This window comes from Bombina bombina, chromosome 5 (genome assembly GCF_027579735.1).
Source record: "Bombina bombina isolate aBomBom1 chromosome 5, aBomBom1.pri, whole genome shotgun sequence".
Taxonomy (NCBI): domain Eukaryota; kingdom Metazoa; phylum Chordata; class Amphibia; order Anura; family Bombinatoridae; genus Bombina; species Bombina bombina.
In genome coordinates this window covers 1,083,002,826-1,083,074,914 of record NC_069503.1, presented here as the reverse complement: position 1 = coordinate 1,083,074,914, position 72,089 = coordinate 1,083,002,826, and positions in this window count along the sequence as shown.

Below are 72,089 nucleotides of genomic sequence, written 5' to 3'. Positions count from 1 at the left end.
TATATTTTTTAATCATATTAACTATTAAATTAATACCATTTTTTATTATTTCAAAATGTTGGATACATTAGCTGATTCAGGCAGCCAATAAAATTATTCAGCAATCTGCATGGGTTTCTGTGCAGAGTTAATTTTTTTCCCTTTTGAATATTAGCTGTCATGAAGTTCAGAAAGCCTGCATGGCTGGAGAAAAGGTAGACTGACAGGCCCCTATTTAAGAAAGGTCTTGCGGACCTGATCCGACACTGAGGATCAGGTCTGCAAGACTTCGCTGAATGCGGAGAGCAATACGCTCTCCGTATTCAGCATTGCACCAGCAGCTCACAAAAGCTGCTGGTGCAACCCCGCCCCCTGCAGACTCACGGCCAATTGGCCACCAGCAGGGGGGGTGTCAATCAACTTTCTGGCGATTCCTGTCCGCCTCATCAGAGCAGGCGGACAGGTTATGGAGCTTCATAACTGCTGTTTCTGGCGAGTCTGAAGACTCGCCAGAAACACGGGCGTCAAGCTGCTTTTGGAGCTTGATAGATAGGCCCCACAGGCTTCAAAAACACTTAGAAATTATGATTACTAAAATACTATGTAAAGGTATTCATTTAACACCTGAGCCTTTGAGTGAAACAATACATATAACTTTCTTTCATGGTTCAGACAGAGGGGCCGATTTATCATATGTCTGACATGATCCGCTCAGCAGATCATGTCCGACAGACATAGCTGAATAGTGAACTGCTTGTGTAATGCCGCCCCCTGCAGATTTGTGGCCGCTAGCAGAGGGTGTCAACCAACCCGATCGGATTGATTGCCGTCTACCGCTCCTTAACTGTGGGCCAGTTTAGGAGCAGCGGTCTTAAGACCGCTGCTTCTTAACTACTGTTTCCGGCGAGCCTGAAGGCTCCCGCGGAAAAAGATGTATTAGGCACCATATGGTGCTTAATAATTCGGCCCCAGAGCATACAGTTTTAAACAACTTTCCAATTTACTTCTATAATCTAATTTGCTTTGTTCCCTTGGTAGCCTTTGTTAAAAAGCATACCTAGGCCAGCTCAGGAGCAGCGTTGTACTACTGGTAGCAAGCTGCTGATTGGTGACTTTATATATATATGCCTCCTTTCATTGGTTCATCCAATGTGTTCAGCTAGCTTCCTGTAGTGCAATACCACTTCTTTAACCAAAAATGCCAAAGAAATAGCAAATATTTGCTAATTGAAGAAAATTTGAAAGTTGTGTAAATTTGTGTGCTCTATCTGAAACATCAAACAAACATTTTGGGTTACAAATCTCTTTAATGTTATATTAAAATAGTTTGCATGCTATCAATTGGCCAGTATAAAGTCAGTATACATAAGTGGCACTACTATGTATTATTTATCAAATAAATTATGTTTTCTCCCTAAACTGTGATATTATTCTTTTTGTATTCCCATGCATTCAATTTATTTTGATTTTTTTTTTAAATTCAAATGCAGACAATTTAGATACAGGGGTGGGGATGGGGGGACTAAATCATTGCTAATCCCTAGAGCACAATCAAAAACGCAATGCTTTTATAATGTTCTTCCTGTCTGAGAACGTATGGGTTAAACAGCCCTGTGTTTTCATGAATAATGATGATTTGCATGTTAATGGCAGTAAAATGCAACACTGTATAGATGGATTTGTCATCTTTCACTCATAGCATCACCATTTGGTTTTTGTACAGCTATGGGCTTTTTTTCCTTCTTCGGGTAGACATATTTTTTTCTTTTGAGTAATCGGACATGAGGTCCTGAATCTGGGAAATAAAGACCTGTTATCTTAAAATACTAAGTGCCCACTCAACACTGTCACATTGTATGCTGCATTGTCCTTTAGGCTGTTCAGAGAATGATGATCCACAATCTTAACCGTTTTTAATAGCACATATTGGAAACAATATCGGGGAATGTTTTATTCGATTAGTAACAAGAATTGTGCTCCTCTGTAAAATGGACAAAATGGGCATAACATTAGTTAAAAAATATTAATACATGTGTTAATTTATAGGAACTGCCTCTTTAGAAATATTATTTTACATTTAGTGTTTCACTTTTTTTTAAAGGGACAGTCTACTTGATTTTTTTTATTGTTTAAAAAGAGTTAATGCCTTTACTACCAATTCCCCAGCTTAGCACAAACAACATTGTTATATTAATATACTTTATAACCTCTAAGTTTGCCTGTTTCTAAGTCCCAACAGGCCTTCACTTTTTATTTTTTTTAGCTTTTTACAATATTGCACTACAGCCAGACAGTGCTATGTCATGTGTGCCATTTAGATAACATTGTGCTCACCACCCATGGGGAATAATAATGAATTCATAAGAACCAGCACTGATTGGATAAAATGCAAGTTTGTAAAAAGCACTGAGATGAGGGGCGGTCTGCAGGGGGTTAGATACAAATAATCATTGAGGTAGTAAGTATATTAATATAACAGTGTTGTTTGTGCAAACTGGGGAAGGAGCAATAAAGTGATTATCTATCTATTTTATTTAAAGCTAAACCTACAGAATTAAATGCATGATTTTATGTTAAATTCCGAGGCAATTTGATACTCTAATTTATTGTTCATTTTCAAATGATCACCGGATTTATAACAGAGTTTCTCTTTTTGTATAGAAACAAAAAATAAATCTCTGCTAAAATTGATGTTTTTTTAGTATCCCACGTGCAGCAATGATGATATTTTCACAAACTGCCATATAATTTGTATTTTATCCTCATGATTATTATTTTGTAATCAGTCTTGTTTTGACTCTAAATGTATGACACTTTGAAGACTAACTACAAACTGTGCATATTGTGTGCAATACCTAGTATTCAAATTACACAGGTTATAACATTTTAAAACAATAGCAAAACTCTATATTACATGACTGCTGATACCTACCCTGGTGAGAAAAAAATAGATTAGTTCATTAGATTCTTCTAAATGGGAGTTTTACTTCAATGACCAAAAAAGAAAACCTTGGTAAAAATATTTATTTTTTGTTTATAAATAAGAATAAAATAAATTTTAGGTCTTGATTGCTTATGAAATGCAACTTTTTCATCCATGAATATGTCTATTACAAGGTTTCACTGTCTACTAAAACAAGTACATTCTTTCTGGGATCAAAAGGAAATAACAACAATTTTTCCTGAAATTCTGCTAAATCCTTGCAGATCAGGAACTAGATTTCCACACTTTTTAAGTGGGTTTCTAAAATAAAAAAAGACTTTACATTTGGAACATGTAAAAAAAGAGTTTAATATTCTGGCACCTCTTTAAGTCATGCTTTAATGGGAAGAGTTCCTAGTTCACCATATATCTGCAGTCCCCCAGAGGACCAGTGACACCAATATTAATACCCATAACTTAATCCAGGACATTTCAGTCTGTCTATCATTCTGCCAGACTAAAAACTTAAATAGGTCAAAAACAGGGCAGGTCAATTGTCTATGTGCTTGTTATATTTGTAACCATGTAGCCTTAGAAATCCAATTAAATTTAGGGAAGGATATCAAAACCTCTTACAACCCCTTGCAAATATGGGTGAGGTTAAGTTAAATAGCAACCTATGTAGAGGGAATGAAAGGGGCACTGCAATCAATTCCATCTACTATATATACATAAATCTAAAGATAAGCAATCAAGCTGAGGATATTAGTTATCTAAGACATCATATGTATAGATCATAGGCTATTACTTTATTTTTGCCTTTGTACACCTTTAATTTACATGCCATCCGTCAAGTGATTGGACGTTCAATCATCATTATATTCCCAACACCCCATAAGCCTCCACCCATATAATAAGCACCTTATTTATTTAATGAGTAGACCATAACAGTAGGTGAAAGAATTTATTTTGGTAAATATAATAAGAAATTACAAAAGCAAATTCCTCTTATGGTTTGTTGGGGGCCACTCTCACATTTTTTTTTTGTTTGTTTTTTTTTTGTTCATAATCTCAAATTAGGGATTGGGATTCAGAGTATTTTTTTCTCTATTTTAGTATAAATTCCATTATTCGTATTTGCTAAAAGTATGACAGAACCAATATTATCTTGTTCAGCAACAGTACATTGGCTTACTTTAGTTATTCTGTTCAGTTAAAGGGACACTGAACCCAATTTTTTTCTTTCGTGATTCAGATAGAGCATGCAATTTTAAGCAACTTTCTAAATTACTCCTATTATCATTTTTTCTTCGTTCTCTTGCTATCTTTATTTGAAAAAGAAGGCATCTGATCTATTTTTGGGGTTCAGAACTCTGGTCAGCACTTTTTTATTGGTGGATGAATTTATCCACCAATCAGCAAGGACAAGCCAGGTTGTTCACCAAAAATGAGCCGGCATCTAAAATTACATTCTTGCATTTCAAATAAAGATGCCAAGAGAATGAAGAAAATTTGAAAATAGGAGTAAATTAGAAAGTTGATTAAAATTTCATGCTCTATCTGAATCACGAAAGAAAAAAAATTGGGTTCAGTGTCCCTTTAAATGATTAACTTCCTTACTTGACAATAATTTTAACAAGTATGTCTAAAGGAAATCTACAGGGGTACAAACTGAGTAGTAAAAAATGGCTTTAAACCTCTTCCTTGTATATTCATGGGGTGTCCTGGACCCCAGAGATATCATATCTTAAAATCCATCAAAAACATTGTTAATAATCCTTAAACAAAGTTTGCTACAGAAGTAAAATTATAGCTGCAGAGAGGAACTTTCTAGAAGCTACATTTTAGCTCAACACATAATAAATAATTTGAGGTAAATGGAAGTAATATGATGGGCACCTAATTGGGATTTAATTATATTATATGTGTGTACATATTATGATGTAAATTAAAGATGTACACAGATCTTGATTGCCATAAGATTCACTGAAAACTTCTTGAACTCATCAGACAAAAAAAAAATGCATATTGTTACCATTTTTTACTATCACGGCTTCTCATCCATATGAAAATTATTCTGTTATCTATTCTACAAAAAACAAAAACAAATATGTATCCAGCAGCAAAACTCTGCACTTGTTTATCAATATGTCACAATAAATCACATTAAAGCCTCAAAACAAGGGCAGCCATATTAGTTATGTTTGAAGTTTCATTGTAAGTTCAAATTTAATCTTCTCATAAACTTTGAAAACTGGACAACCTTGTTTCACCTTCCTCATGGGTTTATGCTTTTTTTTATTTGATCACCTTGATACTTTATAGCTATTATTAGCTATGTTTGCTTTCAACATGTCATTCTTCACCATAGTAAATTTATTTTCTTATTGCTTTGTGTCTATCCCTCATAGTTCTCTTTTACCTGACTTGCCAACAACAATGTATATGTTCCTTTGTGATCCAAAAGTTCAGACAGAATTTTCAAGGTCATAAACCAAAGGTCTGTAGACTATCGCTTCTTTGTTGCCAGCTTATTTTCTTTACGGCAATATCTTTTATTCTGAAAAGAGTCATTGGAAACATTCCAAATTACCTCAGGGCATTCAATTGATATTATTAGGTGTCAAAGTGCATAGACCCTCACAATACTAACCTGCCATGAAATTAATGATAAAAAGAATCACATTTAGATTAAAAATTTATATATAAATATATATAAAAACAAGAAATTGAAAGAAAATTAACATATTACATTATTAACAGTAGGGAAGGCACAATACATTAAATATATCTTTAAACATTTCACTTATAAAATAAGTTTGTTAATTAAAAAAATCATATTATAGCTCTATTACATTTAATGCTTTTCATGTTTAAAGATTCAGTAATTTATTTTAGGAAATAAAATCTTAATCTAATTTAAAGGGACAATAAATGAAAAATGCAATGATTCGTTTGTGATTAACTTTTATGCTTTTAGTTTAATTTGGACATTCTACACAATTCTAAAATATCTAGATCATTACAGAGGGTCATTTATAGTTGTCTTCAGTTAGAATATTTCCCTGGTTTGCAAAACAATATACTATAAATATATATATATATATATATATATATATATATATATATATATATATATATACATATACACTGTATATCTAGATTTTTGGCAATGCAATGCTTAATTAATGATATATACTATGTATATATAGTAAACAAAATATTTTAGTGTCCCTTCAAGTTGTCACATGGAACACAATTTTAACAATCATCTTGTGCATGCTGTATATGTTATTAAACAAAAATTATTGGATATTGTTGGTTTAGAATATTCAACAATATAAATCAGTTGTTTTAGATTACACACTGCCAGCATTATTTCATGTGTACCAGCTTTATAATATTCATTTTAGATTTGTTTTTTTTAGAAATTATGTTGCATTGCAAAATATTTTCTCTGTTGACAGTCAAGTGTATTAAAATAATAAATTAAAATTTGATCTATTCCATATCTGAAAAGAGAGACAATAATACACTGTTTTCCTCACATATATGGCATAAGGTTCTTACTAGTAATTGTGCCTTGTTCGCTATATATTAATTCATGTTACAAATATGCTTTTCAGTTTTTTGGTTGATAAGGGAACACAATTTTTATACAAGTGGCCTTTAGTGCTATTTACAATATGATTTATTGTACTTTTTAAACTGTATGTGTAATTTATATTCTGGCAATGTCCAATATTTGAAAGATTTTAATATGTTTATTTCAATTTATATTATGCAATTGGTACTTCGTATCTGATTTTTTTATGTTCAGTCAATAAATCCGCACCACTGATTAATAAACCGAGTTTATTTATTTTGTTTCTAGATTCTATTTTACCCAGAGATTATACAAAACTGTGTTTTATCTACAAATGCTTAAAGGCTAGTTGTGTGTGGGTTTGTACTTACCAGTCAATGAGCAATATAAGAAAGATTGTAATAGTGTAAATACAAATGCCTATCTGCCAATGAGTTTTAGTTTGAAGTACCTATCTATTAGCTTAGAGGAGAGAAGGGAAATATGTGATATGATAGTTACATTAAAGTATATTAAGGGGCTTAGCAACACTGAGGATGTGAATATTCTTCACAAAAAGAACAATTCCAGAACAAGGGATCAGATTAGTAGGTTAAGGAGTAATTTACAGAGGAACTTCTTCACAGACAAGGTGGTTGATTCATTTAATAAACTTCCATTAGAAGTGTTAAAGACAAACACTGTGGAGGACTTAAAAAAATGCCTAGGATAAGCATTAGATAAGTTTAGACATTTAGGAAATTTGGGCAGACTTGTTGGGCCTTTGGTTCTTATCTGCTGACAAAATCTATCTATCTGCCAGTAAGAATTAGATGTAAATATGTAAGAGCACAAGTAGACGTGACACTATCTTAAAGGGACAGTCTAGTATAAATTAAACTTTCATTATTCAGATAGGACTTTTAATTTTAATTGACTTTCCAATTTACTTTTATCATCAAATTTGCTTTTTTCTCTTGGTATTCTTAGTTTAAACTAAACATAGGTAGGCTCATATGCTAATTTCTAAGCCTTTAAGGGCTGCCTCTTATCACATGCTTTTTAAATCTCTTTTCAACACAAAGAGACAGAAAGTACACGTGGGCTATATAGATAACACTGTGTTCAGGCACAGAAAGTTATTTAAGATCTAGCACAATACAATGCTAAATTTAAGACAATAGATAATAAACAGTCACAGTCATGTGATCAGGGGGCTGGAAGAAGGTTCCTAGATACAAGGTAATCACAAAGGTAAAAAGTACATTAATATAACTGTGTTGGTTATGCAAAACTGGGGGATGGGTAATAAAGGGATTATCTATCTTTTAAAACAATAACAATTCTATGGTTGACTGTCCCTTTAATGGATTTGAATGTTACACTAAAAACGTTAAAATCATCTGAGTTTACATAGTTTTCACTCAGTTGAATAAAGGACTAACTGTTCATATTTCTAGGGCCTTTTTACACATTTTATAATTTAAATATATTTAGGTTTATCAACCATTATTAGCTCCCAGTTTATCTTAGGTAAAATAGTGGAACTACGGTAGCCCCAACCAGGTACTTTCAAACCCCACAATTAAGACTTCATTCACACATCTGAACTGTCAAGAACTCCACCAAGGAACTGTTCAAATCTTCCCTACATCCATTCAAATTGATCACCACGCCACTTGACCTCCTGGTCCTGAAAATAGACTTATTGTATGGTTCAAGGTATACAGTGTGTGTTTATGTATATATATATATATATATATATATATAGAGAAGAAAGTAAAATGTGTTCACTCAGTATACTGGGTAGACACAAGTGATACTCTATAGTTGGCGCTAGTCAGTATTGTGTATGGTATAGTGGCAGCTATATGGGACAAATACTGGTTGAGATGTGAGGTCCCAGTCAGTAAGTGAAAAATGTGTATACAAGAATAGATACAGCGCCTATATATCCATTTAAAATATGGATGGTGTATGGGAATATGAGTGAGAACTAGAGCTGATTATTAGATAAATAATAGCAATTAAAAGAATATTTAAAAAATATAAATTATTAGAATCAATTATGCTTGAAGAATGATGAATAGATTATGAAACAGTGTTCATATGAGTCTTTAGACAATATATAGTCCGTAGTAAATCTTCATAAGCAGTTGGTATCAGTAAATAGATGGTATGTAATACCCTTACCAGATATTACCTCAATCTGATGAGGTAAGTATGCCGCACTGGGGGTATATACAGATGGTAGAATCTTCTCCTTGTATTCAGATGTGGTGCCTCTTGGGTTTTCGTGAGCCTCCTGGAGTATGCAGGGATATGTTTCTTGTTGTAGATAGATCCCTTGTACTTCCTTTATGTTGGTAGTTAGCCTCTTGGAGTACCTTTTCTGTCTTGGTATACACTTTCTTGTATCTAAGCCTCTGCAGACTCCCAGGGCCAGATTGGGCCGCCGGGATACCAGGAAAAATCCTGGTGGGCCGCCGGCTGGTAGAGGCTGCTCAGACAGCTGCAGTGAAGGAGAGAGAGCGCAAAACAACTTGAGTTGTGTGAGGGAGCAGACCTCAGCGGCAGTTAGAGCCACCAGCAGCACTGCACGGCACACAGACTGACAGCCTCAGCAGCCGTATATACCCCCAGTGCGGCATACTTACCTCATCAGATTGAGGTAATATCTGGTAAGGGTATTACATACCATCTATTTACTGATACCAACTGCTTATGAAGATTTACTACGGACTATATATTGTCTAAAGACTCATATGAACACTGTTTCATAATCTATTCATCATTCTTCAAGCATAATTGATTCTAATAATTTATATTTTTTAAATATTCTTTTAATTGCTATTATTTATCTAATAATCAGCTCTAGTTCTCACTCATATTCCCATACACCATCCATATTTTAAATGGATATATAGGCGCTGTATCTATTCTTGTATACACATATATATATATATATATATATATATATATATATATATATATATATAGAGAGAGAGAGAGAGAGAGAGAGAGAGAGAGAAGAGAGAGAGAGAGAGAGAGAGAAGAGAGAGAGAAACAAAAATACTCCCAGCACTGCTTCTTTTTAGGAATTCATCCTTTATTGAAGTTACAAAGAATAAAACATTAGCTACGTTTCGGGCCTACATAGCCCTTACTCATGCTGTGGAATACAGGAAAAGAACCTTAATTTATAGCACCTGTGGTTAACAATTTAACTCTTACTTAACATGTACACATCATCTTCTCTAAGGCATACTGCCATCTAGTGGATGTTAGCAGTAGATACTCCACCTGCAGATTACAATAAAAATGTGTTTGAAAACAATTCTCCAATATAAATCCTAAATTTACAGTCTCTAATCAAATCTAGGGGAAAACAACATTTATGCTTACCTGATAAATTTATTTCTCTTGTGGTGTATCCAGTCCACGGATCATCCATTACTTGTGGGATATTCTCATTCCCAACAGGAAGCTGCAAGAGGATCACCCACAGCAGAGCTGTCTATATAGCTCCTCCTCTAACTGCCACTACCAGTCATTCGACCGAAGACAAGCAAGAGAAAGGAGAAACCATAGGGTGCAGTGGTGACTGTAGTTTAAAAATAAAACACACTTGCCTTAAAATGACAGGGCGGGCCGTGGACTGGATACACCACAAGAGAAATAAATTTATCAGGTAAGCATAAATTTTGTTTTCTCTTGTAAGGTGTATCCAGTCTATGGATCATCCATTACTTGTGGGATACCAATACCAAAGCTATAGGACACGGATGAAGGGAGGGACAAGGCAGGTGCTTAAATGGAAGGCACCACTGCCTGCAAGACCTTTCTCCCAAAAATAGCCTCCAGAGAAGCAAAAGTATCAAATTTATAGAATTTTGAAAAAGTATGAAGCGAAGACTAAGTCGCCGCCTTACAAATCTGTTCAACAGAAGCCTCATTCTTAAAAGCCCATGTGGAAGCTACCGCTCTAGTAGAATGAGCTGTAATCCTTTCAGGAGGCTGCTGGCCAGCAGTCTCATAAGCTAACCGTATTATACTCCTTAACCAAAAAGAAAGAGAAGTTCCCGAAGCCTTTTGGCCTCTCCTCTGTCCAGAATAGACAACAAACAATGCAGATGTTTGACAAAAATCTTTAGTAGCTTCTAAATAAAACTTTAAAGCACGAACCACGTCAAGATTGTGTAAAAGACGTTCCTTCTTTGAAGAAGGATTAGGACACAGTGACGGTACAACAATCTCCTGATTGATATTTTTATTAGATATCACCTTAGGTAGAAAACCAGGTTTGATACGTAACACTACCTAATCAGAATGAAAAATGAGATAAGGAGAATCACATTGTAAAGCAGATAACTCCGAAACTCTTCGAGCCGAGGAGATAGCTACTAAAAACAAAACTTTCCAAGATAAGAGCTTAATATCTATGGAATGCAAAGGTTCAAACGGAACCCCTTGAAGAACCTTAAGAACTAAATTTAAACTCCAAGGCGGAGCAACAGGTTTAAACACAGGCTTAATTCTGACTAAAGCCTGACAAAACGCCTGCACGTCTGGAACCTCAGCCAGACGTTTGTGCAAAAGAATAGACAGAGCAGAAATCTGTCCCTTTAAGGAACTTGCTGACAAACCCTTCTCATATCCTAGGAATCCTGACCTTACTCCATGAGTAACCCTTGGATTCACACCAATGAAGATATTTACACCATATCTTATGATAGATTTTCCTGGTGACAGGCTTTCGCGCCTGTATTAAGGTATCAATGACCGACTCGGAGAAACCACGCTTTGATAAAATCAAGCGTTCAATCTCCAAGCAGTCAGCCGCAGAGAAATTAGATTTGGATGGTTGAAAGGACCCTGAAGTAGAAGGTCCTGCCTCAGAGGCAGAGTCCATGGTGGAAAGGATGACATGTCCACCAGATCTGCATACCAAGTCCTGCGTGGCCATGCAGGTGCTATCAAAATCACTGATGCTCTCTCCTGCTTGACCTTGGCAATCAGACGAGGGAGCAGAGGAAACGGTGGAAACACATAAGCCAGGTTGAAGGACCAAGGTGCTGCTAGGGCATCTATCAGCGCTGCCTTGGGATCCCTGGACCTGGATCCGTAACAAGTAAGCTTGGCGTTCTGGCAAAACGCCATGAGATCCAGTTCTGGTTTGCCCCAACATTGAATCAACTGTGCAAACACCTCCGGATGGAGCTCCCACTCCCCCGGATGAAAAGTCTGTCGAAAGTCTGTCGAAAATCCACCTCCCAGGTCTCTACTCCTGGGATATGGATAGCTGATAGGTGGCAAGAGTGAATTTCTGCCCAACGAATTATCTTTGAAACCTCCAACATTGCTAGGGAACTCCTTGTTCCCTCTTGATGGTTGATGTAAGCTACAGTCGTGATGTTGTCCGACTGAAATCTGATGTACCTCACTGCCGCTAGCTGAGGCCAAGCCTGAAGAGCATTGAATATCACTCTTAATTCCAGAATGTTTATCGGAAGTAGAGCCTCCTCCTGAGTCCATGACCCCTGACTCTTCAGAGAGTTCCAGACTGCCCCCCAGCTCAGAAGGCTGGCATCTGTTGTTACTATTGTCCAATCTGGCCTGCGGAAGGTCATACCCTTGGACAGATGGACTCGAGATAGCCACCAGAGAAGAGAATCCCTGGTCTCTTGATCCAGATTTAGTAGAGGGGACAAATCTGTGTAATCCCCATTCCACTGACTGAGCATGCAGAGTTGCAGCGTTCTGAGATGTAGTCGGGCAAACGGCACTATGTCCATTGCCGCTACCATTAAGCCGATTACTTCCATACACTGAGCCACCGAAGGGCGAGAAGTAGAATAAAGAACACGGCAGGAATTTAGAAGTTTTGACAGCCTGGCCTCTGTCAGGTAAATCCTCATTTCTACAGAATCTATCAGAGTTCCCAGGAAGGAAACTCTTGTGAGAGGGGATAGAGAACTCTTCTTTTTGTTCACTTTCCACCCATGAGACCCCAGGAATGCCAGAACAATGTCCATATGGGACTTGGCAATTTGGAAATTTGACTCCTGTATCAGAATGTCATCTAAGTAAGGGGCTACTGCTATGCCCTGCGGCCTTTGGACTGCCAGAAGTGACCCCAGAACCTTCGTAAAGTTTCCTGGTGCCCTAGCTAACCCAAAGGGAAGAGCCACAAACTGTAATGCCTGTCTAGGAAGGTGAACCTGAGAAACCGATGATGATCTTTGTGTATCGGAATGTGAAGATAAGCATCCTTTAAGTCCACGGTAGTCATGAATTGACCCTCCTGGATCATAGGTAGGATGGTTCGAATAGTCTCCATCTTGAAAGATGGGACCCTGAGAAATTTGTTTAGGATCTTGAGATCTAAGATTGGTCTGAAGGTTCCCTCTTTCTTGGGAACCACAAATATATTTGAATAGAATCCTTGCCCCTGTTCCTCCTTTGGAACTGGGTGGATCACTCCCATAACTAGGAGGTCTTGAACACAATGTAAGAATGCCTCTCTCTTTATCTGGTCTGCAGATAATTGTGAAAGGTGAAATCTTCCTTTTGGGGAAGAAGCTTTGAAGTCCAGAAGATATCCCTGGGACACAATTTCCAACGCCCAGGGATCCTGGACGTCTCTTGCCCAAGCCTGGGTGAAGAGAGAAAGTCTGCCCCCTACTAGATCCATTACCGGAATGGGGGCCAATCAATCGTGCTGTGTTAGAGGCAGCAGCAGGCTTCTTGGCCTGTTTACCTTTGTTCCAAGCCTGGTTAGGTCTGCAGACCGGCTTGGACTGGGCAAAATTTCCCTCTTGTTTTGTATTAGAGGAAGATGATGCCGCGCTCGTCTTAAAGTTTTGAAAGGCACGAAAATTCGTTTGTTTGGTCCTTAATTTGTTAGACCTATCCTGAGGAAGGGCATGACCTTTTCCCTCCAGTAATATCAGAAATAATCTCCTTCAGTCCAGGCCCGAATAGGGTCTGCCCCTTGAAGGGAATATTGAGAAGCTTAGACTTTGAAGTAACGTCAGTTGACCAGGATTTAAGCACCTGAATAGCAAAACCTGAGTTCTTAGCCGTTAGTTTAGTTAAATGAACAACGGCATCAGAAACAAAGGAATTGGCTAGCTTAAGCGCTTTAAGCTTGTCAAGTATATAATCCAATGGAGTTTCTACCTGTAAGGCCTCTTCCAGAGACTCAAACCAGAAGGCCGCAGCAGCAGTGACTGGGGCAATGCATGCAAGAGGCTGGAGAATAAAACCTTGTTGAATAAACATTTTCTTAAGGTAACCCTCTAACTTTTTATCCATTGGATCTAGGAAAGCACAACTGTCCTCGACGGGGATAGTTGTACACTTAGCTAGGGTAGAAACGGCTCCCTCCACCTTAGGGACCGTTTGCCATAAGTCCCGTGTAGCGGCATCTATTGGAAACATTTTCTTAAAAATAGGAGGGGGAGAGAACGGTACACCTGGTCTATCCCATTCCTTAGTAATAATTTCTGAAAACCTTTTAGGTATTGGAAAAACATCAGTGTAAACAGGCACTGCATAGTATTTATCCAATCTACACAATTTATCTGGTACTATAATGGTGTCACAGTCATTCAGAGTAGCTAAAACCTCCCTGAGCAACACTCGGAGGTGTTCAAGCTTAAATTTAAATGTTGACATATCAGAATCAGGTTGAAGCATCTTCCCTGAGTCAGAAAAATCACCCACAGACAGAAGTTCTCCTGCCTCAGCTTCTGCATATTGTGAGGGGATATCAGACATAGCTACTAAAGCGTCAGAGTGCTCTGTATTTTTTCTAGCCCCAGAGCTGTCTCGCTTTCCTTGTAACCCTGGTAGTTTGGACAATACCGCTGTAAAGGTATGATCCATAACTGCCGCCATGTCTTGCAAAGTAAACGCCATGGGCGCACTAGATGTACTTGGCGCCTCTTGAGCGGGAGTCCCTTGAGCGGGAGTCAAAGGTTCTGACACGTGGGGCGAGTTAGTCGGCATAACTTCCCCCTTGTCAGTTTCCTCTGGTGATAAATCTTTTAAAGACAGAATATGATCTTTATAACTTAAAGTAAAATCAGTACATTTGGTACACATTCTAAGAGGGGGTTCCACAATGGCTTCTAAACATAATGAACAAGGAGTTTCCTCTATGTCAGACATGTTTAAACAGACTAGCAATGAGACCAGCAAGCTTGGAAAACACTTTGATAAATGTAAACAAGCAAAAAATAAAAACGGTACTGTGCCTTTAAGAGAAACAAATTTTGTCAGAAATTGAAAAACAGTGATAAAAAGCAGTAAAGCTTACGAAATTTTTACAGTGTATATAATAGACTAACAGAGCATTGCACCCACTTGCAAATGAATGATTAACCCCTTAGTTTCAAAACCGGATCAAAAAAACGATATAAACGTTTTTCAACAGTCACAACAAACTGCCACAGCTCTGCTGTGGCCCTACCTGCCCATATAACGATTTTGAAAGGCAAAAAAACCCTTTAAAGAGGTCCTAAGTGTTCAGGGGACTCTGGATGTCTCAAGTTGCAAAATCTAATGCACATTTAGGCGCGAAAATAGGCCCCTCCCAACCTGTATTCACAGTGAGAGGGCCTAACAAAACTATGCCTATGCAAAATCTAGCCAGCCATGTGGAAAAACTGGGCCCCAATAAAGTTGTATCACCAATATGTATAAAAAAACATTTAAACACTTCCAGCAAACGTTTTATTTTTCAGTAATGTGAGAAAGTAATAAGAATATTACCTTTTACAGCAAGCATGATACTAGTCGTTATTAAATCACTGTAATCAGGCTTACCTTAAATAAATCCGGTATTAACAGCATTTTCTAGCATATTCATTTCTCTAGAAAAATTTAAACTGCACATACCTCATAGCAGGAGACCCTGCTCGCCATTCCCCTAGCTGAAGTTACCTCTCTCTTCAGTTATGTGTGAGAACAGCAATGGATCTTAGTTATAACCTGCTAAGATCATCAAAAACCACAGGCAGACTCTTCTTCTACTTTCTGCCTGAGGCTAAAATAGTACAACTCCGGTACCATTTGAAAATAACAAACTTTTGATTGAAGATAAACTAAATAAAAACACCACATCTCTCTAGCTACTTCCTTTCTTGTCGAGAGCTGCAAGAGAATGACTGGTAGTGGCAGTTAGAGGATGAGCTACATAGACAGCTCTGCTGTGGATGATCCTCTTGCAGCTTCCTGTTGGGAAGGAGAATATCCCACAAGTAATGGATGATCCGTGGACTGGATACACCTTACAAGAGAAAATAGCAATGCATAAGTACAAAAGTATATAGATAAAATTGTAAAAAAAAATGTAAATCATAATCCCTGTTTAAACCAATTGGATGTAGGGTGCCTAGATTCTGAATCCACCATACTTCTCTTTTGTTCAAAAAGATTTCCCTATTTCCTCCTCTCCTGAGTTTAGGGATGTGGTCTATTTTTTTTTTTTATTTATTTTTTTTTTATAAATTTTATTGAGATTGAAAATCTTTTGAACACCGCGCAGGGTGTGCAACAAGAAAAAAGGGAAAAAAAATAACAACAGCATCTCATACAATTTTAGATGTAGACTTAGAATACAATATCTTTAGCACATTAAGGCGAGCAATAAACGTAAATAATAGTTCAGAGTAGCCTATGACAAAAAAAAAAAAAATCAGATTTAACAAAAATATATTAATCTCAGTATCTCTATAGTCCATTGTCTGGGCTTTTTATTTCTTTTATAATCTAGAAGAGGCTACGTTATATTACGTGAATATTCAATTGACTGGTTAAATGAAGTCCCAGTTGACCAGAACAGAACCAAGACTGATTCAACACAAAACAAAGCTGGGCCAAGCAGGGCAGAATACAGCAAAAAATAAGATGCAAAGAAAGAGAGAGAGAGAGAGAGAGAGAGAAAGAGAGAAAAAAAAAACACCCGAGACTTCCCCCTCCCAGGCCTTTCCTCTCATCACCAAAACAGTGTATAACCTTAATTGGGCAATTCTCCTCTAAGACAGGCTTCCAGAACAGAAACGGAAATATATATTGTTTCTGCATTTCTATAGGTAAACTTTGTAGGAAGTTAATCCATTTATTAAGAAATCTTTTAATTTCCTGTTCTGAGTCGATCGATGTATCGTATTGTTCAATAGTTAATTTTAAATGCATATTATTTATAAATTGCGAGAAACTTGGAGTTCTCTTAGATTTCCAAGAAGAAAAAATAATGTTCCTGGCACATAAGATTGTAAAATTTATAAACATCATATTCAGATTGGGCATTGAGGGCATCCTTTCATATAGCAGAATGATATCATCTATTTTAAGGTGCAGCTGTTGTCTAAGTATTTTTGAGAGCCAAAATGATATTTTGGCCCAGAAGGATGCGACCTTTGGACAATTCCAAATACAATGAGTCAAATTTGCGTTTGGGAAATTACATCTCCAGCAGACATGACATTGATTTTTATTCCAAAGACTTAATGCAAAGGGCGTAACATATGTGCGATTAATCAATTTTAGTTGCGACTCTCTCCAAGCTAATAACAGGGTAGCTTGCCAGGCCCTCAAAAAGCTTTTGCTTAACGCTTCGCTGTGAATCCTAGCATATCAATTGTCCATCTTTGTGCCAAACGAATGAGATGCTTCTCTCCTTCTTTTTGTAATAACAACTTATACCAATAGGAGATGGTATGCATACCAGCATGGAAGAGGGCAATCCCTGTGTACAGGTCCTCCCAGCTTGTACTATCAGAAGTAATTTTCTTAGTGTTCAAATAATGCCTGACTTGTAAATATCCAAAAAAGTCTTTCTTGTCTATTCTATACTTACTTTTAATGCTTTCAAATGAGTGAACATTTCTGGTCTCCCAGTTAATACATTGGACAAAATAGACCAGGCCGCTAACCTGCCAATTTTTAAAGATCTTATTGTTTATTCCTTCAGTAAATTCAGGATTACCTAAAATGGGTAAATATTTGGAGTAGCTGTGGTTAACTTTTATGAACTTACATATCTTGTGCCATGCAATAATAGGGTTTCTAAAAGTACACATCCTTTTCAACAGAAAGGGTAATTTAGATATGTTTAAGTGAATGAGAGCTTTAAGCAAAAGAGGCAAGAAAAGGTCCTGTTCTAACTCCTTTATTTGAAAATGTCCCACATCTAATAGCCAATCTGGATGATTTTTATTAGACAAGCCCAATTATATTTTTGAAGACATGGAAAACCAAATCCCGCCGAGTCTCTCTCTCTTGAGAGCAAGTTTGTTTAGGGACAATTTAACTTTCTCTTTTCCCCATAAAAAGATCCTAAAGACTTTATTCAGTCTTCTTAGATCGAGAGGTTTTAAAAATAGAGGCATATTCTGCATAATATATAGAAATTTGGGGAGAATTATCATTTTAACTAGATTTATTTTGCCTGCTAGAGTAAGAGGGAAATTTAACCATCTTAACAAATAATTTTCCACTTTATTAATTAGCCCTACAAAATTTTCCTTGTACCATTTTTCTGGAGAAATATTAACATTAATCCCCAAGTACCTCAAACTTTCAACTTCTTTAAAAGGACAGTCACTTTTGTAGTTTCCTGACTTTTGAAGCCATAGTATTTCAGATTTCTGAGAGTTTACCTTATACCCAGAAAAAGTACTAAAACTATCAAGGATATCCATAAGTTTTGGAATGTTTTCACCTGCATTACTAATAAACACCAGTAGATCATCAGCACAGAGAGATATTCTAAATTCTTTAGGGCCAACTCTAATACCATGTATCTTATTCCTCAGGACTATTGCTAATGGTTCTATACTTAAATTAAAAAGCAGGGGTGATAACGGACATCCTTGCCTAGTCCCTTTATTCAGTTGAAAACTCTCAGATAGTAAACCATTTACCACAAGAGCTGATAATGGGTTATCGTATAATTTGTAAATAAATTTAAGAAAGTTGCCTTTAAGACCAAAACGTGTTAAAGAATTAAAAAGGTGCTGCCACTCTATCGCATCGAAAGCTTTTTCAGCATCTATGGCAATTACTGCCTTATCATTGCCTAAATGTGGGTTTTCCTTAAGCTGAACATTATAATATTCCACTGTTAAAAGCAACTTCCTTAAGTTGGTAAAGGATGACCTACCTTTCATAAAACCTGTTTGGTCACTGTGTATTAAGTTTGGTAACAACTTCTGGGGTCTTGCTGCTATTATGGCCGTTAGTATCTTGTAGTCAGAATTAAGCAATTATATTGGGCGATAAGCGTCTAGAGATTCAGGGTCCTTACCTTTTTTGGGGATTAGAATAATTGTTGACTTAGTAAATTCTTTAGAAAAACTTGCACCTTCGATATAAAAATAATTAAATAATTCAACCAGATTTTTTACTATATTATCTTGCAAAATTTTACAATATTCATTTGGGAGCGCATCAGGCCCTGCCTCTTTATTACAAGCTAAATGTCTGATTACTTTCTCAACTTCATCCTGCGTGATTGGACTGTTTAGATCTTTTAAATCTTCCTCTAGAAGATATGGTAAATTACATGATTCCCAAAACATTCTCTTATTATCCTCATTACTTACGGAAGATGAAAAAATTTGCTTGTAATATTTTAAGAATTCAGCGCTAATATCGTTAAGTTGAGTTAGTCTTTTCTTGTCACTCTTTATCGCGAAAATAGATCTTGCGCCCTTAGTTGCTTTAACCAGGTTAGAGAGGCATTTGCCCATTTTTCCCCCATGTCTGTAATACTTTGCATTTGATTTTAAAACTTCTGTAGCCGCGTTCTGATGTAAAAAAAATTCCCTTTCCCTCTTCGCTTGCTGGTATGCACTCCATCTCCCGCTTGACATTTCCCTTAAATAGGCGTTATATGCATTAACTAGTTGATTGGAGAGTTGTGTACTACGCTCACTGTTCTTTTTTTTAAGATGGCACAGGTATGCTTTTACTTCTCCCCGCAAAACAGCTTTAGAAGCTTGCCACACTATTTCAGGGTTTTGGACCGAGTTTTGGTTAATAAGAATATATTCTTTCCATTTTTCATTTAGCCAATTTTTAAATTTAGAATTGTGATCTTTTTATCAGATCAGTTTGCAGTTGCAGCATGATAGGAGCGTGGTCTGACAAAATAATTGCAGAAATATCTGCCCTTGGTGCCCTACCTGCTAGTTTTTTGTCTATTAAAAAGTAATCAATACGTGAAAAAGTTTTATGAGTTTTAGATTCGCATGTATATTCTTTTAAATCAGGGTTTTGCAATCTCCAGATGTCCACCAGATTTAATGTTTTTTTAAAATTTTTTAGGAGGTTTGTCTCAGCCTTATAGCTTTTATTTTTTCTATGATTATTATTTTTAACTCTGTGTAAGCGATCCAGAGGGTATTGTGTAATTAGATTTAAATCACCTGCAATAATCAGACCATCGTCTAAATAATTTGTTAGTTTCCTGGTTAAATTCTTCCAAAACTCTTTATCACCATTATTTGGTGCGTAGATATTACATAACATATATTTATAGTTAGCTATAACTACCTGTACTACAATGAATCTGCCGTCTTCGTCCATATATTTATGTATAATTTTATAATATAAATTTCTGTGGAATAATATTGCTACACCCCTCTTCCTTTTTGTGCCCGAGGTAGCCACCACTTCTCCAACCCAGCCTGATTTAAGTTTAAGAGCTTCATTGGCTACTAAATAGGTTTCTTGTAAGAAAGCAATTCGAGCATTACACACCTTTAAATGTTTCAGAATGGCCTTTTGCTTAATGGGAGTTGTTATTCCACGGACGTTCCATGAAACCAAGTTAATAACCTTGTCATTCATATTCTATTTGTATACCACATTGAGATTGGCCACCAACCTTACATGTAATACGTATAAGAGGAAAGGCCGGGGAGGAGGAGAGAGAGAGAAAAGAAAAAAAAAAAAAGAGGGAAAAAAGGGGGGCAAACCCCCCTTTAAAATAAAAAATCTCTTGTATCCCTTTCATTAAGACTTTTTAGCATTACTATTTCCTGCATCAAAGGTATTACCTAGGAGCAGATATAATTAAATACTAATCAGTTACTTCTAGTCAATCCTGGATATTATCCAGAAAAGAGTTTGCTTCTAATTTGTTAGACAGAACATGCCACACTCCAGACTTTAATACTTTAATCTTAGCTGGGTATAATAGAAAGGCGTTAAATTATTTCTCTATTAATTTAGAACAAAAAGGAGCCATTTCTTTTCTGCGATTGGAGGTCTCGGATGAATAATCTTGAAATAAAAATTTTTTTTGTCATTTACCTGAACTGTGGCTTTCTTTTTCCTATAATAACTCATAATAGCTACTTTATCTTGAAAATGCGAAAATTTGACAATTATGGGTCTATTCATTATTTGTTCCATGGGGTCTATTTTTCTTGGGTCCTATTCTATGTATTCTTTCAATCATTATTTTAGTTCGGGTGTTAGGCATCTCTAATAAATTTGGTAAAATTTCGTCAATGAACTTATTGAGATCAGCAAATTCTTGAGTTTCAGGGACACCTACTATTCTTAAGTTGTTGCGTCTAGATCGATCTTCTAGATCGTCCAGTCTATCCTGTAATTTTTTAATTGTAGAATCATAGTGTTTAGAATCTTGCTCACGTGAATTCAATCTATCTTCGATTTCGGAAATTCTAGCCTCTGCTTCATCTAATCTATTATTGAACTGCCTTACTTCCAGTGACAAGGCTGCAACATCTTGTCTAATCAGCTCTAGGTGAGGTAACATTGATAGTGACAACTGCTCTACCAACTGTTGAACATCAAGATTTGTCTGGGGTATAGAGGGTTCTTCTGTTATACTATCTTGACATAGAGAGATATGATTTTTGACTTTGTGTTTGTCTTTTTTAGGTGGCATAGTGGGTGATTTGTTTTTAATGGGTATCTCCAGTGCCAAAATATCTACCACTTGAGGCCCCTCCCAGGAAAAACCGAGATCTCCCAACCGGATCTCAAAATTATAGTTAATGTGTGTGGAGGGGGGGCGCTAAAAAAACTTCCAAATGGAGGGTCTAAAAGCTAAAAGTGGAATCCAAAAGATTAAAAGAGGGCAGATGGTGTGATTTAGAAGGAAAGTTAAAACTCAATGTTAACTTCTTATAGATCGTATAAAAAACACTAAGAATATCCAATATAAAATGTTAAACAATATATACTTAAAAAGTACACAAAGGAAGCATAAAATGATATCCACAGGTGTTAAAAAATTCAGTACATACAGCGCTGATAGAATTAAAATAAAAGAAATAACTAAGAAACCTTAAAAGTAATACCTATTTTAATTAACACAACTTGTAGTTAAACGAACATAGAATAATAAAAACTTCAAAATGAAAGTGAACAAATTTAGGCCTAGATTTGGAGTTTGGCGGTAAAAGGGCTGTTAACGCTCCGCAGGCTTTTTTCTGGCCGCACCATAAATTTAACTCTGGTATCGAGAGTTCAAACAAATGCTGCGTTAGGCTCCAAAAAAGAAGCGTAGAGCATTTTTACCGCAAATGCAACTCTCGATACCAGAGTTGCTTACGGACGCGGCCGGCCTCAAAAACGTGCTCGTGCACGATTCTCCCATAGGAAACAATGGGGCTGTTTGAGCTGAAAAAAAACCTAACACCTGCAAAAAAGCAGCGTTCAGCTCCTAACGCAGCCCCATTGTTTCCTATGGGGAAACACTTCCTACGTCTGCACCTAACACTCTAACATGTACCCCGAGTCTAAACACCCCTAACCTTACACTTATTAACCCCTAATATGCCGCCCCCGCTATCGCTGACCCCTGCATATTTTTTTTAACCCCTAATCTGCCGCTCCGTAAACCGCCGCTACTTACATTATCCCTATGTACCCCTAATCTGCTGCCCTAACATCGCCGACCCCTATATTATATTTATTAACCCCTAATCTGCCCCCCTCAACGTCGCCGACACCTGCCTACACTTATTAACTCCTAATCTGCCGAGCGGACCTGAGCGCTACTATAATAAAGTTATTAACCCCTAATCCGCCTCACTAACCCTATCATAAATAGTATTAACCCCTAATCTGCCCTCCCTAACATCGCCGACACCTACCTTCAATTATTAACCCCTAATCTTCCGAGCGGAGCTCACCGCTATTCTAATAAATGTATTAACCCCTAACGCTAAGTCTAACCCTAACCCTAACACCCCCATAACTTAAATATAATTTACATCTAACGAAATTAATTAACTCTTATTAAATAAATGATTCCTATTTAAAGCTAAATACTTACCTGTAAAATAAATCCTAATATAGCTACAATATAAATTATAATTACATTGTAGCTATATTAGGATTAATATTTATTTTACAGGCAACTTTGTAATTATTTTAACCAGGTACAATAGCTATTAAATAGTTAAGAACTATTTAAGTTACCTAGTTAAAATAATAACAAATTTACCTGTAAAATAAATCCTAACCTAAGATATAATTAAACCTAACACTACCCTATCAATAAAAAAATTAAATAAACTACCTACAATTACCTACAATTAACCTAACACTACACTATCAATAAATTAATTAAACACAATTCCTACAAATAAATACAATTAAATAAACTAGCTAAAGTACCAAAAATAAAAAAGAACTAAGTTACAAAAAATAAAAAAATATTTACAAACATAAGAAAAATATTACAACAATTTTAAACTAATTACACCTACTCTAAGCCCCCTAATAAAATAACAAAGCCCCCCAAAATAAAAAATTCCCTACCCTATTCTAAATTAAAAAAGTTACAAGCTCTTTTACCTTACCAGCCCTGAACAGGGCCCTTTGCGGGGCATGCCCCAAGAATTTCAGCTCTTTTGCCTGTAAAAGAATAAATACAATACCCCCCCCCCAACATTACAACCCACCACCCACATACCCCTAATCTAACCCAAACCCCCCTTAAATAAACCTAACACTAAGCCCCTGAAGATCTTCCTACCTTGTCTTCACCATCCAGGTTCACCGATCCGTCCTGAAGAGCTCCTCCGATGTCCTGATCCAAGCCCAAGCGGGGGCTGAAGAGGTCCATGATCCGGTCAAAGTCTTCATCCAAGCGGGGCAGAAGAGGATCTTCCATCCGATTGAAGTCATCATCCAGGCGGCATCTTCTATGGTCTTCCATCCGGAGCGAAGCGGCAGGATCCTGAAGACCTCCAGCGCGGAACATCCATCCGGACCGACGACTGAACGACGAATGACTGTTCCTTTAAGGGACGTCATCCAAGATGGCGTCCCTCGAATTCCGATTGGCTGATAGGATTCTATCAGCCAATCGGAATTAAGGTAGGAATTTTCTGATTGGCTGATGGAATCAGCCAATCAGAATCTAGTTCAATCCGATTGGCCGATCCAATCAGCCAATCAGATTGAGCTCGCATTCTATTGGCTGTTCCGATCAGCCAATAGAATGCGAGCTCAATCTGATTGGCTGATTGGATCAGCCAATCGGATTGAACTTGATTCTGATTGGCTGATTCCATCAGCCAATCAGAAAATTCCTACCTTAATTCCGATTGGCTGATAGAATCCTATCAGCCAATCGGAATTCGAGGGACGCCATCTTGGATGACGTCCCTTAAAGGAACCGTCATTAGTCGGGAGACAACGGAAGAAGAGGATGGATCCGCGTCGCCTGCTTCAAGATGGACCCGCTCCGCACTGGATGGAAGAAGATCGAAGATGCCGCTTGGAGAAGATGTTTGCCGGTCCGGATGTCCTCTTCTTGCCGGATAGGAGGAAGACTTTGGAGCCTCTTCTGGACCTCTTCAGCACCGGATTATGGATCGCCAACCCCCGCTTGGGTTGGATGAAGATGTTGGAGCCAGGACGGATCGGTGATACCTGGATGGTGAAGACAAGGTAGGAAGATCTTCAGGGGCTTAGTGTTAGGTTTATTTAAGGGGGGTTTGGGTTAGATTAGGGGTATGTGGGTGGTGGGTTGTAATGTTGGGGGGGGGATATTGTATTTATTCTTTTACAGGCAAAAGAGCTGAAATTCTTGGGGCATGCCCCGCAAAGGGCCCTGTTCAGGGCTGGTAAGGTAAAAGAGCTTGTAACTTTTTTAATTTAGAATAGGGTAGGGAATTTTTTTATTTTGGGGGGCTTTGTTATTTTATTAGGGGGCTTAGAGTAGGTGTAATTAGTTTAAAATTGTTGTAATATTTTTCTTATGTTTGTAAATATTTTTTTATTTTCTGTAACTTAGTTCTTTTTTATTTTGTGTACTTTAGCTAGTTTATTTAATTGTATTTATTTGTAGGAATTGTGTTTAATTAATTTATTGATAGTGTAGTGTTAGGTTAATTGTAGGTAATTGTAGGTAGTTTATTTAATTATTTTATTGATAGGGTAGTGTTAGGTTTAATTATATCTTAGGTTAGGATTTATTTTACAGGTAAATTTGTTATTATTTTAACTAGGTAACTATTAAATAGTTCTTAACTATTTAATAGCTATTGTACCTGGTTAAAATAAATACAAAGTTACCTGTAAAATAAATATTAATCCTAAAATAGCTAAATATAATTATAATTTATATTGTAGCTATATTAGGATTTATTTTACAGGTAAGTATTTAGCTTTAAATAGGAATCATTTATTTAATAAGAGTTAATTTATTTCGTTAGATAAAAATTATATTTAACTTAGGGGGGTGTTAGTGTTAGGGTTAGACTTAGCTTTAGGGGTTAATCAATTTATTAGAATAGCGGTGAGTTCCGCTCGGCAGATTAGGGGTTAATAATTGAAGTTAGGTGTCGGCGATGTTAGGGAGGGCAGATTAGGGGTTAATACTATTTATGATAGGGTTAGTGAGGCGGATTAGGGGTTCATAACTTTATTATAGTAGCGCTCAGGTCCGCTCGGCAGATTAGGGGTTAATAAGTGTAGGCAGGTGTCGGCGACGTTGAGGGGGGCAGATTAGGGGTTAATAAATATAATATAGGGGTCGGCGATGTTAGGGCAGCAGATTAGGGGTACATAGGGATAACGTAGGTGGCGGCGATTTGCGGTCGGAAGATTAGGGGTTAATTATTTTAAGTAGCTGGCGGCGATGTTGTGGGGGGCAGGTTAGGGGTTAATAAATATAATATAGGGGTCGGCGGTGTTAGGGGCAGCAGATTAGGGGTACATAAGTATAACGTAGGTGGCGGTCGGCAGATTAGGGGTTAAAAATTTTAATCGAGTGGCGGCGATGTGGGGGGAGCTCGGTTTAGGGGTACATAGGTAGTTTATGGGTGTTAGTGTACTTTAGGGTACAGTAGTTAAGAGCTTTATGAACCGGCGTTAGCCAGAAAGCTCTTAACTCCTGCTATTTTCAGGCGGCTGGAATTTTGTCGTTAGAGCTCTAACGCTCACTTCAGAAACGACTCTAAATACCGGCGTTAGAAAGATCCCATTGAAAAGATAGGATACGCAAATGGTGTAGGGAGATCTGCGGTATGGAAAAGTCGCGGCTGAAAAGTGAGCGTTAGACCCTTTAATCACTGACTCCAAATACCAGCGGGCGGCCAAAACCAGCGTTAGGAGCCTCTAACGCTGGTTTTGATGGCTACCGCCGAACTCCAAATCTAGGCCTTAGCAAATTATCTAAAACAATAAATGTCCCAGATAAAAGTCTTATAAAGTCCAGGTAGGTTCCGTGTGATCCAGTGTGTTAGATGTCCTATTATGTCCAATTGAGATTACTCCAAGTGAGGATGATGTGAAAAAATAGGATTAAAAATAAAAAATAAAAATGAAAAATGAAAAATAAAAATTGTGTAAAAGCTAAAAAAGTGTGATAAAAAGGTGTTAAAAATGTGTAAAAAATGTGTAGAAAGTGTATAAAAAATATAAAAATATAAGAATATAAAAATGTATATATGTCAAAATGTGAAGCAAACTGTGTAAAAAAATTGTATAAAAAAAGTGTGAATGGTGTATGAAAAATGTGTAAAAAAGGGTGCTGGCCAAAAAACAGGTGTACACCTGGTGTGGTGATTGAAAAAATCTACTAGGCAATCCACCCGGTGGAGTGAGTTACTAATAGTCAAGAATATATTTCCAAAAAAATTGGTGAAAAATATATTTCCAAAAAATTTGTGAAAAATCCCTTTATTGTTTATCCCAAGGATTGAAAAAGTCCTAGACCTTATATCCAATTATATATTGTATCCAAATAGTTAATCAAATGTAAGGCTCTTCTTATGGGAAATCCCAAGTGCACTGACTGATGTCAGTCTTGAGAAAGGTCCCAGGAGAGGACTGAAACGCGTAGACACTTTTGATATCACGGCTCAGATTATATTGGTAAGCTTAATACCTATCTATCTACTTGGTTTTAGCTTTATTGCACTATATCTTTTATCTTGTTTTAGGGCTGTGAATTCGTTTGCGGATTGCACTTGGGATTTCCCATAAGAAGAGCCTTACATTTGATTAACTATTTGGATACAATATATAATTGGATATAAGGTCTAGGACTTTTTCAATCCTTGGGATAAACAATAAAGGGATTTTTCACAAATTTTTTGGAAATATATTTTTCACTATTTTTTTTGGAAATATATTCTTGACTATTAGTAACTCACTCCACCGGGTGGATTGCCTAGTAGATTTTTTCAATCACCAAACCAGGTGTACACCTGTTTTTTGGCCAGCACCCTTTTTTATACATTTTTCATACACCATTCACACTTTTTTTATACAATTTTTTTACACAGTTTGTTTCACATTTTGACATATATACATTTTTATATTCTTATATTTTTATAATTTTTATACACTTTCTACACATTTTTTACACATTTTTAACACCTTTTTATCACACTTTTTTAGCTTTTACACAATTTTTATTTTTCATTTTTCATTTTTATTTTTTATTTTTAATCCTATTTTTTCACATCATCCTCACTTGGAGTAATCTCAATTGGACACAATAGGACATCTAACACACTGGATCACACGGAACCTACCTGGACTTTATAAGACTTTTATCTGGGACATTTATTGTTTTAGATAATTTGCTAAATCTGTTCACTTTCATTTTGAAGTTTTTATTATTCTATGTTTGTTTAACTACAAGTTGTGTTAATTAAAATAGGTATTACTTTTAAGGTTTCTTAGTTATTTCTTTTATTTTAATTCTATCAGCGCTGTATGTACTGAATTTTTTAACACCTGTACTGATTTTTTAACACCTGTGGATATCATTTTATGCTTCCTTTGTGTACTTTTTAAGTATATATTGTTTAACATTTTATATTGGATATTCTTAGTGTTTTTTATAAGATCTATAAGAAGTTAACATTGAGTTTTAACTTTCCTTCTAAATCACACTATCTGCCCTCTTTTAATCTTTTGGATTCCACTTTTAGATCCTCCATTTGGAGGTTTTTTTAGCCCCCCCCCCCCCCCTCCACACATATTAACGGTGATTTGTTTTTAGCTATGTGTACTTATTTCTCCATATAAAGTGAAGGAGAGAGTGCCAAAAAAAAAAAAAAAAGAGGTGAAGTGCCAAATTAAAAAATTGTGAGTGAAATGTGTCTTACCTTATGATTTAATTAGTGTAGTGAAAAAAAATAAAAAAATATATATATATAAAAAGGGGTGTGAGTAGAAAAAAAATAACGAGGATCCTCAATTGGGAATTAGTGTGATGTGATATTTAATTGTGAATACAGGTGTGAGATGATCTCTATAAGTTAGTACAAACAGGGGGAGTTAGTTCTACCTTTTGTTTGCCCACTCCTATTCTCTCCCTGACCTCAGTATTTTGTAATTTAGTCAAATGTGTTGTTGCAAGAGGTTAATTTTGCAGAAATTCACTGTGGTTCACTACCAGTGCAGGCCCTAGCAAGATAACTGGTCTATTTGATACGAAAAATTCTTAATTATTAGTACGGTCGCCCAGCTGGAAACCCAGAAAAAGAGGAAACAGTTTCCATAGGCCAACTAGTTGCGCTCCCATTAACAGTAAAACACTTTTACTATCTAAAGAGCTTGAGACATAGAATTTGTAATCGTTAAGCACCCTTTTGTAGTAATTTAGTAAGGGATATTTTACATATGATTATGTTCCCAGAGCATAGAAACAGTACCTCAGGCTTAAATTGCCACTTAGGATGAGCCACTTGTTAATGCAGAGAGCAGACCAGCTAGTCGGTCTCCTTAACTTTAAAGCCTTAACACTCCATCAGTCTTATTATTGATAATACGGCAGAATATTATTCTAAAAAAAAAAAACACAAGTTAGTGCCGCAACTCTAAGTGGTCTTATACATACAGATCCAATACTCCCCAAACTGGTAAATAAATCTATATCTGCCTTTGAACATATGATTATATTTCATCAACCCTGAGAATGCCCTTAATTACACAAAATGAGATAAGTGACATATATCTATCTTTAAATAACCAATTGCTGCAATTTCTATGTAGCTGTGGACCCTTGTTTCAAGAGAGATACTTTCTAAATATAATAGACAGATAGTATATAGGACAATGAAGTTATGAAAACATTCAACTTCAGATGTCAATTACTGCCTTTTGTTCAATTCAGCAACATAAAAATAAGAAAAGGTGGACAAGTCACTGTTCTGAGCAACCATCAAACCAATACAAATTCCTTCCTTCCCCCTTTTCTCTTTTGGGTCAAAAGCCAGTCTTCTGGTTTTAGGCTAGCTTCACTGGGATGACATTCTCGCTGAGGGGGGACTTAAGTCCATGAGTTCACACCACTTCCTGTCTTTCTGAGCCAAATCACTGGGTTCTGTTATGCAGGTGAACTGCGTGTGAATAGATGGTGTATAATTTCACCCACCCTCTCTAGGGCCCAGACTAGATTAGCCTCTTGTACCAAGGGAAGAAAAGTCATAAATACACAAGTTCTGCTTGACAATGTGCCAGTTAGGGGGAGGAATGTAAACTTTGTTTAAATTGCTGATAAGAAGACACCAACCAACAGATCCCTGGCTATCTTCACTGGGTTATGTAAGCTTTAGAGGGAGGACTTAGCAATAGTACAATTTAGCTGGTCCCAGATTATATGTCTGACATACTGCAGATTTTTTCCTTCCCTTTTTCCTCCCAAGAAGTTTTTATGGGAGTTATGCACAGACTTCACCTACCCTCTTAAGCACCCAGACTTTTAACACTAGGGAACACAGTTTTAGGTTTTATATTTTATATGATCTTTACTATTTTATAGAAGTTGCTCCAAAAAAACCTTTAGCCAGTATAGTCGAGACCTCAGTAGTAATTTTCCACCCTTCCTTGTCCAACTCCTAGGCTATAACACATCAGTCAGCACTTGCAACAGGAATGGCAATGTTATTTTTTGAAGGCAAGAGTCTTGTAACACAAAATAAGTAAAAATATACAGTCTGTCCTTGGCCAGGGGACTTATTCAAGGCCAATTCGGGATTACCGGACCAAGCACACGGCAGTGTGCTTTAGACGACTCCTTGCCGCTTCTCCACTCCTTTCCACAGCGGTCTGTCTCAGGCGGAACCAGGCCGCCACGAGCTGCGTCGTCCTCGCAGAACTGAGGTGCAGGGGTGAGACGGACCGAGATGCTTGAATGGCGACAGCACTGAAAACTTCTGCCCTGCTGGGTGCTCCTCCTGCCGTATAAAAGTTAGCCCAGCGAGCTGCTGGCAGCAACAAGCTATGCTGTGTTTGGTCTCTCGGAGGCTCGTGTGCATACACTCCGTGCTCACTGTTCACGCACGCCAGGCACGTACGTCAGGGCTGCTGACATCAGATCCCGTAATCTCCAGTTAGCTGATCACTATTGCATGCTCATTAAGGAGATATGCTAGCTAGTACTACTACTGTGTATAAACAAAATAATAGGTGAACAACAGACATCTAGAGTAAACCAACAGATCGTAACACTTTGATAAACTTTAAAAGCTTTCATCCTCAAAGGGTTTTTAAAGCTATTCCTAAGAGTCAGTTTTGCAGAACGATCCGTAATGTAAAGGATGAGGATCTTCAAGATATAAGATTACATCAGATGAAAAAGACATTTTTAGACAGGGGTTACCCAAAAGAGATGTTTACACAGTGTAAACAAGAATCTCTTAATAGAAATGTGTCATTGAAGGAACAGGATGTAAATAAGAACAGGTTAATTTTCTGTACAGAATTAAATGAATATAGTGACAGAATTTCATTGTTTCTTAAAAAACCTTGGTACCTACTTGGTAAATCATTACCTAATGTGATTGAATTCCAAAAGCCCCCTATAAAGTCATTTAAAATGGTAAGAAACTTTAAAGATACATTAGCACGTGCAGACATGGGAAGTAATAAACTGAGAGGTATAAACTATTTAACTACTCCTAAGAAAGGCACTTACCCATGTTTGGGATGTGCATAATGTAATTCAATGATTAAAGGGAAGTATATTGCTCAAATCAATGATAACAAAAAAGGGAGATTAAAGGTTTATATACATGCGATACAAAGTATGTAACATATCTCCTTAAGTGACCATGTGGGCATGGCTATGTAGGGGAAACTATTTTCTCCATAAAGGATAGGATTAGTGCCCACAAATCCAGTATCAGAAATAAAGATATGACATTGCCAGTGTCAGCCCACTTTACTATGGCAGGACATACAGTCAGCCAATTGAGGTTCCATGTAATAGACCACATCCCTAAACTCAGGAGAGGAGGAAATAGGGAAATCTATTTGAAGAAAAGAGAGGTATGGTGGATTCATAATCTGGGCACCCTACATCCAATTGGTTTAAACAGGGATTATGATTTACATTTGTTTTTGTAAAGAAATTTTATGTATATACTTTTGTAAATTTAGGATTTATATTGGAGAATAGTTTTTAAACAAATGTTTATTGTAATCTACAGGTGGAGTATCTAGTGCTAACATACACTAGATGGCAGTACGCCTTAGAGAAGATGATGTGTACATGTTAAGTAAGAGTTAAATTGTTAACCACTGGTGCTATAAATTAAGGTTCTTTACCTGTATTCCACAGCATGAGTAAGGGCTATGTAGGCCTTAAACGTAGCTGATGCTTTATTCTTTGTAACTTTAATAAAGGATGCATTCCTAAAAAGAAGCAGTGCTGGGAGTATTTTTGTTTCTCTATTTTGCCTCCTGGGGACTGCAGAACCCTTTTTGCTCCTGTGCACTTTACATGCAAGTTGGATTTGATCTGGCTTTTGAGTGCTGTAACTCTACTCTTTTGTTATATATTTATATATATTTATACAGGGTGTCCCAAAAAAAAAAAAATCTATGCGCACTTGTAATTATTAAGACTCACTCAAACATTTTTTTTTTACAGGTGCAACTTATTTGAAAAAATATAAGAAGCAAGATTAAGCTTTGAGAAAAGAAATTTATCTTAAAGTGCTACTGGACGTGTGAAAACATAGCTGAAGTACAAAGACAGTTTAGAAGGGAATTTCAAAGAGATCCACCAACACGACTCACCATTACTCGCATCAAAGATACGTTTAATGCAAATGGAACTGTTCAAGACGTACATAAAAGGGCATTCTTGAAGACCGCAGTAGTCCACTAGTCCCACAAGAGATGCAGAGCTATTGGAATCTTTCAACCGATCCCAAAGAAAATCTGTTCGGCAAACAGTCCATGAGACAAGTATCCCAAAATTGAGTGTCTATCACATCTTGAAGCTCGCTCATTTGAAAAGTTTTATTCCAGCAATATTCCACACGCTCAATGAAGATGAACCTGACTGGAGAGTTGATGAGTAGTACCTTGCAAAATGTGCAGAGGATGCACAGTTTCCCAACAAGATTGTCTGGAGTGATGAGGTCACATTTAAATTAAATGTTTCAGTTAAGCGCCAAAATTGCACCTCAGAACCCACATGTTACAGTTGAATACCACATAAACTTACTAGGGGTTACTGTGTGTGTGGATTATCAGCGTTGGGCATAATTGGACCATTCTTTTTTTAAAACACAGTCACTGGTCCCTTTTATCTAAACTTTCTGCAAGAATCTGTCATACAACGAATTTGAGAGTAAATTGGAGATGAGTTTTACTTCCAGTAAGATAGAGCACCTCCCCATTACCATTGTGATGTGAGGGCCTATCTTGACGAAAATTTGCCAAACAGATGGATTGGGTGAAGAGGTCTCATTGAATTCCCCCCACATTCACAAGACCTCACACCTTTGGACTTTTTTGGGGGATACATCAAAGATAAGGTTTATAGCACAAAACCTGCAACAATCAATAAGTTGAGACTAGTAATTGAAAGAGAATGCACCCAAATACCAAAATAAAATGATTTGTGATGTTTTGCAATTCCATCTGTCTGCGTTATCAGCAGTGCCTGGACCTTAACGGTCATCAGTTCGAACACCTGCGGAAACTCAAAAGATTTTACACTTTAATTTGTATTCTAAAACTTAGATATACAGTATCTTATAAACATTCACCTATATTTAGAGTTTTGCGTTAGAAGGGGTGCGTTAGCTACGCGTGTCTTTTTTCCCCCGCACCTTTTAAATAACGCTGGTATTTAGAGTTCTCTGAAGGGCTGCGTTAGGCTCCAAAAAGGGAGCGTACAGGCATATTTACTGCCACTGCAACTCTAAATACCAGCGTTGCTTACGGACGCAGCCAGCTTAAAAAACGTGCTCGTGCACGATATCCCCATAGGAAACAATGGGGCAGTTTGAACTGAAAAAAAACCTAACACCTGCAAAAAAGCAGCGTTCAGCTCTTAACGCAGCCCCATTGTTTCCTATGGGGAAACACTTCCTAAGTCGGCCCCTAACACCCTAACATGAACCCCGAGTCTAAACACCCCTAACCTTACACTTATTAACCTCTAATCTGCCGCTCCCGCTATCGCTGATCCCTGCATATTATTATTAACCCCTAATCTGCCGCTCCGTACACCACCGCAACCTACATTATAGCTATGTACCACTAATCTGCTGCCCCTAACATCGCCGACCCCTATATTATATTTATTAACCCCTAATCTGCCCCCCCCAACGTCGCTGCTACCTAACCACACTTATTAACCCCTAATCTGCCTACGGGACCTTGCCGCCACTATAATAAATGTATTAACCCCTAAACCGCCTCACTCCCGACTAAAAAACCCTATAATAAATAGTATTAACCCCTAATCTGCCCTCCCTAATATCGCCGACACCTAACTTCAAGTATTAACCCCTAATCTGCCGACCGCACCTCGCCGCTACTCTAATAAATGTATTAACCCCTAAAGCTAAATCTAACCCTAACACTAACACCCCCCTAAGTTAAATTTAATTTAAATCTAACAAAATAAAATAAATCTTATTAAATAAATTAATCCTATTTAAAGCTAAATACTTACCTGTAAAATAAACCCTAATATAGCTACAATATAACAAATAATTATATTGTAGCTATTTTAGCATTTATATTTATTTTACAGGCAACTTTGTATTTATTTTAACTCGGTACAATAGCTATTAAATAGTTAATAACTATTTAATAGCTACCTAGTTAAAATAAGTACAAAATTACCTGTAAAATAAATCCTAACCTAAGTTACAATTAAACCTAACACTACACTATCAATAAATTAATTAACTATCTACAATTATCTACAAATAAATCAACTAAACTAAATTACAAAAAACAAACAAACACTAAATTACAAAAAATAAAAAAAGATTACAAGAATTTTAAACTAATTACACCTACACTAAGCCCCCTAAAAAAATAACAAAGCCCCCCAAAATAAAAAAATGTCCTACCCTATTCTAAAATAAAAAGTTAACAGCTCTTTTACCTTACCAGCCCTTAAAAGGGCCTTTTGCGGGGCATGCCCCAAAGAAAACAGCTCTTTTGCATTAAAAAAACCCATACAATACACCGCCCCCAACATTACAACCCACTACCCACACACCCCTAATCTAACCCAAACACCCCTTAAAAAACACTAAGCCCCTTAAGATCTCCCTAACTTATCTTCACCACGCCGGGTATCACCGATCCGTCCAGAAGAGGGTCCGAAGTCTTTATCCTATCCGGCAAGAAGAGGTCCAGAAGAGGGTCTGAAGTCCTCATCCTATGCGGCAAGAAGAGGACATCTGGAACGGTAGACATGTTCATCCAGGCTGCGTCTTCTATCTTCATCCATCCGGCGCGGAGCAGCACCATCTTGAAGCAGGCGACGCGGATCCATCCTCTTCTTCCGGCGACTCCCGACGAATGAAGGTTCCTTTAAGTGACGTCATCCAAGATGGCGTCCCTCGAATTCCGATTGGCTGATAGGATTCTATCAGCCAATCAGAATTTAGGTAGGAAAAATCTGATTGGCTAATTGAATCATCCAATCAGATTCAAGTTCAATCCGATTGGCTGATCCAATCAGCCAATCAGATTGAGCTCACATTCTATTGGCTGTTCCGATCAGCCAATAGAATGTGAGCTCAATCTGATTGGCTGATCCAATCAGCCAATCGGATTGAACTTGAATCTGATTGGATGATTCAATCAGCCAATCAGATTTTTCCTACCTTAATTCCGATTGGCTGATAGAATCCTATCAGCCAATCGGAATTCGAGGGACACCATCTTGGATGACATCACTTAAAGGAACCTTCATTCGTCGGGTTCATAGGGATAATGTAGGTTGCAGCGGTGTGCGGTCAGCAGATTAGGGGTTAAAATTTTTTATTAGAGTGGCGGCGATGTGGGGGGACCTTGGTTTAGGGGTACATAGGTAGTTTATGGGTGTTAGTGTACTTTAGAGCACAGTAGTTAAGAGCTTTATGAACCGGCGTTAGCCCATAAAGCTCTTAACTCCTGGCTTTTTTCTGCGGCTGGAGTTTTGTCGTTAGAGTTCTAACTCTAAATACCAGCGTTAGAAAGATCCCATTGAAAATATAGGATATGCAATTGACGTAAGGGGATCTGCGGTATGGAAAAGTCACGGCAGAAAAGTGAGCGTTAGACCCTTTCCTGACTGACTCTTAATACCAGCGGCCGGCCAAAACCAGCGTTAGGAGCCCTTAACGCTGGTTTGGACGGCTAACGCAGAACTCTAAATCTAGGCGATTGTATTTATAATCATTCAGAGTGTGTATACATTTTTGTGGGACACCCTGTGTGTGTATATATATACTGTTTATATCCTAAAAAAGAACATATATTCTTGACAAGATAAAGGTAAATTAGACTGTTCTATGATGAGAGCTAATTAGTTAATACATGTGTTAAGACTTTCTTTATAATAAAATCAGTCCCAGAAAGCGAGGAATATAATGAGTAAAAGTTTCTTTTATAAGGTTCCTCGATAAAGTGTACATGTATTGGGTCAAGGTGACAACAGATTGGCATGGAACTCCATTTATTACTGTATTCCATAAGGAAGGCACAGTCCCAGGGTATTATAGTCCCAAGATGTAAGGCGCCTACCTCTTCGTAGATAAAGTTGTCCTGCAGCTCTATTTGCAGGGCGGTGTACAGCTTCCTTCAGCTTCCAGAACTGCCCACTAAGGTCCGTGGTAGCCCAGTGGGTCCAGGGATAGTCCCGGAACTCCTCTGCATCCCTCAGATGAAACAGAAGTTGTTAGACACCTTGTTCCACCTCCGGTCGAAGCGAATCTCTGGGAAGGGCCTCAGCGATTCCTCCATGTCTGGTAGGTAGCGTCCCAAGTGGGGAGTGTGTCTGTGCCTGTGACGTATGTGCAGGAGTCAGCTCGTCCCTGATGTAAGCCAATAATGGAGAATGTCACCTCTGTACTTAATTCACAGAACATAAGTAAGAAAAGCAGGTCCCTTTGTTCAAATTAAGCTCCCTTTGGCCAAATAGATAGTAGGAAATAATGCAACAGTTGGAGAGCAAAGAGTCCTTAATGCTTAGTAGCTGGTTTATTATAACCAAGAATAAAGTAGTTATACAGACAGTCAATGGCAGCACGCCAATATCTGATGTGTTTTGCGCATGTGTTTCCTCAGAGAGCATTATTTACTGACATAGAAGACCTTTTAAACACAGTTCTGTCCAATCACAAATTCATGCACATATAATTTCTATATGGATACCAGCTGTTATGCCAGATTCTAGTTGTGCACAAAGGGTGGTTAAATTATTTTCCTTTTTAGGTAAAGAGCAGATAAGCAAAATTATAAGAGGAGGTAACAGGTTATCAAAGTTACTCAGGAGAGAAGTTTATTTGATATTTTCCCTAGACACTAAATCCCTTAAAGGTATTAATACCAGTTCCACTCCTCCATTGCTATCCCCTGAACCCCCTTAGCATGTAAGTCTAAGAGTCCAGCTGTTTGTAGATCACCTTCTTAAGAGTGGATTACAACAGTGCAACTCTTGGCAGGGCCCTCTACCCATTTGATCCCTTTAATTGTTTTGTTGTACTCCCCTTTGTTTATAGCGATGCGGAATCTGTTGGCGCTCTACAAATAACCGATAATAATAATAATAATATTAATATAATGAGACATGGTGTGGATTTATTTATAGACTAAATACCTTGTAAAGGCATATACAGGGAGTGCAGAATTATTAGGCAAATGAGTATTTTGACCACATCATCCTCTTTATGCATGTTGTCTTACTCCAAGCTGTATAGGCTCGAAAGCCTACTACCAATTAAGCATATTAGGTGATGTGCATCTCTGTAATGAGAAGGGGTGTGGTCTAATGACATCAACACCCTATATCAGGTGTGCATAATTATTAGGCAACTTCCTTTCCTTTGGCAAAATGGGTCGAAAGAAGGACTTGACAGGCTCAGAAAAGTCAAAAATAGTGAGATATCTTTCAGAGGGATGCAGCACTCTTAAAATTGCAAAGCTTCTGAAGCGTGATCATCGAACAATCAAGCGTTTCATTCAAAATAGTCAACAGGGTCGCAAGAAGCGTGTGGAAAAACCAAGGCGCAAAATAACTGCCCATGAACTGAGAAAAGTCAAGCGTGCAGCTGCCAAGATGCCACTTGCCACCAGTTTGGCCATATTTCAGAGCTGTAACATCACTGGAGTGCCCAAAAGCACAAGGTGTGCAATACTCAGAGACATGGCCAAGGTAAGAAAGGCTGAAAGACGACCACCACTGAACAAGACACACAAGCTGAAACGTCAAGACTAGGCCAAGAAATATCTCAAGACTGATTTTTCTAAGGTTTTATGGACTGATGAAATGAGAGTGAGTCTTGATGGGCCAGATGGATGCCCATGGCTGGATTGGTAAAGGGCAGAGAGCTCCAGTCCGACTCAGACGCCAGCAAGGTGGAGGTGGAGTACTGGTTTGGGCTGGTATCATCAAAGATGAGCTTGTGGGGCCTTTTGGGGTTGAGGATGGAGTCAAGCTCAACTCCCAGTCCTACTGCCAGTTTCTGGAAGACACCTTCTTCAAGCAGTGGTACAGGAAGAAGTCTGCATCCTTCAAGAAAAACATGATTTTCATGCAGGACAATGCTCCATCACACGCATCCAAGTACTCCACAGCGTGGCTGGCAAGAAAGGGTATAAAAGAAGAAAATCTAATGACATGGCCTCCTTGTTCACCTGATCTGAACCCCATTGAGAACCTGTGGTCCATCATCAAATGTGAGATTTACAAGGAGGGAAAACAGTACACCTCTCTGAACAGTGTCTGGGAGGCTGTGGTTGCTGCTGCACGCAATGTTGATGGTGAACAGATCAAAACACTGACAGAATCCATGGATGGCAGGCTTTTGAGTGTCCTTGCAAAGAAAGGTGGCTATATTGGTTACTGATTTGTTTTTGTTTTGTTTTTGAATGTCAGAAATGTATATTTGTGAATGTTGAGATGTTATATTGGTTTCACTGGTAAAAATAAATAATTGAAATGGGTATATATTTGTTTTTTGTTAAGTTGCCTAATAATTATGCCCAGTAATAGTCACCTGCACACACAGATATCCCCCTAAAATAACTATAACTAAAAACAAACTAAAAACTACTTCCAAAACTATTCAGCTTTGATATTAATGAGTTTTTTGGGTTCATTGAGAACATGGTTGTTGTTCAATAATAAAATTAATCCTCAAAAATACAACTTGCCTAATAATTCTGCACTCCCTGTATATGGGAAAGGATAACACTACAACTACTAACTATTAAAGTATAGGCCAATCCCAAATGATCCCTAAAGTAAATTTATTCATGCTCTGCAATTGTCTATGTAATGACAGGGGGCGCGATCCGATATACGGCGTACTTTTTGGCGCAAGCGAGGGAACCCGCGCCGCCCGTAGTTTCACCTCGCACATCGGGGTATCCAATATACCCCGCTGGCAGTTGCTAAAGTGCCGTAAGTCGGACAAACTAGCGATGTCCAGAAATAAGCGTAAGTACGCCAGTGACTTACAGCACTTTAGAAACTGCCGTCACCTACAAAAACTAACTAAAGTATAAAATCTAACGTAACTGTCGAACACGCCTGCCAAAAATAGCCCGACACGTATACCCCTCTATCCGCAATCCCCCCTCTCACTCCTAACAATAAATGTATTAACCCCTAGACCGACAACCCCCCACAATGCAATAAGCCTAATTATTAACCCCTAAACCGCCATAGCCCACACCGCAATAAACCTATCCTAGTATTAACCCCTAAACCGCTGCTCCCGGACCCCGCCGCCACCTACATTAAATGTATTACCCCCTAATCTGACCCCCCTATACCGCCGCCACCTATATTAAATATATTACCCCCTAATCTGAGCCCCCTAAACCGCCGCCAGCTATATTAAATATATTACCCCCTAATCTGACCCCCTACACTGCCACCACCTATATTAAATATATTAACCCCTAATCTGATCACCCTACACTGCCGCCACCTATATTAAATATATTAACCCCTAATCTGATCCCCCTACACCGCCGCCACCTATATTAAATATATTAACCCCTAAACCTAAGTCTAACCCTAACACCCCTAACTTAATTATTATTTAAATAAATCTAAATAATATTAATATTATTAACTAAATTATTCCTATTTAAAACTAAATACTTACCTATAAAATAAACCCTAAGATAGCTACAATATAATTAATAATTACATTGTAGCTATTTTAGGGTTTATATTTATTTTACAGGTAACTTTGTATTTATATTAATTAGGTACAATAGCTATTAAATAGTTAATAACTATTTAATAGCTACCTAGTTAAAATAATTACAAAATTACCTGTAAAATAAATCCTAACCTAAGTTACAAATACACCTAACACTACACTATCAATAAATTAATTAAATAAACTACAATGATCTAAACTAAAATACAATTAAATAAACTAAACTATATTACAAAAACAAATAAAACACTAAATTACAAAATTTTTTAAGATAATTACACCTAATCTAAGCCCCCTAATAAAATAAAAAAGCCCCCCAAAATAATAAAATTTCCCTACCCTAAACTAATGCGGGGCATTGCCCCAAAGTAATCAGCTCTATTACCAGCCCTTAAAAGGGCCTTTTGCGGGGCATTGCCCCAAAGTAATCAGCTCTTTTACCTGTAAAAAAAGAACAAACCCCCCCCCACATTACAACCCACCGCTCACACACCCCTACTCTAAAACCCACCCAATCCCCCCTTAAAAAAACCTAAGTCTAACCCCCAAATGTTCCTTACCTGTCCTGAAGACCGGCGGAGAAGGTCCTGTTCCAGGCGGTGAAGTCTTCTTCCAAGCGGCGACCTCTTCTTCTTCCAGGAACCAGCCAGCGCGGAGCGGAGGAGTTGAAGACCGATGACCGCAGAGCTGAAGACCGTCGACTCTGGAACTGAAGACCGGCTACGCTGGAACTGAAGACCGCAGAGCCATGGAGCGTGGAGGATCCTCTTCATACGATCTCCGCCGTACACTGAATAGGAATTCAAGGTACGCAATTAAAAATGGCGTCCCTTGAATTCCTATTGGCTGCTTTGAGCCTTCAAATTCAAATCAGCCAATCAGATGAGAGCTACTGTAATTCTATTGGCTGATTTGAATAGCCAATAGAATAAGAGCTACTGTAATTCTATTGGCTGATTTGAATAGCCAATAGAATGTCAGTAGCTCTTATTCTATTGGCTATTCAAATCAGCCAATAGAATTACAGTAGCTCTCATCCGATTGGCTGATTTGAATTTGAAGGCTCAAATCAGCCAATAGGAATTCAAGGGACGCCATTTTTAATCGCGTACCTTGAATTCCTATTCAATGTACGGCGGAGATCGTATGAAGAGGATCCTCCACGCTCCGTGGCTTCGCAGTCTACAGTTCAAGCGTCGCTGATCTTCAGTTCCAGCGTAGCCAGTCTTCAGTTCCAGAGTCGACAGTCTTCAGCTCTGCGGTCATCGGTCTTCAACTCCTTTGCTCCGCTCCGGCTGGTTCCTGGAAGAAGAAGAGGTCGCCGCTTGGAAGAAGACTTCACCACCTGGAACAGGACCTTCTCCGCCGGTGTTCAGGACAGGTAAGGACCACTTGGGGGTTAGACTTAGGTTTTTTTAATGGGGGATCAGGTGGGTTTTAGAGTAGGGGTGTGTGGGTGGTGGGTTGTAATGTGGGGGGGGATTGTTCTTTTTTTTACAGGTAAAAGATCTGATTACTTTGGGGCAATGCCCCGCAAAAGGCCCTTTTAAGGGCTGGTAATAGAGCTGATTACTTTGGGGCAATGCCCCGCAAAAGGCCCTTTTAAGGGCTATTTGTAATTTAGTTTAGGGTAGGGAAATTTTATTATTTTGGGGGGCTTTTTAAATTTTATTAGGGGGCTTAGATTAGGTGTAATTAGCTTAAAATTCTTGTAATATTTTTTATTTTTTGTAATTTAGTGTTTGTTTTTTTGTAATATAGTTTAGTTTATTTAATTGTATTTTAGTTTAGATAATTGTAGTTTATTTAATTAATTTATTGATAGTGTAGTGTTAGGTATATTTGTAGCTTAGGTTAGGATTTATTTTACAGGTAATTTTGTAATTATTTTAATAATATGATCATATTTTGGAGAATGCACAGTCTTAGAGAGGGGCTCGACCTGGGTGTCTGAGTGATTGAGCTTTATATTTTACCAGGCTATAGAGAGGGAGAATGGTTGCAGGCCAGCAAGTGAAAGAGGCTTTGCCAGGTTCAGAGAAGTATACTATATACTGATAGAGAGGCTAGGACAGAATTTGTTTTTTATTAAGAAGCAAATAGCTGCAAATTGACAATCCATCCTGAGTTAAAATGCAGACAGATTTTTAACTGTCAAAAATAGTTTTTTTGGGTAGAAGTATTTTATGTAACAACTAGTTGATCAGCCTGCCCAGAGGACAGTCTGTGTGTTCAAAATGTAACCCCCCAAGCTACAAAAAATAAAAAAGTAAAAATACATAAAAAAATAAACAAAGCTATCTAAAATAATAAAATTAAATTAAACCTAAACTAATACCCCTATAAAAATACCCCAAAAAAATAAAAACACCCCAGAATCTAATACTAAACTGCCAATAGCCCTTGAAAGGGCTTTTTTTAGGGCATTGCCCTAAAGAAATCAGCTCTTTTACATTAAAAATAAAGTCCCCCTAACAGTAAAACCCCCCACCCACCAAACCCCCCAAAATAAAAATAAAAAAATAACACTAATAAACCTAAACTGCCCATTGCCCCTAAAGGGGTATTTGTATGGGCATTGCCCTTAAAAGGACATTCAGCTCTTTTTCACTGCCCTTAAAAGGGCATTCAACTCTTTTTGCAAATTGCCCAATAAACCCTAATCTAAAAAAACAAAACTAACACTAAAGCCCCAAATAGGTACTCACGGTTTCAGAAGTCCGGCGGAGAAGGTCTTCTTCCAGGTGGATCCATCATCTTCATCCACAGTGAAGGCGGTGCGGAGCGGAGATCCGGAGCAGTCTTCCCAGATGTGGCGATCCTCGGCAGTGGTCAACAGACAATAGGATTAGTGCTACTGAAATCCTATTGGCTGTTCAAATCAGCCAATAAGTTTTCAGTAGCTATCATCCTATAGGCTGATTTAGAACATTTTAGCCTAGGAATGCAAGCTACCCCAATAAATATGGGGTACCTTGAATTCAATCTTCAGTGTGCAGCAGACGATTGCATGAAGAGGAACCTTCACGCCTTCACCTAGTACCACTGCCGCCGATGAGCACCGCCACCGAGGATCATCACATCTGGGAAGACCGCTCCGGACCTCTGCTCCATGCCGCTTTCGCTCCACGCACATCTGGGAAGACCGCTACATCTAGGAAGACTGCTCCGGACCTCTGTTCCGTGCAGCCTTCGCTGTGGATGAAGATGATGCACCCACCTGGAAGAATACCTTCTCCACTGGACTTCTGAAAATGGGAGTACCTATTTGGGGCTTTAGTGTTAGTTATTTTTATTTTATTTGGTGTTTTTTTTTATATTAGGGTTTATTGGGCAATTTGCAAAAGAGCTGAATGCCCTTTTAAGGGCAATGCCCATACAAATGCCCCTTTAGGGGCAATGGGTAGTTTAGGTTTATTAATGTTAGTTTTTTTTTTATTTTGGAGGGTTTGGTGGGTTTACTGTTAGGGGGGATTTTGTTTATTTTTTAATGTAAAAGAGCTGATTTCTTTATGGCAATGCCCTACATAAAAAGCCCTTTTAAGGGCTATTGGTAGTTTAGTATAAGATTTATTTTGGGGGGGGGATTTTTATATTTTCATAGGGATTAGCTTTAAGTTTTTTATTTTGGATAGTGTTGTTTATTATTTTTTGTAATTTTAGCCTTTTTTATTTTCTGTGATTTTAGATTAATGTAATGTATTTTTTTTATTTTTATTTTAATTGTAATGTATTTTTTAATGTAATTAAGGGGTTAATTTAGTTGATGTTAGGTTAGTTTAGGGGTCTTAGTCATTAAATAATTTTTTTGCGTTGTGGGGGTTGGCGGTTTAGGAGTTAGTAGGTCTTTTAGGTTTAATGTGTTGTGGGGGGTTGGCGGATTAGGGGTTATTAGATATATTAGGTAGTTTGCAATGTTGTTGGTAGCAGATTTAGGGGTTAATAATTTTATTGGGTATTTTTTTTTTTAAATACTTATTGCGTGCGGCTAGTTTTTTTTTTATTACTTATTGCGGACGGTTAGGTTTTGTTTTTGTAATGCTTACTGCGGACGTTTTTTTTTTTTTAAAGCTCCGTTTTCCATCGCTGTATCCCGGTGGATACAACCCTGCCATTTTCAACTGGCGACACCGATGAACGTGTTACAAACGCGATTATAGTATAGATGCTATTGCCACATAATATAGTACCTGCTATTTCAATGTGTTCCCAGAATGGGATATAGCCCATTTTCTTCATTCTCTCAGTATCTTTTGTTTTAAAGCATACATAGGTAGATTTATGATCAGCTGTGTACTACGAGGAGCTAGCTGGTGATTGGTGGTTACACACATACGCCTGTTGTCATTGGCTCACCCGATGGACTTGGCCCCAGTAGTACATTGCTGCTCCATTAAACAATTATACCTAGAGAATGAAGTACATTTGATAAGACATGAATTGGATATTTCAGTTATTTAAAAATACATGCACTATCAGAGAGCTGAAAAAAATTTTTTAGGTTTCATGCCCCTTATTTTGATTTAATTTTGTAGGCAAAATGGAAAAAGGTTGTAAACTGTGCCCAAAACATTTTTGCTTTGGATTGTACTACCCCTATCCATTGCTAGTTCAGTAAAATATTTAAAGAACCACTCAATGCAGTAGAATTGCATAATTAATAAGTGCATAATTAAAAGTAAGTTATTTTTTTCTGAAAACATGTATTTTTTCTCCCATTTTCCGTCTCCCTGTATCATGTGACAGACATCAGCCAATCACAGACTAGTATATGTATATCCTGTAAGATTTTGCACATGCTCAGTACGATCTTGTTCCCCAGAAAGAATAAATATAAAAAGACTGATAAAAGAAGTACATTTCGAAGTGTCTTAAAACTGCATGCTCTTTATGAATCATAAAAGTTTATTTTAACTTGAGTGTCCCTTTAATAAAATCACTCTACTTTCCACATTGCCTACTATATTCCTGTTAATTTTCAAGTCCTTCTAGTCCTTTAAAAATCTCGTCTCTCCTCTATTATGTCTGTAAGTGATAATATAATTATTATATGAATCAAGCATTTTATCAGCAAATATTTATTTCATTAAGAATAATAAAATGTTCTACAATATAAATGCATTTAATTATACTACACCATACACTAAATTTGCCTGTTGAGGTTTCGATTACTGGACTTAATCTCGCTCTGTATTATTAATTCAACATTTACTCTTAGGGGTGCTTGGAAAATTAAACTCTCTGTGGTTTAATCTTCTTTTGCAGTCACTTGAGTGGTTTTACATTTTTTCCATCTTCTTTAGCTTTTATATTGTGCACCTGTTAGTCCGTCGACACAAGCTTTTAATAAGACATTTTGCAACACTCAGTATGCAGGTGATATGTAATAGAAGTCCGTGGGTCACCGATCTACAAGCTCCAATGATCATATCCTGCTTCAGTTTCCTGGTATTTGCTCCCACACAGGATTTAGCATTATCACAAGAGGAACATTGTATACGAAAATCCTTAATTCAGCATGTGTTCAGTGCTATATATTGTGAAAACTGAGAAGATACATAGTAATTTTAAGCTTTCTGAATGAGTTTATTATTAAGGAACATATAATTATAGTGTATGCTAATATCTATTGTACTTTTATATGTCAGAAAATATATTTATATATTAGAATACAATTCAGTTAATTTCTTTTCCTCTTTTTTATGACCTTTTAAGTTATTTCTTTTTTCATTATTATAATTTATATTCTCTTTATTAAGTTGCATTTGCAGCTATTGAGGCTTTAATGAGAAGGTTGCTTGATCATGCTTGCGGCTACAAATTTAAGAAGCAGAAACTGCCTCTTTTGCCTCTCCTCCACCTCATAATCACCTTGACACTTGCTCTTTTAGGGTGATTGACATGTCCTGATCTTGAGCAATTGGTTGGTTGGTTAAAAGCTCTTGTGCAATGCTAAATTTTTCCAAGAGATGGAGTATCTCACGTGGCTTCCTGTGAATCTATCTGCCTGTAATCATGATAAATGTTGCCCATAATTCGACTGATCACTCTTTCCCCCCCATTTTTATATGTTTATGTAATATGTTATGTACTTGATTACAATTGAGATGCAATCCATAGTGCAGGGTGTTTTATCTTGCACTCTGTCTCATGCAAAATTAAAAAAAGCACATCTGGTATTTCATACAAGTGGATGGTAAAATATTTATAACAATGCATCTAAGCGTGGTCCAAAACCTCATAATTTTAATGCATAATGTAGGGATGATGTACTTGATAAGTACCTTGATGCATTCAACAACAAGGTGCTTGTATTTCCTACAGATTTCACATGTAAATTGCTAAATTTTATCGAAAACCCACAACAGTCAGGGCCGATAGTCACCATTTTCATCCTTTACTGAATGGAATTCCAGTCTCACAATTTGTGAGGGCAAGGAGGAATTGCACAAGTGATGTAGAATTCAAAAAGGAATCACTCCTTCTAACTGAGAGATTTAAAGAACAAGGATATTCTTCTAATAAGGTTATCAAAAATAGGGTTAAAAGGGTCAGCAACATTAGTCAAACTGACAGTCTTTACTGTACCTCATCAAGAAAAAAGAAACAGGAAATTAAAATGAGGTTCATTACCCAGTACAATGAGGGTTGGAAAGAATTACAGAGTATACTAAGAAAGCATTGGCCCATTCTCCAAACATATAAAGATTTGAAATAAGTAGTAGGTGATTATCCATCTACGACATCTAGGAGGGCTCCAAATTTGAGAGATAGCCTGGTAAACAGTTTTTATATTAAGCCACCAGTAAGATCTAATTGGGTACAACAGACCAAAAATGAACCAGGTTGTTATCATTGTAAATGCTGCAAAGCATGCAATTATATACATAAAGCAAGATTTTTTGTTTAAAAAACAGGATGTATCTACAAATTTAGGGAAAAAATCACATGTAGAACTGAAGGTGTTATCTACTTAGCTAAATGTGGCTGTTTACTTTTTTACGTGGGTAAAACCACAAGAGCCTTATGCGATAGAACACTTGAACATCTACTTGACATTGAGAATGAAGTAAAAACCTCCAGTATAGCTCAACATTTCAAATTTCATCATAATCCCTCACCCAAAACATTCAGCTTAAAAGGAACAGAGAGGGTTAAACTATGTATAAGATAAAATCCTCCTGCAGCATGAAAGCCGATGGATATTTAATCTAGACACCCTGTCCCCAGAAGGTTTAAAGGAGAAACTCTTGTATTCTCCTTTTCTGTAAAATCATCTCAACTCTCTCAAATAAAAATCTGTTTCTTAAACTGATGGTAAAGTTCAGTTATCCTCTATCAAGTATTCCATTAATTGAGTAAAATTAATAGAAGTTTCATTTATAATTTTTTATATTTTGGCGCGTAGACAAAGTTATAAACTTTTTTTAATTCAATTTTTAAACGTATTTTATTCAACCCATAAAAACGTGTTTCTATAGTCCAATTGAAATTTAGGCCATTAGGCGACCGTTGCTACACGTCATCCACCCACTGATTCAACTGTGCATGTGCTATAAAACATTTTTCATTGTATTCCACGTCGCGCGAGCCTATAGCTGTGACGTAGGAACGAGTGAGACAGCTCTATAGTGGTTTGAGATATCAGAGCAGGAAGTGTCGGATGGGAGGAGCTAGGAACGGTAAGAGGACAAATTTAAAAGATTATGATCTATTGTTGGAAATAATTTTCTAAGGTTCCCAGCACAAAAAGTAACAGGCAAACAAGTTTGTTGAACTAAACTGCTAAACCTTACCATCACTTTGAAGTGCAATATCTATAAAACTTGAATACTTTATTGGATGTTATTGCTTTTTTTCTTAGATGGTAAAATTGAATAGGCTCTTTTGAGGTTATATATTTATTGTATATGGTTATACTTTAAATTTTATATTTATTTATCGCAAAAGTGGGAGCCTGAATGGTTAAATTAACACAGATATGTTCTAAGCAGCTTATTCTGATACATTTCTCATTCGTTCTGATGAATGTTTTCATTATGGAAATAATTTAAAGTTTGTTATTTAGCTGTTTATGAGATTTTCTTGCAGTGTGTTAGACTAAAAGTGGATATTAAGTATTAAATAACCATTAAGTTAAAAACAAACGGATAGAGTGGACTGTTTGTTTGTATGTAATATAGGAATGTGATGAGTTTTGGGGGGATTGAAACAAAAGTTGCTATTTAAGGCAGCTGTGGTAATTACAAGCCCTGACGAAGCCAGATGGTGAAACGATCATAGGCAACTATTCATTGGTTCCCTGAATACTCGGCATTACCAAAACTTAACATGGCTCTCGGAGAGGAGACCTATACTTTTTGACGTTGAACTTTACAGTGTTTTTCGTCAGTAAAGTCGTCATTTTCAGAGATGAATTCAGAGGAGGATTCAGGTAATTGTTGGTTCTAGTCACCTGCTCTTATTATCCATTAAAGTCGCTTAGCGTTTGATGTGGTCAGGTGTTAACTTCCTGGAAGCCCTCCGGCTCCTTGACTGTTTTGTCTGGCGTTTTGTTACTGCTAGCATTTCAGCGTAATTAGCAGAGCTGTGGAGCATGGTTTAAACATCTAAACCTCCTATATACCTAGCACAATTGCCTCTGCAGCATGGTATCTTTGGTATTTGCTGGACTTTTACACTGACGTATTGGATTACAACTTTCAGCATTCCTTGTGCATTTGAAGAAAATATATCGTCCTACTATGATATAGCAACATATGTTGTCTTAAAGGCTTACATCAAATGATCAAGGATTTACATATATTCAGTGTGGTAACTTTTATGGAAGGACTTTTTCGTTTCCGTACGATATTACTTTTTTTAGACTTTTAGACTTATATTTATTTTGTTTGCATTTGTATATTGTTTGACTTTCACTAGTACCTATACATGTTTGGGGGTTTATATCTTCTTACTCTTTGTGCAGAAATACATTTTCTAGACATTAATATCCACTGTTTCTGTGTTGATCTCTACCAGTATGGATGGGTACGTTTTATATGTAGCCATTAATCTTTTTTTTCATAGGTTGTGAGGCAAGTGCTTTATTAAAAGTACTTTTTTCTTTCTCTCTTTTTTTGCATTTAATAAATTTGACATTTGCCTCTACATTTTATCTTATTAAGCTGCGCTTGCAGACTCACGGTGCAGACTCACTTGTGTGAGTTGTGCAGTGGTCTGACCCTACCCCCAACTCAAGGTCTTATCCTATCCTTTAACCTAGCATATGCTGTCCTCATTTAACAGTGCACAAGCATTTCACCAGAAATGCTTGTGCAATGTCGCCCCGTGCTCACTGGTTGCCAATTGGCTGTTAGCAGGGGCTGTCAATCATCCTAATCTTTTAGGTGGCAGACAGGTTAAGGAGCAGCAGTCTTAAAGGGACAGTATACTATAAATTTGTTTTTCCCTTAATGTGTTTCCAATTACTTTTTTTATAAAATGTATGAGATTTGCTTTTTTAAGGCTTATTTGTATAGGCTTGTAGGTATAATCAGATCTCATTACTTTATCACACTGTGTACATATACCTGCTTCTTTATCTCATATCTGTCTATAAACCAATCACCAATACTGGGAGAGAACAATGGAAAATTAAATTTGTTTTACCTTATATCTTCTTCTATAACCCAGTGGGAGTGTAATTTCTTCTACTGGCTGTGTTTACACAGCTTGGCCTTGAGGCCAAAAACTTTCAGGATGGGTGGGGATACCACAGGCTAAATAAACTATTTCAAATGCCAATATAAGGGTAATGGAAATACTTGTAAACAATTTAATACACTCAAGCAGGTAAAGTGGATCATTGGGAAAAAATTAAAGGGGAGAATTTTTTTTGAGTAAACAGTGTATTTACTGTAAATATTTCACATTACAATGTTCTGCACATAGCAGAATACTTTCTAAGTATTCATAATTAGATATTCCTATATATATCTGTATATATCTATACCTATATATAATTTTATATATATATATATCTATATATATATATATATATGTAGAGAAGAACTGGATCCAACGGACGGCCTCCGTTGTTAGATGCGATCCAAGAACAGCCGGCACACAGGAAAGTTTTTCAAACTCCGATTTATTCACAAAAAAGAGAAACCAAACGTTTCGGCTCTATCGTGAGCCTTTTTCAATGGTATACAGACCGGATAGTGTGAACCTACATCCTCCACCCCTAAATACCAACCCAACACATAGTGATAGCCAATCAGTTTGCAAAGTGGAGCCGCTCCCTCCCGCGCACCTCAAACACACCTGGACATTCAAAGCCAGCTGATTCTCAACACGCGCGTCATGACGTCATCACGGCATAGCGCGCTGTGTGGGAATGTCTGTGTCACAGGTATCCATGGCAAACACCGGGTAAACACATACCTCCGGTTGTCATGGTGATGCGTACGAGACGTCGCAGCAGCAACAAAACATCTGATGGGCGTAAATGTACAGTGACAAAGTGATAAGCAAAAACAAGAGCCCAAGGTAAGAGCCCCATACAAATATTAGTGCAGTAACTTATAAAAACAGGTATCTATAATACTGGTAATTAGCCACAATTTATAGACAATAACTAATCAAGCTACAAAAACCAATGATTCAACATATATCACAGCCCTCTATACCCAATCTGGTATCAGGGCTTGTGGGCTGTAGCTGAAAACTCAAAGCTAGAAACGCTAAAGAGATACATAGACATAATATTGGCATCGTACTCCAAAGGCGTAGGTAGAAACATATTGTGACCGGATGACTCCCCAGGTGTCCATAGTTATTTGTAACAGCAGCCAAAGTCTATATTGGCATTCAGTCCTCGGGGTGTTACCGTGTCCAAGGTGAAAATCCACCGAGCCTCCAGTTTCAGCAGTGCTCGCCCTCTGTCCCCCCCTCGCCTAAGACGAGGGACATGATCAATAAGCATTACTCGTAGTGAAGCAACACTGTGGCCAGCTTCCAAAAAGTGGCGTGCCACCGGCTGTTCCGACCATCCCTTATCGATGGCCTGACGGATCGCCGTCTTGTGGTTGGCCAGACGTTCCTTGAATGGTGTCACGGTTTTTCCAATGTAATATTTGGAACATGGGCAGATGATAGCGTAAATCACAAAATCCGTGGAGCAGGTAAGTCTGTATTTAATTTTATACCTCTTGTTGTTGTGAGGATGTTGGAAGGTGGTCCCTGCTAGGAGGTTATTGCATGTGACACAACTGCCACATTTGTAGCAACCCGGTTTTCCTCTATTCAGCCACATCTGTTTTTCATAGCAGTGTGTAGGGTCGCTTAATACCAGCAGGTCCCTCAGGTTACTTGCTCGTTTGTACACCACCCTTGGTTCCGGCATATCCTTGAAGGGAAGGCTTGTGTCCTTGGACAACATAAGCCAATTCTTATTAATCACCTCCTGCGTAAGCCTCGATCCTGGGGTGTAGGTAGTTATAAAATTCAGTCGTTTCGGTTGTTCACGCTTAACTCTTTTGGTGGTGGCCAAGTCCTGAGTTAAATCTAATGCCTTACAGCATTGTTGTTCGATCAGCGTAGGTGGGTAGCCCCTCTCCAAGAATTTTTCAGACATTTCAATCAACTGTTTTTCCTTGCGGGAGTCATCCGTGTTATTACGGACCACCCGCAGGAGTTGAGAGGAACTGACACCTTCTTTTTGAAATTTGGGGTGAAGCTATGATAGTGGAGAATACTGCTTGTGATAGAGGAGGTCTCTAAACTTAAATCAAACATTAGAAAAGAAATTGACACTGTAAAAGACTCTCTGCTGACCATCCTTACTTCTGACACCACTACTGACTGGATTACCAAATTAAAGACCCAAATAGACAAGTATAAACAAGATCTCTTGACCTTTAAAAATAAAAAATTTGTGACAGTTGAAAACGACTACAGGGAGAAAAAAGTATACAGTTGGTTGTTTGGCAGGGACAATTTGTGGACTGGACGTAGGAGACAACCCTTTAATAAAAACAGACGTATTAACCTCACTACAGTGGATAGTAGTGGGGGAGACTCATCAGAGGGCGAAAATCAGACCCCTAGTGCCAGCTCACAAAGTGGAGTAACCACACGCTCTGCCCAGAAGCCCCCTTTAGCCACTGGCCCAGAGGCAGACGCCTCAGGAGGGGGAGGGGCAAGACGAAAAAACCAACAACGCCAGAAGAAAAAAACACAATAGTTTATAATTTAAGCAAATGCCCACTTACCTCTGACGAATTAAAAGTATTGAATAAAGGACTATCCTTTATACCTACCCCACGCTGTGATTTGTTTGACCTGTTGGTTGATATGGGGAGATTCCAAAGACAATTAAAACTTAAGGATTTCTTTAAGGATTCTGAGGAATATACCCCAAAACCTTTCAAGACAAAAAGTACTTTTGAACCCAGTAATACCCATTCATCAATCAAAACATTTCACCACATCTGTACCACTTCACTTATAGAATCACATAAAAATCTTCCCCTGGCTAGGGATAACCTCACTAGTGGAGAGAGACGGGCCATAAAATCCTTGTCTACTGACAGGGATATAGTTATTAGGCCGGCGGACAAGGGTGGTGCCACCGTGATACTTGACTACTCACAATATAGAGGGGAGGCGTATAAACAACTACAAGACACCGATACATATCGTCCGCTTCAATCCAATCCCACACTACTGTTTAAAAAACAAATTGACTCATTCTTAGGACTGGCCCACCAGGCAGGCGTCATCAATGATGATGCACTGGGATTCCTTACGGTAGAACATCCGATTTGCCCTATCCTTTATCTACTACTACCGAAGATTCATAAATCGCTTGAGGATCCTCCTGGCAGACCGATTGTTTCTGCCAGGGGATCGCTCATGCAACCGCTGGCAGAGTTTATTGACTCATATCTCCAACCGGTAGTACAGAATACGCCAGCACACTTGAAAGATTCATCAGAATTGATCAAATTGCTGAAAAATATGGATAACTTGACCACAACTGACATTCTAGTCACTATGGACGTGGTAAGTTTATATACCGTGATCCCCCATGCTCATGGCATTGACATGGTAAAACGTATTCTAATAGACAACCACATGTATACGGGCCCTCCTATTGAATTTATCCTACATCTGCTGGAGTTCTGTCTGGAGAAAAACTACTTTCGCTTTGAGGACAAATATTTCCTACAGACCATGGGCACAGCGATGGGGTCGAATATGGCCCCATCCTATGCCAACATTTACATGGCGATGTATGAGGTTGATCATGTGTTCTCCAGACAGAACCCCATCAGAATGTACAGATGGTACATAGATGACGTCTTTCTGGTGTGGAATGGCACATCAGAGAGTCTTGTTGAATGGGTCAGCGGCTTGAATTCCCTTGACTCAACCATCAGATTCAAGATGGAACACAGCAGGGATAAAATCCATTTTTTGGATTTGGAAATTTCCAAAGTCAGAACCATGAGGGGTTACAGATTAGAGACCACTTTGTTTAAGAAACCGACCGACAAAAATTCCATTCTCCACTATCATAGCTTTCACCCCAAATTTCAAAAAGAAGGTGTCAGTTCCTCTCAACTCCTGCGGGTGGTCCGTAATAACACGGATGACTCCCGCAAGGAAAAACAGTTGATTGAAATGTCTGAAAAATTCTTGGAGAGGGGCTACCCACCTACGCTGATCGAACAACAATGCTGTAAGGCATTAGATTTAACTCAGGACTTGGCCACCACCAAAAGAGTTAAGCGTGAACAACCGAAACGACTGAATTTTATAACTACCTACACCCCAGGATCGAGGCTTACGCAGGAGGTGATTAATAAGAATTGGCTTATGTTGTCCAAGGACACAAGCCTTCCCTTCAAGGATATGCCGGAACCAAGGGTGGTGTACAAACGAGCAAGTAACCTGAGGGACCTGCTGGTATTAAGCGACCCTACACACTGCTATGAAAAACAGATGTGGCTGAATAGAGGAAAACCGGGTTGCTACAAATGTGGCAGTTGTGTCACATGCAATAACCTCCTAGCAGGGACCACCTCCCAACATCCTCACAACAACAAGAGGTATAAAATTAAATACAGACTTACCTGCTCCACGGATTTTGTGATTTACGCTATCATCTGCCCATGTTCCAAATATTACATTGGAAAAACCGGGACACCATTCAAGGAACGTCTGGCCAACCACAAGACGGCGATCCGTCAGGCCATCGATAAGGGACGGTCGGAACAGCCGGTGGCACGCCACTTTTTGGAAGCTGGCCACAGTGTTGCTTCACTACGAGTAATGCTTATTGATCATGTCCCTCGTCTTAGGCGAGGGGGGGACAGAGGGCGAGCACTGCTGAAACTGGAGGCTCGGTGGATTTTCACCTTGGACACGGTAACACCCCGAGGACTGAATGCCAATATAGACTTTGGCTGCTGTTACAAATAACTATGGACACCTGGGGAGTCATCCGGTCACAATAGGTTTCTACCTACGCCTTTGGAGTACGATGCCAATATTATGTCTATGTATCTCTTTAGCATTTCTAGCTTTGAGTTTTCAGCTACAGCCCACAAGCCCTGATACCAGATTGGGTATAGAGGGCTGTGATATATGTTGAATCATTGGTTTTTGTAGCTTGATTAGTTATTGTCTATAAATTGTGGCTAATTACCAGTATTATAGATACCTGTTTTTATAAGTTACTGCACTAATATTTGTATGGGGCTCTTACCTTGGGCTCTTGTTTTTGCTTATCACTTTGTCACTGTACATTTACGCCCATCAGATGTTTTGTTGCTGCTGCGACGTCTCGTACGCATCACCATGACAACCGGAGGTATGTGTTTACCCGGTGTTTGCCATGGATACCTGTGACACAGACATTCCCACACAGCGCGCTATGCCGTGATGACGTCATGACGCGCGTGTTGAGAATCAGCTGGCTTTGAATGTCCAGGTGTGTTTGAGGTGCGCGGGAGGGAGCGGCTCCACTTTGCAAACTGATTGGCTATCACTATGTGTTGGGTTGGTATTTAGGGGTGGAGGATATAGGTTCACACTATCCGGTCTGTATACCATTGAAAAAGGCTCACGATAGAGCCGAAACGTTTGGTTTCTCTTTTTTGTGAATAAATCGGAGTTTGAAAAACTTTCCTGTGTGCCGGCTGTTCTTGGATCGCATCTAACAACGGAGGCCGTCCGTTGGATCCAGTTCTTCTCTACTATATGTATTTACTTTGCCGAGCACCTGGTGGATGATTAGCTGGCGAGTGCCGTTTCCCACGAACGATTTGTATTTACATTTTTCGAAACGTGCACCTACTCACTTACTTATTATATTGACTGTCGCTGATACACCTGTGGATCATACTCAGGACCCACTCAGTTACTGGTAATTGGAGATTATTTTACCACCTGACTATATTGGCATGGAAACATCAGTCACTACACAGGAGGCGCCTGTGAGTGAAGACTCATATGGACACATAGAGGATTTTGCCTTCACTGAGGCTGATGCAGCTCGCATCCGCTGTGAAGCGGACCTGCAGGAGTTAGAGGAAACTAGAGGTGAGACGCCAAATAACATTTACCATAAGCTTTTACACCTTGAAAAGAAGGAGATTGATTTTCACTTGCATGCGGTTTATATATCCAAATACCATAAACTAAAATTTATACCTAGAGGGTTTAGGATAAAAAACGTTCCCACTTTGGGTAGAAATAATATTGATTTCTGTAGAAGGTGGTGCGGTATCTTGAACAAGTGTTCTCATGATCTGATGCTGCTTGTGATAGAGGAGGTCTCTAAACTTAAATCAAACATTAGAAAAGAAATTGACACTGTAAAAGACTCTCTGCTGACCATCCTTACTTCTGACACCACTACTGACTGGATTACCAAATTAAAGACCCAAATAGACAAGTATAAACAAGATCTCTTGACCTTTAAAAATAAAAAATTTGTGACAGTTGAAAACGACTACAGGGAGAAAAAAGTATACAGTTGGTTGTTTGGCAGGGACAATTTGTGGACTGGACGTAGGAGACAACCCTTTAATAAAAACAGACGTATTAACCTCACTACAGTGGATAGTAGTGGGGGAGACTCATCAGAGGGCGAAAATCAGACCCCTAGTGCCAGCTCACAAAGTGGAGTAACCACACGCTCTGCCCAGAAGCCCCCTTTAGCCACTGGCCCAGAGGCAGACGCCTCAGGAGGGGGAGGGGCAAGACGAAAAAACCAACAACGCCAGAAGAAAAAAACACAATAGTTTATAATTTAAGCAAACGCCCACTTACCTCTGACGAATTAAAAGTATTGAATAAAGGACTATCCTTTATACCTACCCCACGCTGTGATTTGTTTGACCTGTTGGTTGATATGGGGAGATTCCAAAGACAATTAAAACTTAAGGATTTCTTTAAGGATTCTGAGGAATATACCCCAAAACCTTTCAAGACAAAAAGTACTTTTGAACCCAGTAATACCCATTCATCAATCAAAATATTTCACCACATCTGTACCACTTCACTTATAGAATCACATAAAAATCTTCCCCTGGCTAGGGATAACCTCACTAGTGGAGAGAGACGGGCCATAAAATCCTTGTCTACTGACAGGGATATAGTTATTAGGCCGGCGGACAAGGGTGGTGCCACCGTGATACTTGACTACTCACAATATAGAGGGGAGGCGTATAAACAACTACAAGACACCGATACATATCGTCCGCTTCAATCCAATCCCACACTACTGTTTAAAAAACAAATTGACTCATTCTTAGGACTGGCCCACCAGGCAGGCGTCATCAATGATGATGCACTGGGATTCCTTACGGTAGAACATCCGATTTGCCCTATCCTTTATCTACTACCGAAGATTCATAAATCGCTTGAGGATCCTCCTGGCAGACCGATTGTTTCTGCCAGGGGATCGCTCATGCAACCGCTGGCAGAGTTTATTGACTCATATTTCCAACCGGTAGTACAGAATACGCCAGCACACTTGAAAGATTCATCAGAATTGATCAAATTGCTGAAAAATATGGATAACTTGACCACAACTGACATTCTAGTCACTATGGACGTGGTAAGTTTATATACCGTGATCCCCCATGCTCATGGCATTGACATGGTAAAACGTATTCTAATAGACAACCACATGTATACGGGCCCTCCTATTGAATTTATCCTACATCTGCTGGAGTTCTGTCTGGAGAAAAACTACTTTCGCTTTGAGGACAAATATTTCCTACAGACCATGGGCACAGCGATGGGGTCGAATATGGCCCCATCCTATGCCAACATTTACATGGCGATGTATGAGGATGATCATGTGTTCTCCAGACAGAACCCCATCAGAATGTACAGACGGTACATAGATGACGTCTTTCTGGTGTGGAATGGCACATCAGAGAGTCTTGTTGAATGGGTCAGCGGCTTGAATTCCCTTGACTCAACCATCAGATTCAAGATGGAACACAGCAGGGATAAAATCCATTTTTTGGATTTGGAAATTTCCAAAGTCAGAACCATGAGGGGTTACAGATTAGAGACCACTTTGTTTAAGAAACCGACCGACAAAAATTCCATTCTCCACTATCATAGCTTTCACCCCAAATTTCAAAAAGAAGGTGTCAGTTCCTCTCAACTCCTGCGGGTGGTCCGTAATAACACGGATGACTCCCGCAAGGAAAAACAGTTGATTGAAATGTCTGAAAAATTCTTGGAGAGGGGCTACCCACCTACGCTGATCGAACAACAATGCTGTAAGGCATTAGATTTAACTCAGGACTTGGCCACCACCAAAAGAGTTAAGCGTGAACAACCGAAACGACTGAATTTTATAACTACCTACACCCCAGGATCGAGGCTTACGCAGGAGGTGATTAATAAGAATTGGCTTATGTTGTCCAAGGACACAAGCCTTCCCTTCAAGGATATGCCGGAACCAAGGGTGGTGTACAAACGAGCAAGTAACCTGAGGGACCTGCTGGTATTAAGCGACCCTACACACTGCTATGAAAAACAGATGTGGCTGAATAGAGGAAAACCGGGTTGCTACAAATGTGGCAGTTGTGTCACATGCAATAACCTTCTAGCAGGGACCACCTCCCAACATCCTCACAACAACAAGAGGTATAAAATTAAATACAGACTTACCTGCTCCACGGATTTTGTGATTTACGCTATCATCTGCCCATGTTCCAAATATTACATTGGAAAAACCGTGACACCATTCAAGGAACGTCTGGCCAACCACAAGACGGCGATCCATCAGGCCATCGATAAGGGACGGTCGGAACAGCCGGTGGCACGCCACTTTTTGGAAGCTGGCCACAGTGTTGCTTCACTACGAGTAATGCTTATTGATCATGTCCCTCGTCTTAGGCGAGGGGGGGACAGAGGGCGAGCACTGCTGAAACTGGAGGCTCGGTGGATTTTCACCTTGGACACGGTAACACCCCGAGGACTGAATGCCAATATAGACTTTGGCTGCTGTTACAAATAACTATGGACACCTGGGGAGTCATCCGGTCACAATATGTTTCTACCTTTCGCCTTTGGAGTACGATGCCAATATTATGTCTATGTATCTCTTTAGCGTTTCTAGCTTTGAGTTTTCAGCTACAGCCCACAAGCCCTGATACCAGATTGGGTATAGAGGGCTGTGATATATGTTGAATCATTGGTTTTTGTAGCTTGATTAGTTATTGTCTATAAATTGTGGCTAATTACCAGTATTATAGATACCTGTTTTTATAAGTTACTGCACTAATATTTGTATGGGGCTCTTACCTTGGGCTCTTGTTTTTGCTTATCACTTTGTCACTGTACATTTACGCCCATCAGATGTTTTGTTGCTGCTGCGACGTCTCGTACGCATCACCATGACAACCGGAGGTATGTGTTTACCCGGTGTTTGCCATGGATACCTGTGACACAGACATTCCCACACAGCGCGCTATGCCGTGATGACGTCATGACGCGCGTGTTGAGAATCAGCTGGCTTTGAATGTCCAGGTGTGTTTGAGGTGCGCGGGAGGGAGCGGCTCCACTTTGCAAACTGATTGGCTATCACTATGTGTTGGGTTGGTATTTAGGGGTGGAGGATGTAGGTTCACACTATCCGGTCTGTATACCATTGAAAAAGGCTCACGATAGAGCCGAAACGTTTGGTTTCTCTTTTTTGTGAATAAATCGGAGTTTGAAAAACTTTCCTGTGTGCCGGCTGTTCTTGGATCGCATCTAACAACGGAGGCCGTCCGTTGGATCCAGTTCTTCTCTACTATATGTATTTACTTTGCCGAGCACCTGGTGGATGATTAGCTGGCGAGTGCCGTTTCCCACGAACGATTTATATATATATGTATATATGTGTGTGTGCGTATAGATATATATTGTACCAAAAAACATATGTAGAAATATGTAATTATGAATAAATAGAATATATTCTGCTATGTGAAAAACTTTTCAATGAGAAATATTAATATTTTCATGTCGGGTTAGCGCACTTGGAAAAATACAATTGGGTTTGCGCGTGAATAGGATGTTAATTTTTTTTTAAATTAACGTTTCAGCTTGAGCGTTAATAGCGCTAGTAGTAAGCTTTTCAGGCTCAACAGTTGCGCTCGCATTACGAGTTGAAAGTAAACTGTTTTTGCTTTCTCGACAAGCGCAAAAAGTTGAAGTTAGAATATTGCATGCTCGTTCATGTATTCCCCATGGAAGTCAATGAAGAAAAAAAAGTGGAAAAAAAACCTAACCCTCTATTTTTGTGAAAACCCAACATAAAAATATGAATGTTGCACATAGCACAATATGTTCAATGTATTCATAAATTTATTCTGTAAATACATATATAAATACATAAATACAGTATATATATATATATATATATATATATATATATATATATATATATATATATATATATATATATATATATATATACATATCATTCTTTAGACATGTATATGTATGTACCTTTTTTTCTAATACCTGAGACCTAATATCTTTGAGCCTTTATAATTTTTGTATTCAATATTTTTTTTGGAATAATTTTTATTAGATGGTGTAAATATACTTTGTAATGTATTTTTGATTTGTTTTGTGCAACTTTTTTGTTTTGCCAAACAGTTAACCACAGCTCTGAAGTCATGGTAACAAATCTAGCGTAAATCGCAATTGCGCTCAAGCGTTCATGCTTATTTTCAACCAGTAATAACAGCGGTAAGCCCGACAAGCACAAACCCTCACAATAAACCCCTTATCGCTTGGGTGCAAACGTTTGTGCTTCATTCATAATATAGCCCTAAATGGGTTGCTTGGGTTAGAATATGCTCTAAGTTTTTATTTTCTTCATGATTTAACGGTGTATAGGTTGGCACAATGGGTAGTAATTGATTTTAAGGGTAGATTTTGGGAGAACCTTAGCTGCCCCGTTAACTCAAAACTTCAACAGCCACCACTGATTTTAACTCATAAGAAACTATACTGCAAAACAATGTTTACTGTAGATTTTTGCCTTTCTTCACTACTCCATTGTAATCTATTTAAAAAGGAGCATTTTTTTAGTAAAACCACCTATACATATAATGTAATTATATATATGAGGAATGAATATGCTTTGCTTTGATTTAGATAAATTAATTAATATATTTGCATTATTGGCTTTTCACATGCGTTTTACATTGACCTTACTGAGGTGCAGTCGTTTCACCAATATTTATATAGGAAATAACTATCCAATTGTAAATTGCTACATCATACAACATTGAAAATTTTGTTGTACCCTATATAACGGCTAGATTTAGAGTTTTGCGTTAGCCGTCAAAACCAGCGTTAGGGGCTACTAACACTGGTTTTGGGCTACCGCTGGTATTTAGAGTCGTGAAGGTAAGGGTCTAACGCTCACTTCCCAGCCGCGACTTTTCCATACCGCAGATCCCCCTACGCCATTTGCGTATCCTATCTTTTCAATGGGATCTTTCTAACGCCGGTATTTAGAGTCTTGGCTGGAGTGAGAGTTAGAACTCTAACGACAAAACTCCAGCCGCAGAAAAAAGTCAGGAGTTAAGAGCTTTTTGGGCTAACGCCGGTTCATAAAGCTCTTAACTACTGTGCTCTAAAGTACACTAACACCCATAAACTACCTATGCACCCCTAAACCGAGGCCCCCCCACATCGCCGCCACCCTATTAAATTTTTTTAACCCGTAATCTGCCGACCGCACACCGCCGCCACCTACATTATCCCTATGTACCTCTAATCTGCTGCCCCTAACACCGTCGACCCCTATATTATATTTATTAACCCCTAATCTGCCGCCCCCAACGTCGCCGCCACCTACCTACAATTATTAACCCCTAATCTGCTGACCGGACCTCACCGCTACTATAATAAAGTTATTAACCCCTAATCCGCCTCACTCCCGCCTCAATAACCCTATAATAAATATTATTAACCCTCCCTAACATCACCAACACCTAACTTCAAGTATTAACCCCTAATCTGCCGACCAGACCTCACCGCTACTCTAATAAATTTATTAACTCCTAAAGCTAAGTCTAACCCTAACACTAACACCCCCCTAAGTTAAATATAATTTATATCTAACGAAATAAATTAACTCTTATTAAATAAATTATTCCTATTTAAAGCTAAATACTTACCTGTAAAATAAACCCTAACATAGCTACAATATAATGAATAATTACATTGCAGCTATTTTAGGATTAATATTTATTTTACAGGCAACTTTGTATTTATTTTAACCAGGTACAATAGCTATTAAATAGTTAATAACTATTTAATAGCTACCTAGTTAAAATAATTACAAAATTACCTGTAAAATAAATCCTAACCTAAGTTACAATTAAACCTAACACTACACTATCAATAAATTAATTAAATAAAATACCTACAAATAAATACAATTAAATAAACTAACTAAAGTACAAAAAATAAAAAAAGAACTAAGTTACAAAAAATAAAAAAATAATTAACAAACATTATAAAAATATTGCAACAATTTTAAGCTAATTACACCTACTCTAAGACCCCTAATAAAATAACAAAGCCCCCCAAAATAAAAAAATTCCCTACCCTATTCTAAAATAAAAATAGAAAAGCTCTTTTACCTTACCAGCCCTTAAAAGGGCCATTTGCGGGGCATGCCCCAAAGAATTCTGCTCTTTTGCCTGTAAAAAAAAACATACAATACCCCCCCCCCAACATTGCCCCTGAAGATCTTCCTACCTTGTCTTCACCATACCGGGTATCAGCGATCCGTCCAGAGGAGGCTCTGAAGTCTTCATCCAAGCCCAAGCGGGGGCTGAAGATGTTCATCATCGGGCTGAAGAGGTCCATCATCCGGCTGAAGTCTTGATCCAAGCGCGGGCTGAAGAGATCCATCATCCGGCTGAAGTCTTGATCCAAGCGTGGGCTGAAGAGATCCATCATCCGGCTGAAGTCTTCTATTAAGCGGCATCTTCAATCTTCTTTCTTCCGGGTCCATCTTCATCCCGCCGACGCGGAACATCCATCCTGGCCGACGACTTCCCGACGAATGACGGTTCCTTTAAGGGACGTCATCCAAAATGGCGTCCCTCGAATTCCGATTGGCTGATAGGATTCTATCAGCCAATCGGAATTAAGGTAGGAAAATTCATCTAATCTCATCCAATCAGCCAATCAGATTGAGCTTGAATCTGATTGGCTGATTCCATCAGCCAATCAGAATTTTCCTACCTATCAGCCAATCGGAATTTGAGGGACGCCATCTTGGATGACGTCCCTTAAAGGAACCGTCATTCGTCGGGAAGTCGTCGGCCAGGATGGATGTTCTGCGTCGGCAGGATGAAGATGGATCCGTAAGAAAGAAGATTGAAGATGCCGCTTGATAGAAGACTTCAGCCGGATGATGGATCTCTTCAGCCCGCGCTTGGATCAAGACTTCAGCCGGATGATCGATCTCTTCAGCCCGTGCTTGGATCAAGACTTCAGCCGGATGATTGACCTCTTCAGCCCAATGATGGACATCTTCAGCCCCCGCTTGGGCTTGGATGAAGACTTCGGAGCCTCCTCTGGACAGATCTGTGATACCCGGCGTGGTGAAGATAAGGTAGGAAGATCTTTAGGGGCTTAGTGTTAGGTTTATTTAAGGGGGGTTTGGGTTAGATTAGGGGTATGTGGGTGGTGGGTTGTAATGTTGGGGGGGTATTGTATGTTTTTTTTTACAGGCAAAAGAGCAGAATTCTTTGGGGCATGCCCTACAAAAGGCCCTTTTAAGGGCTGGTAAGGTAAAAGAGCTTTTTCTATTTTTATTTTAGAATAGGGTAGGGAATTCTTTTATTTTGGGGGGCTTTGTTATTTTATTAGGGGGCTTAGAGTAGATGTAATTAGCTTAAAATTGTTGTAAATTTGTAAATTATTTTTTTATTTTTTGTAACTTAGTTCTTTTTTTATTTTTTGTACTTTAGTCAGTTTATTTAATTGTATTTATTTGTAGGTATTTTATTTAATTAATTTATTGATAGTGTAGTGTTAGGTTTAATTGTAGATAATTGTAGGTATTTTATTTAATTAATTTATTGATAGTGTAGTGTTAGGTTTAATTGTAACTTAGGTTAGGATTTATTTTACAGGTAATTTTGTAATTATTTTAACTAGGTAGCTATTAAATAGTTATTAACTATTTAATAGCTATTGTACCTGGTTAAAATAAATACAAAGTTGCCTGTAAAATAAATATTAATCCTAAAATAGCTACAATATAATTATTCTTTATATTGTAGCTATATTAGGGTTTATTTTACAGGTAAGTATTTAGCTTTAAATAGGATTAATTTATTTAATAAGATTAATTTTATTTTGTTAGATTTAAATTATATTTAACTTAGGGGGGTGTTAGTGTTAGGGTTAGACTTTAGGGGTTAATACATTTATTAGAGTAGCGGTGAGGTCCGGTCGGCAGATTAGGGGTTAATACTTGAAGTTAGGTGTCGGCGATGTTAGGGAGGGCAGATTAGGGGTTAATAATATTTATTATAGGGTTATTGAGGCGGGAGTAAGGCGGATTAGGGGTTAATAACTTTATTATAGTAGCGGTGAGGTCCGGTCGGCAGATTAGGGGTACATAGGGATAACGTAGGTTGCGGCGGTGTACGGAGCGGCAGATTAGGGGTTAATAATAATATGCAGGGGTCAGCGATAGTGGGGGCGGCAGATTAGGGGTTAATAAGTGTAAGGCTAGGGGTGTTTAGACTCGGGGTACACGTTAGGGTGTTAGGTGCAGGCATAGGAAGTGTTTCCCCATAGGAAACAATGGGGCTGCGTTAGGAGCTGAACGCTGCTTTTTTGCAGGTGTTAGGTTTTTTTTCAGCTCAAACTGCCCCATTGTTTCCTATGGGGGAATCGTGCACGAGCACGTTTTTGAAGCTGGCCGCGTCCGTAAGCACCGCTGGTATTGAGAGTTGCAGTGGTGGTAAATATGCCTGTACGCTCCCTTTTTGGAGCCTAACGCAGCCATTCTGTGAACTCTAAATACCAGCGGTATTTAAAAGGTGCGGGGGGAAAAAAAGCATGCGTAGCTAACTCACCCCTTCTAACGCAAAACTCTAAATCTAGCCGTAAGTTAATAAGATCAATATTATAGCTGTATAGCTATGATTAATTGAGAGGAACTGTCAGAGGATAAAGCAGAACAACTTAAAATATTATATTTGATATTATAAAAAGATGTATTTCACACACACTACGTGCAAACACATATACACTTTTTATAGCAAAAAAATATAAACGAGAGGACAATAGAGAAAGTCAAGACTGTTCAACGCTTGAAAAATTCTTTGAAAATCTGCTTGAAAAGTGTTTTCTGAACAATTTAAGTACTTTAACTCAATGCAGCATACTGATGAGGGGGATCAAGCAGTGTGACAAAACTCACACTATTACCCAACCTCTGAATGGATTGCATTGGGTATTGAAAAGAATCACCCCTTTGAAAATAATCACATTTTGTTGCTTTGCATCCTGAAATAAGGACAGACACAGTTTTTGTTTATCCAGTTGTAAATACTCAGTGCAACTTATAACATCCAAGTGAAAGATATAACACCAAAATGTCAGACAAAAATAAAGACAATTCAAAAACAGAATCACTGAGTTGGAAAAAGGATCACTCCCTTGTGTCAGTATTTTGTTGAACCACATTTTGCTTTAATTACAGCCTTTAGTCTGTTGGGATATGTCTCTACTAACTTTGCACATCTAGACTGTGCAATATTTGCCCACTCTTCTTTGCAGAACTTCTCCAGTTCCGTTACATTTGATGTTGACCGTTTGTGGACTGCAGTGTTCAAGTCATGCCACAGATATTCAATAGGGTTTAAGTCTGAGCTCTGACTTGGTCATGCAAGGACATTCACCTTTGTCTCCTTCAACCATTGTGTTGTCATTGTTGCTGTGTGCTTTGGGTCATTGTCATGTTGGAAGGTAAACCTTCTTCCCATTGACAACTTCCTGGCAGAAGGCAGCAGATTTGACCCCATCCATTATTACTTCTATCCTGACAAGTGCTCCAGTACCTGCTGCAGAGAAACACCCTCATAACAGGATATTACCCCCTTCATGCTTTTCTGTAGGTACAGTGTTATTTGGATGGTGACGCCAAATAATTCAATTTAATGGGATATTTATCAAAGGTCTGGCGGACCTGATCCGACAGTGCGGATCAGGTCCGCCAGACCTCGCTGAATGTGGATAGCAATAGGCTCTCCGTATTCAGCATTGCACCAGCAGCTCTTGTGAGCTGCTGGTACAATGCCGCCCCCTGCAGATTTGCAGCCAATCGGCCGCCAGCAGGGAAGTGTCAATCAACCAGATCGTACTCGATCGGGTTGTTTTTCGGCGATGTGTGTCCGTCTGCTCAGAGCAGGCGGACAGGGTTATAGAGCAGCGGTCTTTAGATCGCTGCTTCATAACTGCTGTTTCTGGTGAGCTTGCAGGCTAGCCAGAAACACAGGCCCTCATGCTCCGTCTGAAGATTTATAAATGGGCTCTCAGGTCTCACCTGACCATAACACCTTTTTCCATGTGGCCTCATAATCTACTAGGTGTGTTACGGCAAAGCTCAATCGTGACTGCATGTGGCCTGTATTGAGGAGTGGCTTTTTTCTTGCAACCCTCCCATACAAGCCACATTTTTGGAGAATTCATGATATTGTTATCACATACACATAATGACCACTCATGACAAAGAGGACCGTCTTTAACACAGGGCAAAAGGGGCAACTGCCCAGGGCCCAGTTTCTATTGAGGGGCCCAAGAGTCCAAAAAAAATAAAAAAATAAAAATTTTTATGGTTCATACCAGACTGCTGATTTGACATGGGGAACACACACATTCAGTCCTAATACTGTCACAGTCAAAAGTACTCTGCCTATATATTTTTTTTTAAACTGTGCCAGACTGTGCAGGTGTCATGTGATATGCCAAGCTATTGCCATGTGCTGTTTTAGATGTGCACTGTGCAGCACTGAATGCAAAGCCCTAACTCAGCATCCAGCCATTCCCACTGCATCATAAAAGGTCCTACTGGGGTTACCACTGTTACCAGGTAACTGCTCTGGTGGTAGGGATTGTTTCTGGGTAGGGCTGAATGTAGGCGCATGCAGCAGAAAGCTGGAGCGGCAAGCACGTGAGGATTTGAGCATCTGTGCAGCTGCATACACTGCTCTCTTCAGTCTTGAGGCTGTGTGACTCATCTCACACTGTATCCATGCCGCCTTGGACAGACAGCATCCAGTCTGCTGGTCCCCTTAGCCCTGCTCTTTCTGCTGTGGCCCTAAGATCAACTAACTGAAGTTTGTTAGGGGAGCAGTGCTTTGTAGAAAGGTGTCAGTGGGAAGAATAAGTGAGTGCACACACACCCCTTCCCATGCAGCATTGTCTAGTGCAAGGTGAGAGGGAACTTGTTCCTAGCAAAGAAGTGACATGTGCTGCTGTGGCTGATGTATAGTGTCATGCTGATACTTCACACATTAATGTAAGGTTTATTTTTATAGTTTTTGTTTTCTCTCTGTCTCAGATTTTACAGCTTCCCATAGTAGTTCTGCTGTTCTAGTCAGTAAACTTATACTGCACCTCCATGCTTCCTCCTCAGTCTTTACCTTGCTTTGCTCCTATTGGCTGCCCTAAATCTCTTTAACCAACTAACCTCACAACATAATGACATTCAAAAGAATATTAAATTAATCCACAGTGGAGGAATTTATATATTTATTTACTTATTAGTACTGCTTAGGTCCAGTTTCACATATTGCAATTTATTTCATTTTTTTAAATGATTAGCTCAGCAGTGGATAATCCACTGCTAGGCTAATAATTAAAAAAAAATTGATTTAGTTGTTTTTTGGGATGTTGGGGTGGAGAGCGATATTGCATGGGGGGGGGCAAGAAAATTTTCGCCCAGGGTCCAGTCAATATTAAAGATGGCCCTGTTTGTCATAAATTCCTGCAACTGCTTCAGAGTTGCTGTGGGCCTCTTGGTAGCCTCTCCAGTTCCCCCCCTGGCTCTTTCATCCAGTTTGGAGCGACGTCCTGATCTAGAGAGTGTCTGTGTTGTACCAAATACCTTCCACTTCTTAATAATAGACTTCACTGTGCTTCTAGGCATTGATAAAGCCTTTGATATTTTCTTGTATCCATCTCCTGACTTGTGCCTGTCCACAACTTTTTCCCGGAGATCTTTTAACAGTTCCTTGCCACCCATAGTTGAAGGTTTGCTTCAGTTGCACTACTAGGGACTGAGATGCTCCAGGAAAGCTCTTTTCATGATGAGCTAATCAATATGCTCACAATTGAACACAGTTGAAGGTCAAATGACTTTGTGTGTTCCATTGAGAAGGGGATTAGCTACACCTGATTGAGCTTACAAGTAATTTTAGGAGGGAGTGATCCTTTTTCCAACTCAGTGATTCTGTTTTTGAATTGTCTTTATTTTTGTCTGACATGTTGGTGTTATATCTTTCACTTGGATGTTATAAGTTGTACTGAGTAATTAAAACTGGATAAACAAAAACTGTGTCTGTCTTTATTTCAGGCTGCAAAGCAACAAAATGGAGATTATTTTCAAGGGGTATGATTCTTTTCAATACCCACTGCAGAGTAGCTTTTAATTTGAAAACCACAATAAAAATCCATGTATCTCCCTTTAGGAATTTGAATAATCCTCAACTGTAACTATTTTTATTTCTGTCCCAGAATGCTTTGCCTAGATTTATAAACAGCTATAAAATAGCTTGTATTGATTCTAAAATGATGGAAACCTGACAGCATATGTCAGATTTCTCCTTGTATTTTATTAGTTATGGAATAAAACATAAGGACAACTGTTACACAGAACTATCTATGCACATAAATAAAAAGTCAGCACAGGAAGAGCAATGCACTACTGGAGCCCAGTTGAACACATCTGGCGAGCCAATGACAAGAGGCAATTGTGTGTAGCCACCAATCACCAGCTAGCAGTAGCGCATTGCTGTTCTTGAGTCTACTTTGGTATGGTTTTCAACAAAGGATACCAAGAGAACAAAGTACATTTGATAATAGAAGTACATTAAAAAGTCTCTTAAAATTGCAAGCTCTATCTAAACTACAAAAGTTTAATTTTTACTTTTATATCCCTTTAACAAAACTCTGTTTTAGTGTAAACTTATGAGCAGCACCACAGGGATTGTTGGTAGAGGTGGCCGTCAATACTTTGGTTCTAATGTTATGTGACATTATGAACTGGTTAGAAGGGCATTGGATGCAACCTGTCAGTTACAATAAGAGTTTACACATTTGAATGCCCTGCACTCAGTGCCAGTGACAAAATTCAAATTCCCACAGGTTTAGGTAAGATGGCATTGCATTGCACTTTTGTACTGTTACTGGGGAAATATCATTTTAGCATTGCTTGAAGAACAAAATAAACTCATGGCGCTCCACAGCAGTATACAGCTGGGAGCCAAAGAGTAGTAGCTGTCAATGATCAGCCAATCAATAGCTCCCAGGTGGGCCTTTACCTGTATATTTAACGCCTTTATATCTTTGGTTTAAAATCAGGGACATACACTCAGCAGCATACACTTGTTTGGAGCACTATATGGCTGCAGTTTTATTATTCATTCGCTAGAGTTCTAGACGGCAGCACTATTTCCTGACATGTAGTCATCCAGACACCTACCTAGGTCTCTCTTCAGCAGAGAACACCATAGGAACAAACAAAATTGATAATAGAAGTATGTATGGATACAGATTTAGTTGTATTTACGGATGGTGACCAGACCACCACAGAGCAGGAAGGGCAGGAGCAGCAGTGGTAGTAGAGGTATTGAACTAGGTAGGCCTCTAGTAAACAAACTCTAAAAATACACCTCCAAGGGACGAGGACAAATGTGTGTTTCTGGGATGAATTACAAAAACTAAATTTGCATGCAACGGGTTTGAAGACCTAGCGTTAAGTGTATGGGTTAAGTAAAATGTGCACTAAACACAACATAAATACACTAAAATAAAGCGTTACACTCATATATACACTATTTGATAAAATTATTCATATACATTTTATGAAACACTTTTTATAAGGGTTTAAAGGTATATGGTATATGACAGGTGTTTGAATGGAAAGGGCTATTATATATTTACATATATATATATAGACCACCAACATAGACAGGCACTCTCCGGTTTTAACTTCCACAAATTTTGTTTATTCTTAGTGATGTTTCAGGCAATCCCCTTCCTCAGACCAATAAACAAATACAATAGACTTACCCCTCTTATATCCCCACCACCTCACTCATCCCGAATATATAACTCTGCTTGTTGTCAGGTCTTATTAATAGATCTCTTAAAGATCTCCCCCTTCTAATACCTACTCTAGAGGTTTGAAACTCCTCTAAGGGTAATGATTTATTAGAGGCAACCACATGCCAGTTATCTTTTAGAATATTAGTAAGCTCCTTTTTGTTGAGTGTATAAGTGGTCACAAAGGTTAATCTTTTTTGGACATTCTGATTTCCCAATTCAATAGAGTTATCAGGAATAATACTTCAGTTGAGAATAGAAATGTTCAATTGATTGAAATGTCAGAGAAGTTTGTAGAAAGAAGATATAAACCTGATATAAAAAAACCTGATGGGGCTCAGAGAGAGGTATCAGCTATCACCCAGGATGAGTTTTTAGCTACACCTAGTCAAAAGGATATCCAAAAAAGATTCACCTTTGTGACCACTTTGTACTCTTCCCTTGGAGGTGTATTTTTGAGGTTTATGTACTGTTGGCCTACCTAGTTAAGTAACTATGCTGCCTGCTGCTTCCACTTCTGCTCTTGCCCATCCTGCTCTGTGGTAGTCATCACCGTCAATGCAAAATCCCCAGGGATCAGCTGGTCACTTTGCCTAAGGGACTATATAAATACATGTGTGTACTATTCCCTTAGAGGTGTATTTTTGAGGTTTATGTACAGTTGGCCACCTAGTTCAGTAACTCTGCTGCCTGCTGCTCTTGCCACTCCTGCTTGTGCCCTTCCTGTTCTGTGGTAGTCATCATCCATCAATGCAAAATCCCCAGTGAACAGCTGGCCACTTTGTCTAAGGGACTATAAAAATACATGTGTGTACTTTTCCCTTGGAGGTGTATTTTTGAGGTTTATATACTGTGTGGCCTACCTAGTTCAGTAACTCTGCTATCTGCTGCTGCTGCCACTTCTGCTCCTGCCCTTCCTGCTCTGAGGTAGTCATCATCAATCAAAGCAAAATCCCCAGGGAACTGCTGGCCGCTGTGTCTAAGGGTCTCTAGGCATGTGTTTTTCCTCCTCCTCCCGTGGAGGTGTAATTTTGAGGTTTATGTAAGTTCAGTAACTCTGCTGTCTGCTGCTTCTGCTGCCACTCCTGCTCCTGCCCTTTGTGCTCTGTAGTGGTCATCATCTATCACTCCATAATCCTTAGGGAACTGCTGGCCACTGTGTCCAATGGACACTAAACACACCCACATCAGCTGAAAATTCCCAACCAAATCTTTCAAACAAATCATTTTTTGTCTAACAGAAATATATATTTAAAAATAAAAAAAATCTTCTAAGTGAAGAACACTGGAATTTTAAACATTCCTAATGCATATTTGTCTTTAGAGCAGTTGGTCTAGCGCTGTTTCAAGTTATAGCGCAAGCGTTAAATAGAAAAGGCGTGTTTTGTTTCTTTTCAATGGCAAAAAAGTTTAGTTAAAGTCAGTATTTAAGTCCTCACTTATACAAAAAAAAAAATGGAGAAATTCCTTTTGCTTTTGAAATTTCTCAAACGCATAAAGCTGTGACTTCAATTGTTGGCACTCTACAAAGAACTGATAATAACAATAATAATATTTCCAAACATTTGTCATTCAGTTTTAGATACAGAAGTTATGAAGCAGCGGTCTAAAGACAGAAATCAACCCGATCGAATACGATTAGGTTGATTGACACCCCCTGCTAGCGGCCGCAAATCTGCATGGGGTGGTATTGCACCAGTAGTTCACAAGAACTGCTGGTGCAATGATAAATACAGAGAGCCTATGCTGTCGGCATTTATCGATGTGCAGCAAACATGATCTGCTATATCGGATCATGTCTGCTCACACCATCATACATAGGCCCCATAGGCTTACCTGTTTTCAAACATTGATGCTTAGAAATGTCAGAGAAATTTGTTGCTGCTGTACAAAGTTAGATTTTTTTTTGGAATTGTCCTGCAGCCATAGGCCTAGATTTAGAGTTTGGCGGTAGCCGTGAAAACCAGCGTTAGAGGCTCCTTTGGAGTCAGTCAGGAAAGGGTCTAACGCTCACTTTCCAGCCGCGACTTTTCCATACCGCAGATCCCCTTACGTCAATTGCGTATCCTATCTTTTCAATGGGATCCGCTTGGGCTTGGATCAAGACATCGGAGGAGCTCTTCTGGATCGATCGGTGAACCTGGTATGGTGAAGATAAGGTAGGAAGATCTTCAGGGGCTTAGTGTTAGGTTTATTTAAGGGGGGTTTGGGTTAGATTAGGGGTATGTGGGTGGTGGGTTGTAATGTTGGGGGGGGGGGGTATTGTATGTGTTTTTTTTACAGGCAAAATAGCTGAATTCTTTGGGGCATGCCCCGCAAAGGGCCCTGTTCAGGGCTGGTAAGGTAAAAGTGTGTTTTGTGTGTGTGTGTGTGTTTGTTTAGCATTTCCTTTCCTATATATTATTTAAGTAATTAAGTACTGGAATTTTATTTGAACCATACTCTAGTAAGCTGAAAGAAAATAAATTCACTCTCATCATTCAGTGAAAACACACATCCAGTGTGACAATGGGTCATCAGCTCAGTAGAAATATGCGATTGAAAAAACCTACTTGTACAGCTGCAACTAAAATGA